We start from the raw sequence: 72,089 nt of genomic DNA, 5'->3' as shown, positions 1-72,089 counted from the left end.
CTGCAATAAGGATCAAGTTAGATCCTTTATGGGTCTCATTGAGTTTTACGCCAGATTCATTCCCAATTGTGCTAGTAAAACGCATAATATCAGGTCTCTCTTAAAGAAAAATGTAAAATTTGACTGGACTCATGAATGTGAGCAGGAATTTGCAGCTATCAAAAAAAAAGTTGTTTTGGCTATTCCGTTGAAGGCTTTTGACACTAAAGATAAAATTGTAATCATGACCGATGCCAGTCAACTGGGTCTGGGAGCAATATTGTTACAGCGGAGGGGTGGCAAGGATGAAGTGATTGCTTTTGCCTCATACAGTCTAAGAGGTGCAGAAGCTACATATTCGGCAATAGAAAGAGAGGCTCTCGCGTGTTGGTGGGGAATTGTCCATTTCAAGACTTATCTGTGGGGTGTGCATTTTACTGTCAGGATGGACCATAAACCTTTGGTGCAATTATTTTCCACTTCAGGTGCGCACGTGCCACTTCTAGAATAGCCAAGTGGCAGTATAGATTGCATATGTACGACTTCCATGTGGAATATGTTCCAGGTGCAAAGAATGTTCTAGCTGATTTCCTTTCCCGTCTTCCTCATACGGACGTACTTAGTAAGGAGGAGACACATGAGGATGATGTTCTAGTATGTTCATTGGAGTGTCAATTAGAAGGTGCAGTGACTGAAGATGAATGGAGAGAAGCGTGTGATAGGGATGAAAAAATGAAGGAAGTTTTGAGAGGCATATCACAAGGATGGTCGGTTTGCAAGTCTATACGTTGTGAAGGGTACAAACACGTTTTTGAGGAGTTGTCTGTTGTGAATAATTAGTTAATGCGTACGGGAACTATGGTTGTTCCTGTGGGATTGAGGTATAAGATATTAACACTGGGACATGAAGGTCACATTGGTATGAGGGCCATGAAGAGGAGATTAAGGGAGCATTTTTGGTGGCCTGGCTTGGATAGAGATGTGGAACACTTTGTAAGAGATTGTTTGCCCTGTGCTATTAGTGACAAGTCTCAAGGCACTCTTCCTTCTCCTGTTGAGGCAATTGAAGTACCCGTGAAAGCTTGGAGCAAGGTTGCTGTGGATTTAATTGGTCCAGTTAATTTGTTGAATGGACAAGTGGAATATGGTATAGTATTAATTGATTTCTATAGTCGTTAGCCTGAGTTCAAGTTGGTGAAAGTTCCTACTTCTCATAAAGTCATTGAGTTTTTAGAATTCATTTTTGACAGAGAAGGTATTCCAGATGAGATACTTACAGATAATGGGAGTCAATTTACATCTGGCCAGTTTTCAGATTTCGTGAGGGACTTTTGTATTAAGCATGATAAAACATCACTTTATCATCCTAGGAGTAATGGCCTTGTACAACGCTTAAACAGGGTGATTAAGGAAAACATACAACTGGCTAAGGTCGGAGGTTTGAATTGCAAGGAAGAGTTGAGGAAACTATTTTGGGCAGTGCGAACTACACCCAATACAGATACATGTGTGTCCCCTTTTGTGTTATTGAGAGGAAGGGTTCCTGCGACCAAGTTGACAAGAAAATGGATGGGTGAAGTTGAAATTGAAAAGAGTTTGATTGAGAAGGTGTGTGAAAGGAGGTTAACCGCTCAGGACAAATATAAGGGGAGTCCTAGGAAAACTGCACTAAGGTGGGTGATTATGTCAAAATTAAAACTGCTCGTATTATTCAAAAGGGTGAATCTAAATTTTCTAGCCCAAAGAAAGTTGTCAAAATTTGCAAAAATGCTGTATTGTTGGAGGATGGCAATTGGTGGAACAAGGAGAAATTGTCCTTGGCTCGCGAGGTCGAATTAAACAACAGGACATGGATTGAGTCCACCAAGGTGGAGCAAGATAAGAAGGACATTCGGGGAAAGAATTCTCTTTGTGGTGAGAAAGTGTTGGACAAACAGTCGATGGATCCCTCCCAGGAGATATATGAGAAGAACAACGGGAGGGGAACGCCTTCGTCTAGAATTAGGATACATCCCAGAAGATTTCATGATTTTGTGCTTTAGAATAGTTGTTGTAATATTTTTGTGTTTTGCTTTGATTTTAGTTTGGTAAAATTTCATATGTTAAGGGGGAAGATGTGTTGGGTTCTTAGGTCGAGTTCTCCGTGCGAGTCTTCCATGCGTTCTGGAATTCCTGCACGAGACTCAACATAAGAAAACGGGGGGAGAAGCGGTTGGGACGGTGTCGGTGGTGGTGTAACTTTAAAATCTTATCCCTTGAAAATTACCCCTTGAGCCAGACTTGCACACCCTTGCAAAATGTCCGATCTTAGAACACTTGGCACATCTCTTTCCTACGGCCGGACAACTGCTTACATTGCCTAAATGAGAGGAACTACCACATCTAAAGCATTCAAGTTTCTTAAAGTTCTCCTTCTTAACTGATGTATCCTCTTTGGCATTCACGTGCGATTTGTTAGAATTCTGTTTGATCATTGCTATTTTCTGAAAAGAATCCTTCTCACAGGTTGTATTAATCTGTTGCATGAACATGGTAGTACTTTCAATTCTAGTTGCTATCTCTACCGCCTTTTCTAACGTTAAATTAGGAGTAGATAAGAGAGTTTCCTGCACCTTTTTGTTATTAGTCTTCTCAACGAGTTGATCCCTTATCATTTCATCCTCACACGCCTTATAATCACATGAAACAGCTAACATTCTTAAAGCACCCACAAAACTGGCTACAGGTTCCCCAGGAATCTGTACTCTTTTTTAAAATGTGTGCCTTTCCATTATAACATTTTTACAAGTTTTAAATCTAGAATCCAGTGACTTAATAGCAGAAGCATATTCATCAATACCTCCATCACCTTAAACCACAGGCAAAAGAACACTCACTTGGGGAATATGTTTAAAAATTGTGTGACCTTCTGGACCTAAACAATGACGTAACACAGCAAACTTTTTTTTGTGAGTAAAAGAGTCACCGTCAAGAGCATCAAGATAAGCTTCAAAACCTTCCTTCCTTGAATCCCAATCTGCCTCTGATAAGACTGGATCAGGAGAAAACGCAGGAGGAGGAAGGATAATATGCTGCATGGTAATAAGTTAGTAATATGATGATGGTACAGTTACAATTTTTCTGAAGAGATGACACGCAAAGAGGGTGTGCGTATCACAGTTGAAATGGTGGAAGAATTCTGATGAGTATGAAAACAGCAGAAAATACGCTGTGAAGCGGTGAAGAAAAGTCATGAAAATGCAGTTTGAGAAAAGGAAATTCCACTGCTAGCGATTAGAAAAGAAATCCAAGTAAAATTGTTCCAGATGCTGGGAAAACCAATTAGCAGACGCACGAACACGAGAACAAGCGTCCTGGTTGCTAGGAAATGTTTTAAGTGCAGGAGCATCCCAGTTGCCAGGAAACCTTCAAGCGCAGGGCAGTGACGTAAGATGAAGCATGCGCATGTAGAATGACACGCTTCATCAACGTACAGCAGCTCGAAGGATCTGCCCCAAAATCAGAGGCAAAAACACAACAGCAATGCCGGGGTCAGTCGCGCACAACCACACCCTGAAATCCGGAACTGGCAAGACCAAAATAGTGGTTGTTCGCACAAAGTGACGCCAGGAGCAAAACCGGCAAGGCGTTGGAGACAGAAAAGCGCACACGTGGGCGCAAACTGTCCTGCAGCTCCCTCGTCGCCAAATGAAGCGTCAATGCTTACAAAGTAAGTTTATTCCAGTTAATTTGCAGGACAGCTTACAGGAACGACCACCACCGACACCGTCCCAACCACTTCTCCACCCGTTTTCTTAAATGAAGCGTCAATGCTTACAAAGTAAGTTTATTCCAGTTAATTTGCAGGACAGCTTACAGGAACGACCACCACCGACACCGTCCCAACCGCTTCTCCCCCCGTTGTCTTATGTCAAGTCTCGTGCAGGAATTCCAGAACGCATGGAAGACTCGCATGGAGAACTCGACCTAAGAACCCAACACATCTTCCCCCTTAACACATGAAATTTTACCAAATTAAAATCAAAGCAAAACACAAAAATATTACAACAACTATTCTAAAGCACAAAATCACGAAATCTTCTGGGAAGTATCCTAATTCTAGACGAAGCCGTTCTCCTCCCATGGTCTTCTCATATATCTCCTTGGAGGGATCCATCGACTGTTTGTCCAACACTTTCTCACCACGAAGAGAATTCTTTCCCCGAATGTCCCTCTTATCTTGCTCCACCTTGGTGGACTCAATCCATGTCCTGTTGTTTAATTCGACCTCGCGAGCCAAGGACAATTTCTCCTTGTTCCACCAATTGCCATCCTCCAACATAACAGCATTTTTGCAAATTTTGACAACTTTCTTTGGGCTCGAAAATTTAGATTCAACCTTTTGAATAATATGAGCAGTTTTAATTTTGACATAATCACCCACCTTAATACAAACAGTTTTCCTAGGACTCCCCTTATATTTGTCCTGAGCGGTTAACCTCCTTTCACACACCTTCTCAATCAAACTCTTTTCAATTTCAACTTCACCCATCCATTTTCTTGTCAGCTTGGTTGCAGGAACCCTTCCTCTCAATAACACAAAAGGGGACACACCTGTATCTGCATTGGGTGTAGTTCGCACTGCCCAAAATAGTTTCCTCAACTATTCCTTGCAATTCAAACCTCCGACCTTAGCCAGTTGTATGTTTTCCTTAATCACCCTGTTTAAGCGTTGTACAAGGCCATTACTCCTGGGATGATAAAGTGATGTTTTATCATGCTTAATACCAAAGTGCCTCACGAAATCTGAAAACTGGGCAGATGTAAATTGACTCCCATTATCTGTAAGTATCTCATCTGGAATACCTTCTCTGTCAAAAATGGATTCTAAAAACTCAATGACTTTATGAGAAGTAGGAACTTTCACCAACTTGAACTCAGGCCAACGACTATAAAAATCAATTAATACTATACCATATTCCACTTGTCCATTCAACAAATTAACAGGACCAATTAAATCCACAGCAACCTTGCTCCAAGCTTTCACGGGTACTTCAATTGCCTCAACAGGAGAAGGAAGAGTGACTTGAGACTTGTCACTAATAGCACAGGGCAAACAATCTCTTACAAAGTGTTCCACATCTCTATCCAAGCCAGGCCACCAAAAATGTTCCCTTAATCTCCTCTTCATGGCCCTCATACCAATGTGACCTTCATGTCCCAGTGTTAATATCTTATACCTCAATCCCACAGGAACAACCATAGTTCTCGTCCGCATTAACAAATTATTCACAACAGACAACTCCTCAAAAACGTGTTTGTACCCTTCACAACGTATGGACTTACAAACCGACCATCCTTGTGATATGCCTCCCATAACTTCCTTCATTTGTTCATCCCTATCACACGCTTCTCTCCATTCATCTTCAGTCAAAGCACCTTCTAATTGACACTCCAATGAACATACTAGAACATCATCCTCATCTGTCTCCTCCTTACTAAGTACGTCCGTATGAGGAAGACGGGAAAGGCAATCAGCTAGAACATTCTTTGCACCTGGAACATATTCCACATGGAAGTCGTACATATGCAATCTATACTGCCACTTGGCTACTCTAGGAGTGGCACGGTGCGCACCTGAAGTGGAAAATAATTGCACCAAAGGTTTATGGTCCATCCTGACAGTAAAATGCACACCCCACAGATAAGGCTTGAAATGGACAATTCCCCACCAACACGCGAGAGCCTCTCTTTCTATTGCCGAATATGTAGCTTCTGCACCTCTTAGACTGTGTGAGGCAAAAGCAACCACTTCATCCTTGCCACCCTTCCGCTGTAACAATATTGCTCCCAGACCCAGTTGACTGGCATCGGTCATGATTACAATTTCATCTTTGGTGTCAAAAGCCTTCAACGGAATAGCCAAAACAACTTCTCTTTTGATAGCTGCAAATTCCTGCTCATATTCATGACTCCAGTCAAATTTTACATTTTTCTTTAAGAGAGACCTGATGTTATGCGTTTTACTAGCACAATTGGGAATGAACCTGGCGTAAAACTCAATGAGACCCATAAAGGATCTAAATTGATCATTATTGTAGGGAGATTGGAAACCTTCAATAGCTTTGACTAAACTCTCCTTCGGTTCCACGCCACGTTCTGATATTTTATAACCTAGGTAGTCAATTGATGAGGTACTAAACTTACATTTGTTTGCACTGAGAACAATCCCTCTCTCACCCAACGTAGATAACACTTGTCTCATCCTTTCATCATGCTGATCTTGATCCTTGCCAAAGACTAGAATGTCATCTTGAAAGGCCATGACACCCTTCATACTTCCGAATAAACTATCTACTACTCTCTGAAACACTGCGGAAGCCAATCCAAATGGCATGCGTCTAAATTGAAATAACCCTTCAGGTGTAATGAAGGCTCTCAACTGCCTTGACTCGGGATGCAAATTATTTTGATGGTATGCTGATGTCATGTCTAATAAACTGAACACGCAAGCATTACCAAGAGTGGATAGCATTTCAGTAATGTTCGGCAAAGGAAGACAATCCACCCAAATTTGCGCATTAAGATCGCGCAAATCCACACACATGCGAATGGATCCGTTGGCTTTACGGGCAATCACAATAGGAGCCACCCAATCAGATGCATCCACCTTTTCAATTATGTGCAGATCACACATTCTGTCCAACTCTCTTTTCAACCCTGCTCTCATTGCTAATGGTACTCTGCGTACCCTATGATCCTTGGGAATAGCATTCTCTTTCAACTTAATCTTGTGCGCAAAGTTTTTAAACATACCAATTCCATCCTTGAAAACATCTGGAAAAGCATCAAGCCAAATAGATCCTACAGACAACACGCGGTTATAATATTTGCTTAATATTACCTGATCGGGGTTATTAGGGTCCAATAAAATACCTAACTTCTTTTGATCCTCACACCCCAGCAAACAGGCATAATCTTTAGCCACATACACCACTCCTTTAGCTAAATTACCTTGGAAATTCAATTCAGCCTCACATTCCCCCAATACTTCCACTGGTTTTCCACCATATCCTACAGGCCTAATATGAGATTTCTGAAGCTCAATATGGCCAAAATGTTCCTTCCACACCTTCTCACTCACAAGTGTGTAGGGTGAACCTGAATCAGCCACTACAACTACTTCATATCCATTGATTGACAATTTACAGGTAGGCCTCCTAAATTTATTAAAATATACACTGTGGCGGCTATCACTGCCAATTGTTGAATCATCAGAAATAGTAAGGATTTCATCCTCCTCACTGGTAGATGGATCTAAACCACCCACATTGTCACTGTGTAACTTTAAAATCTTATCCCTTGAAAACTTACCCCTTGAACCAGACTTGCACACCCTTGCAAAATGTCCGATCTTAGAACACTTGGCACATCTCTTTCCTACAGCCGGACAACTGGTTACATTGCCTAAATGAGAGGAACTACCACATCTAAAGCATTCAAGTTTCTTAAAGTTCTCCTTCTTAACTGATGTATCCTCTTTGGCATTCACGTGCGATTTGTTAGAATTCTGTTTGATCATTGCTATTTTCTGAAAAGAATCCTTCTCACAGGTTGTATTAATCTGTTGCATGAACATGGTAGTACTTTCAATTCTAGTTGCTATCTCTACCGCCTTTTCTAACGTTAAATTAGGAGTAGATAAGAGAGTTTCCTGCACCTTTTTGTTATTAGTCTTCTCAACGAGTTGATCCCTTATCATTTCATCCTCACACGCCTTATAATCACGTGAAACAGCTAACATTCTTAAAGCACCCACAAAACTCGCTACAGGTTCCCCAGGAATCTGTACTCTTTTGTAAAATTTGTGCCTTTCCATTATAACATTTTTACATGTTTTAAATCTAGAATCCAGTGACTTAATAGCAGAAGCATATTCATCAATACCTCCATCACCTTCACCCACAGGCAAAAGAACACTCACTTGGGGAATATGTTTTAAAATTTTGCGACCTTCTGGACCTAAACAATGAAATAACACAGCAAGCTTTTTTTTGTGAGTAAAAGAGTCACCGTCAAGAGCATAAAGATAAGCTTCAAAACCTTCCTTCCATGAATCCCAATCTGCCTCTGATGAGACTGGATCAGGAGAAAACGCAGGAGGAGCAATGATAGAATGCTGCATGGTAATAAGTTAGTAATATGATGATGGTTCAGTTACAATTTTTCTGAAGAGATGACATGCAAAGAGGGTGTAAGTATCACCGTTGAAATGGTGGAAGAATTCTGAAGAGTATAAAAACAGCAGAAAATACGCTGTAAAGCGGTGAAGAAAAGCCATGAAAATGCAGTTTGAGAAAAGGAAATTCCACTGCTAGCGATTAGAAAAGAAATCCAAGTAAAATTGTTCCAGATGCTGGGAAAACCAATTAGCAGATGCACGAACACGAGAACAAGCTTCCTGGTTGCTAGGAAACGTTTCAAGTGCAGGAGCGTCCCAGTTGCCAGGAAACCTTCAAGCGCAGGGCAGTGACGTAAGATGAAGCGTGCGCATGTAGAATGACACGCGTCATCAACGTACAGCACCTCGAAGGATCTGCCCCAAAATCAGAGGCAAAAACACAACAGCGATGCCGGGGTCAGTCGCGCACAACCACACCCTGAAATCCAGAACCGGCAAGACCAAAACAGTGGTTGTTCTCACAAAGTGACGCCAGGAGCAAAACCGGCAAGGCGTCGGAGACAGAAAAGAGCACACGTGGGCGCAAACTGTCCTGCAGCTCCCTCGTCGCCAAATGAAGCATCAATGCTTACAAAGTAAGTTTATTCCAGTTAATTTGCAGGTCAGCTTACAGGAACGACCACCACCAACACCATCCCAAACGCTTCTCCCCCCGTTTTCTTATGTCGAGTCTCGTGCAGGAATTCCAGAACGCATGGAAGACTCGCACGGAGAACTCGACCTAAGAACCCAACAATGGACAGCTTACCAAAAGGCACCGTAAGCGCACGTGATGCAGAGGACTATGAGCACATCTTAATCAAACAACAAATCACTCACGTCATGTAATTAGGAACCCTTGATTGGTGGTGGTTACATTTGTGTAGACTCGCCGGCTTCTCTTTATGAGGATTCATGTTAGCACAGATTTCAGTAAGAAGAACGCTTGAGGAACAGTGACATTCACAAAATTACACCAGACATGGTAATTGAAGGCAGAATTGGGGTAGTAAGGGTGAGAGGTGCCGCACATCTGGAAAGTAAAGCACAGTACAGTTGTCGAGTGTAAGTACAGTATGAGTCTGGTACCAAATGGTCAAGTGCCTTACTACCCAGTAGGCACAAACTTGAATACAAGAGTACACAGTAACAACAGTTGCAATGTGACCACAGCACACAGATGTAAATAGTCCAATAGCGTAGCAAGGATATGTATCCCTGGTAGAACGGTTAAAGTTGGAGAAAGAAAACGTGAAGATCCCGGACTTGTTGGAGAAAAATGTCCTCGAGTAGTATCTGCCAACGAACGAACGCGCGACTGCTTCGGCTCCTGGGCTCCACACCCTAAATACGGTTCCTTGCTATTAGGCTTATCAGGGCCTTCCTTACGTTACTTGGTCTCCACACAGAACTAAAGCACTCGTTGACTTGAAACTACTACCTCAATTCAACCTTCTACATTGCAAGAGTTCTACTCCCTTGCCTTACCACGGGCCTCTCAAGATTGTCTAGCTGGCAGGACGGCCAAGCCTTGATGAAGTCACTTGAGTGACGAAACACGTGTTGGCTGTATTTTGAAGAACGTGCATTCTTGAGGCAGACTGTGCCTACAATTAAAGACATTTTTCTCCAACAATTACGGGATCTTCACGTATTCTTTCTCCAACTTTAACCGTTCTACCAGGGATACATATCCTTGCTACGCTATTGGACTCTTTACATCTGTGTGCTGTGGTCACATTGCAACCATGGTCATTGAAGGCATTTCCTCATGATCCTTTATGTAGTGAAAGAGTAGAATCTGTACTATACATTTACCCAACGTAGTAGCACTCACTAATTAGACAGTAAAAAGTACTCCAGTACATTTTGTGCAAAACTGTGGACTTGTCTTTGATAAATAAGCAGATGAGGATCCATTCTGGCACTGATGCTCATTTCACGAAATGAAACCTCAATGGGAAGCACTTACAAATATAAACATAGTTGGTGCCCCAGCTGAAGCTCTGCATCTATAAAGGACAAATCCACCCAACCTATTGAACGTATTCAAGGCAAAGCAAGGGCATTTTCTCTGTAATTCCTTGTTGAAAAATGCCTGTGGCCATCAACCCTGCTGCGCACAGCCAAAGGCCGTGTGTCATGCAGGGTTGGGTGCCTATGTGAGATGGGGTGGGGCCAACACCCACCTCGCACAGTCAAAGACCGTGCATGGCTGAGGGTTGGGTGCTTAGGGAGGATTGGCTGGCAGGCCTGGCTGCAGACCAGGCCCTGTGGCCAACCAAAGCCACGCTCGGGCTAAGGCCATGCGTGGCGTGGGGTTGAATGCCTATGGGGGATTAGCTGCAGGGCTTGGATGCAGGCCATTGGCAGCTAGAGTTGGATCAACGTAAGGTAATTTAATATTACTTAATGTTAAAATAAACTTCAGAAATTAACTAAAAAAACAAAGGTTAGACAATTGTTATAGCTATGTTCAGATTTTACATGCACAAAACCGTAGAAATTGAATAGTTATATTTACACTTATCCCAAGATACTATAACTAGTGCTCTAAGGTAGCTATCTTGCGCCCTCACCAAAGTTCTGAGCAAACCAAAAAATGTCCTTTCTTTTTATTACTACCTACTGGCGACCACGTTTGTGAATTCCTTTTTCAAAAACAGTACTCTTCCCACTCTAAAAGACCCTTGTCCCCCCAGATAACCAGTTTGTCCCACAGGGTGGTGATGCTGTCAATGTATGTGATTCTATCAATAATCTCATACAAGGTGGAATCCCCCAATTGTCTCAAAGCTTCCTGGATGCATTTCTTCCTTTCCAGCACCACTACATTACTGTCCTTATCCGCCAGACATATCACTATGCTCTTGTCTTTACCCAGGGATTCAAAGGTATTTCATCTGTTTGAAAGAAATGATATGTATGATGTTTCCATGTTTGCCCTTTTTGAACCCTTTGAGAGCCTGGATAACTTCAGTGATTGCACCAAGCTGGTGTTTTATGCCATTGAACACATTGCCCAGAATCTAAGGGTGGGTAACTGTACTTGAGAATGAGAAAAAGAGAATCCCATTTGATCATGGATCTGAAATCCAACCTCCCTGTGGTTTGAATCATGACGAGGAATTAAGTATACACCTGCACAAAGAGTGAAACTTGATGGAGGTGCAGTGTGGGTTCCTACATATATCATATGCATGGAAAAAAAATTCTACACTCTTCTGTCTTGATTACGTATAAATATTTTGGTTTGTCCCTTACCTCTGATCTTGCTAACTGTGTAATGTTCAGTTTTGCTGAAAAGGAAGGAGCACCCAGTCAGCTCTCCTGAGCGGATTGGGGAATGGGCTCCTCTACCCTTTTCTTTGACCACACAAAGATGGTGTTCTAGCACATTAAGATAAGATTGTGCACTTTTTTCAACAGTGTTATATGTTTGGTTTTTGGTCTTTTGTGGTTTCACTATTAGCATGTCTGATGCCACCTTTAAGGAGGTTTGTACATAGTCATGCAAATAGGATGTTATTCATTCTTGGGAACACAGTTGTTTTGGTTCTACCCTTGTGAACTCTCTATAGTGCTTTGCTATGTAGCAAGTCAAGCCCAGAAACCCTGGATGCTCTGTGATGTTTATTGTCAAGTTTCTCGTGGCACGCTTGCAGGATATTCATTATTGGCAGATGCTTTGTTATGCTTTCTGCAAATGTATATATTGAGTATACACACCCCAGATGGTGTAGTGTGTGCTTGTAAATATGCAGGATTCTTAGTTTAGGTATTTTGGAAGCCCTGTCAGCCTTTCAGGCTGTATTCTTTGTTAACAACATTATGTGCACTTGATAATGTTCCTGTTTCCATTTCTTAGCATATGCGGATCCTGCATGTCTATGGAAATTATGGTGAAATATGTGCCTGTTCACTTACATTACATGAGTTTGATATGTTGCCTGCCCTATCATAACAATTCATTCTTTTCACTATGATATGTACTGTATATGTACACTTCTTTGCTTTTCATTGTACTTTCTTTTGGATCCATTACATACCCAGTTACATGACTTAAGATAGTGCATATGTTTTAAAACTTTCACTTTGGAGGCATGGGGGCTCTGCTTATTTTCATGCCTTTAGTCATATATACACCATGGTGTCTTTTTTTTTTTGTGTGAGCAAGGATGCTGCTACAGCCAAAACACATCATGTGGGAATATACCTTTCTGTGCTGTCACCGAATTCTAGTGTGATTTGCTCATTTGGATTTTTTACATTAGACGCCAGCAGACTTGACTGGCTACGAGCTTCACCCACCTCAAGTGACAGGATCTTGTATTTGTTGAGCATGGATATATAATATTATTGCCCCCTTATCCACTGGTCAGATCGCAATGTTATCATCTTTGGTTAATGATTCAATTGTCTTTCTCTGTGACCATGATATATTTTTTCTGTTCCTCACTTTCTCCTTCCACAAGTCGTACATATCAGGTCCCCCTGTCTAGCAGCCTTTGCAGACAGTGTGTATTATGAGGGTGCTGGTGCTCTCTGCGGTCGACAGTATTGCCGCGGGCTCGACTATAAGCTAACAACAATGCTGCTGCTGCTTTCCCACTGGACCTCTTTTCAGTGTTTCTTTTTGGTGTTTCTGGACCTTTTTCCATGATGGGGAATGGTATCTGATGCTTGAACCACAGCACCACCCGTTCTGACACATGACAAGTTCTCCCCAGAGAGGCTGCCCTATTGGAGCGCAGCTCCCTTTTCTGACCGGGACAATAAAGGGCAGACTGGCCAGCATCTTGTGCTGAGACTTTTTTTAAAAGGCATGGAGAACAGCTTGGTCGAACTAAGTGCCCTTAAGTAGGGTAAGTTTTAGAGCTTGATTTTTTCTTTACAGACCCCAGGGCACCAATATATTCTGCTTGTGTTTAAATCAGGCCATTTTTTGATGTGTATCTTTGGTTTCAGGTTAGCTGAATTGGATACAACCTAGTCTCTAGAATTAGTGAACTTGTGTTGCTATGAGCAATTTGCATTTTGTGCAGGCGTATCCCCTGGTATTTTTGAAGCTTTTCGGAATGATGATTTTGCTGTAGTAGGTACCAATTTTCTTCTTTTTGCATTTGTTCCTTTATGGGTCACATTGGTATCTTTTTGCTCTTGACGTACTTTGGTTTTTAATTTGTGGATTTGCTTTCAGTGCCTTTTTTACATAGATTCTCACTTCTCAGGTGTCATAGGGCCACTCTTAGCTCAGTGGCTCTTACATTTTTAAGCATGCATTTCACTTGTATCTTCTATGAGGGTGTTGACTGATGAAACACAAAGGGCTTTTATAGCAGTGAGTAATTTGTGACCACGTTTTTTAACAAATTCCATGGATAGTTACATTTTGTTTGCCTATTAGGTACTTCTCTCTCCCACGGTCCTAAAGAGGTCCGCAATTAAAAGGGGCCAAAACGCGTTGACCTTTTTGTACAGGAGGGGTTGCTTGAATTTTTAAAGAATACCAATGAAGTTCTGTTTGAAACACATTTGTGATACAAAAGATGGACAGCAGCATCCTTTTGATGTGTCCACGGTGCAACTATCTTCCATGTGGATTGTTCTATACATTGGATATCACAACCACACCTTTTTGGATTCAAAGGATGATTGGAGTACAACCTTAATGAATTGTAACTGCTTTACAATTGTGCTTGTTTATGTACTTTTCACGTATGTGTTCTATGTTATTTAAAATTGATTGATGTTTCTAAATGGTAAGATAATTTATTTCTGTAATCTAGACTGTTGCACCATTTTGATGAAGTATAATTAAATTAGCTTTAAAAATTATTATTTTTCCTTCCAGTGATTAACTAAGGTATTCGCTAGGGGACGAATGGTCATGTTATTTTCCCCTATGAATAAACCCCATATTTTACATATAGCTACTTCCCCACTGGGCTGACCGCTGGAAACCTTGGTTTCTGCCCGTCAGCCCAGCAGGAAAGTCATAATGGGGCTGGCGGGGAGTTCGCCACTACAGTGGCGGTCAAGTTGTCAGGAGTTTTGCGAATGGTGTCCCCATCCACCAAGCTCATAATCAGGGCCTATATCCTGGTCTAATATTTGTTTGACACAATTTTTTTGTTGTCCCTGTTATAAGTATGGAAACATAATAATGTGAGAAACAATATTTTTGACACAATATCTGTGTCTCAATATTTTTGTTCATGATATTATGTCAGACAACCATGACGTCTTATCACGTCTAGCAACAAGGCTCTCTCTTACCTTGCTCTACTGAATTTATTATGATTCTTTGTAATGGTCTGTGCCATTGTCTGGAATGGGTTCATATCCATTTTCACTTTTATGTGTGGCAAATGTTTAAGAACTACATAGCTCTGAATCTGACATGAACCCGACCCCCCCTTATGCTATTGTTAATGTGGATGACTATAAATCCATACACTGTGGTAACCTATAGAGAGAGCAATGCAGTTGTGATGATGTCTCATTGAGGATTGTTATACAGAGACCTCTTCCTCTGTAATTGTTGGTTGTGAGGTGCAGGTGGTCCAGAATGCTCAAAAATCTCTCTCATGTACTGCACATCAGTAAGATAATTTGTACTTATAGCAACCTGTTCCTTAAACCGAACATTAAAGTCATACATCAATACATGAGTCCGCTAATAAAAATATTAGCATAACATTTCCACATTGAGTCATCTGTTACCCAGACCTCTGGCACTAGGTCTATGATGATCATTGTGGGAAACTGGTCGGTATTCCTAAAAACCAGGTGAGGGCCAAAATGTAGGTTAGTACCTGAATAGGAAGGAAGCACAAAAGAAGGAAGGACACCAACAAGCCTAACAAGCAGGAAAGGTAAGAACTGAGGAAACGGGGAAGGACAAATGAAACAAACAAAAAGGGATGTTTTAGCCAAGTGATGAACTAAGTGGCAGTGGACCGACTCAGCAAAGCACACAGTTGCCAGGCACTGATTGAGTATGCCTGGTGCACTCTTGTGAAGGTGAGCTCAAATTGAACCTGAAGTAAACGTCACAGAGGCAGAATTTTTCAATTTTGGCACAAAGGCTGGTCGGCTAACCTGTGCCTAAAATGCCATCTTCATGTATTCCCCAGTTTCTTTATTCTATGGCCTGGTTCCAAAATATTGAACCTTTGAAGGTATAAGCTCATTAATTTAACTAGCTTTCTTGTTAATTCTCAGTTGCAGACTACCTGCAAATTATTGTCTTTCTCTCATTTCACTGGAAAATTTGCTCCTTTTTTAACATTTCAATAAAAGTATAGTTGTTTGGATGGGCTTTGCCCATTGAGCTAGTGAACCCTCAACAACATGATTGGTTTTTGCCCCTCCTTGTAAATATGCCTGGTATCACTTCCGCCATTCAATATGGAGTTTTGCAGTCCTTATGCGACCTTACTTGTTTAAATGACTTATCCATATTTAGAAATTCAGAAGTGGTCCCAAAATTCCTCATCTTATAAAAAATATTCCAATTTAATTATTGCTGTGCAGAACTTACCTCTTTGCCTAGGCGGGACAAATGCTAAGGCACTTAGGGTTTTTGACCTCAAATTGATAATTCACTATTGGTCATGTAGTCAGCTGTCAATTATGGTTTTGCACTTTCCTCCAAATAGCCTGGGAAAAGTGGAAAACATCCCTGAATTTGGTTTTTGGAGTACATTTTGTAACAGTTGAATACATTGTCCAAATCATTTCAAATCATTCGTGATCAATTGTTATTTTGCCAGGACTTTTATTTAAGTTTTTTTTTCTTTGACTATTGTCAAAAAAAAATTTGAAGTAGCTGACTGCTTGTTTTGTTTACTGTTTTTATGTTACTGTGAATAATGTAAAACTGGGTGAGAGAAAATCAGGTTAATTGAAACGTTCCCTCCATCATTCAGATTGCACTTTTCTCAAGAGCATTTGTTTATGAGAGAGTTTATTATTGTACATTAGGGAATGTCTGTGGTTGTATTCTTCAGTGAATGTTTCAGGTCTTTCAATATCACAATTTTCTTTTGGGTGGGGGAATACTTTTTTTGCCTGTCTTTTTTGATTGAATAAAAATAGTAAAGGTCTGGTTTAAAAAGGGCATCCACCCACACTTGTGATGGAAGCCTCACCATCGTGGAGAATTTCAAAGCGGAATCTCAATAATGAGAGTTCTCATTGTGGAGATGCTGCCATGATGCGGACACTCCTCCACCACTGGAAGGACTTTTGTGTATCTAGCCTTAAATTTGAAATGGCAGGCATATCTTCTTCACCATGAATAGGGATGTTCCTCAACATCTCCCCTAGTATAACACCACAGGGCGCATTGATTGTGCTTGCCAGATTTTCAATTTGGTGAATATTTTCCCTGACCTCTATTTCTGTTAGAGGTAGAATAGTTATGCACTGAGGTACATTCATTATATGTCAGCAGAGAAGCTGCTCTTTCCCTCCAACCTGTAGATAATTAATTCACACATTTCCAATGAGCCCTGGGTTAGTATACCTACCCTTACTGTAAAGGTACCCCTTGTGTTTTAATGACTGGTTCCTCCTTTCCAAAAGGATGAAAGTGGCCTTGAACAGGTATTCCAATTTAGACAATGCTTAAAATAAATTAAGAAAACAAAACAATACTGTTATTCTTATTTCAAATTTATTTTTAAAAAAATATTAATTTTTGTTTGCATTCATTGTTCTTTTTTCCTTCCTGAATGCTTTTTATTCTTCTCTCTGCTTGAAATTGGTCTGAAGGTTGCACTGTGTTCATTTCCTTGGAAAAATGACAATGTGCAAATATTTTCTTTCAGGGTTTTTGTTTCCCTTCCTTCAATATCTGCAAATAAAATGTTAAATTAGATACCTGTGGAAGTATAGGTAAAAGGTAATTTTGTTATTTGGCCAATATTAGTATATTAGTGCAATTTTTTGTAAAAATGTCCAAAGGACCTGGCTTTATTTTTACTACCTTTGAAATTTGATGCCTTTTCTTTACGTTTCTCCTTGTTGTCATGTTGAAAAGCTGATTTGAACCTCGTGGGTTTATTTGTAATAATCTGTAACATTACAAAAACTATAATATTTGTTAAAATATTAATAATAATAAGAAACTTTTTTTTTTATTGTGCTCTCTAAATGGAAATGTTTAGTTACTTTTCTTCCCTGTTTTTCTCACAGTTAGAAAAGATTGACTAAAGTATATAATTGTTTTTTGGTTGATGGTTTTTAGTAAAATATCCCCAAGCAGTTGTATTTGACATCACTGATATTGAATGCAATCGTTGAAAAAAAAGCTTGTTACAGTTGCTAGTATTTTGTTTAACATTCATTATTAGTGTTTGATAATTATACGTTTGTTTCTATCTTCATTTTGAGACAGATGGCACTGTTGTGGGCTTCTGCTTTGCCTTTCTATGTCCTCTCTTCAGAATGCTCATCTTAGGAGGGATAACAAAAGTGTAGCTGGTGGCTTTATATGTGTTTTCATATGACTTCAAATTCCCATAGAAAAAATGTATTGAAATGTATATTTCATTTCTGATTTATCTATGAGTGAAAATTATTTTGGAATGGCACTTTCTGATATACATCTCATCTTCCATTTTGGTTAGGGAATGTACATTTATACATATTTTTAACAGATATGACTACATTGTTGTTTCATTTAAATAGTATTAAAATTTGCAACAGTAAGTATGTTTAACATGGTTAAAATATGCAGTGAAAATCTAACGTGGTAAACTTAATTTACAGAGACATATTAAAATGTTTGATGATGTCTAGCGTGGTAAAGACAGCGTGGAACACTACCACCTTGTAATTGATCACGAGGCAATAACTGATATTCCTTACTGGCTTAAATGGATTTTATAGGAGATGGGAATAGCACATTCAATGGCATAAAATGAGCAGGAGTCTAGGTTAAATCAGGATATGAATTGATTGTGGTAGGTGTTTTTTACTGGACGCTAGCCTGTGACATTTACTGGACATGTGAATACAATTACTAACTGCTAAACTTGAGGAAATGTTCAGTTGAAAAAAGATTAAAATTGTTATTAAAGTCTTATAAAAATTACCCAAAAAGTATAATTTACAAGAATGTAAGTTAATAGTAAGAGAATTCTATTTGGTTTACAACACGGAATGAGAAAGGAATCTCATGCAAAAAAAATCCACAGCATCACTTGAGGTTCAATTTAGAAATCCACAAATTCCACTATTTTAAGTGATATGTTTCCCTCTTTATAAAAGTAAAATTGCATCTGGCACTCTGCTGCCTTTCAACTACGTTCCCACTCTATAAAATCATTTAAAATAGAAAGCTGCCACTTGTAAATAGAAATCTTCTCATTATGCTTAGCTAAAAAAATAACGAGTTTCAAAAGAAAAATAAAATAGAGTTCTACACCAGGCTCTAGTCTCCCATGTCAGCAGCATAGGAAAGTACCCTCTTTTTGGCATGTTACCCCAGTGTTTTTGACTGTGTCACTGGGATGCTGCTAGTCAGGACCCCAGTGCTTATGGTTTATGGCCTGCTTGGCAGTGTGTTTCACTGTTTTCTAAATTGTCACTGTGGTCCTGGTAATCAGAACTCCAGTGCTTATGCTCTCTCTGTTTCTAAGTTTTTCATTATATACTAGTGACTCAGGCCTATATTTCTACTTTTTTAGCGCCGCATTTGCGCCGCTTTTTGACGCAAAAGCGGCACAAACTAACAAAGTACAATTGCATTTTGTAAGTTTGCGCCGCTTTTGCTTCAAAAAGCTGCGCAAATGCGGCGCTAAAAAAGTATAAATATGGGCCTCAGTATTTCTCTCCAAATTGGCATACTGGTCCCTCCTTATAAGTCCCTAGTATATGGTACATAGGTGCCCAGGGCATTGGGGTTCCACTGGATCCTTACGGGCTGCAGCATTTCTTTTGCCACCCACAGGGGACCATACAAAGGTTTCTGCAGGACTGACATTTCAGCCTGTGTGAAATAGTGCATGCACTATTTCACTGCCATTTTCACTGTACCAGGTCACTTTTAAGTTACCTATATATCATGTCTCCCAAACCTGAAGGCTGGGTGCAGAGTACCTGTGTGTGAGGGCACTCCTGCACTAGCAAAGGTCCCCCACATCGTCCATGCCCATTTTCCTAGACTTCAGGAGTGCGCGGACGCCATTTTAAGTGTGCACCTCACATATGTCAATACCTATGTACAGCTTCACAATGGTAACTCTGAATATGGCTAAGGTGTCTATCAACTGGGAATTTTACCCTAATACTGATTCCAGTATTGGTTGCTGAATCCCATGCACTCTAGGGGCTCCACAGTGGACCCCCAGTACTGCCGTACCAGCCTTCTGAGGTTTTCACTGCAGCTGCAGCTGCTGCCAGCTCACAGACAGGCTTCTGCCCTCTTGGGGCTTCAGCAGCTCAATCCCAGGAAGGAAAAACAATGCATTTCCTTTAGGATAGGGGTGTTACACCCTCTCCCTTTGGAAACAGGTGTTACAGGCATGGGACGGGTATCCTCCCAGAGCCTCTGGAAATGCTTTTAAGGGCACAGATGGTGCATAATCCAGTTTACACCCATTAAGGAACCCCCAGTCCCTACTCTGGCACAAAACTGGACAAAGGAAAGGGGAGTGACCACTCCCCTGTCCATCACTACCCCAGGGGTGGTGCCCAGAGCTCCTCCAGAGTGTCCCTTGGTTTTGCCATCTTGGATTCCAAGGTGGTGGGGCACTCTGGGAGCATCTAATGGCCAGTGCCAGCAGGTGACCTCAGAGACCCCTCCTGATAGGTGTTTACCTGGTTAGGTGACCAATCCCCCTCTCAGGGCTATTTAGTGTCTCTCCTTTGGGTGTTTCTTCAGATTTGGATTGCAAGACTCCAGCAGGAATCCTCTGCATCCTGTACTTCATCTTCTACTGACAGATCAACCAGTGACTGCTCCATGAACTCTATAAAACTGCAACAAAGAAGCTAAGAACACTTCTGCAACATTGTAACTTCAGCTCCTTCCAACAACTACAACAGTTTCCAGGTAGTGCATCCTCCGAGGACTACTCTGGCACAAAACTGCACAAAGGAAATGGGAGTGACCACTCCCCTGTCCATCACCACCCCAGGGGTGGTGCCCACAGCTCCTCAAGAGTATCCCTTGGTTTTGCCATCTTGGATTCCAAGGTGGTGGGGCACTCTGGGAGCATCTAATGGCCAGTGCCAGCAGGTGACCTCAGAGACCCCTCCTGATAGGTGCTTACCTGGTTAGGTGACCAATCCCCCTCTCAGGGCTATTTAGTGTTTCTCCTTTGGGTGTTTCTTCAGATTCGGATTGCAAGACTCTAGCAGGAATCCTCTGCATCCTGTACTTCATCTTCTACCAATGGATCAACCACTGACTGCTCCAGGAACTCTACAAAACTGTAACAAAGAAGCTAAGACCACTTCTGCAACATTGTATCTTCAGCTCCTGCCAACAACTGCAACAGTTTCCAGGTTGTGCATCCTCCGAGGACTACCTGTCTTCAGACTGCACCAGAAGAATTGAAGGAATCTCCCGTGGAGTGACGGAGTCACTTCCCTGCTTCAGCAGGCACCTCTCTGCAGCCATGACTGGTGACTTGAGTCCCCTCTTCAGATGACTAATGTGGATTCAGCGACACAGATGGTGGACTAAAGTGACTCTGACAGTCCTAACGTCCAGCTGTCCAAATTTAGGGGAGGTAAGAGAGTGCATACCCATACAAGACAGAACCCTGTGCACCGCGTGACTTGCAGTTGCCAAGGCTTGTCTGCGTCCTTCCAAGAAGTTCTTTGTGCACAGCACAGCTTAGACCCCCAGCACTCCATCCTGCAATGCACAGCTTCCAGAGTGGTTCTCCGGCAGCGTGGGAATCCTTTGTGTCATACTTCGTGAGCCACCATTTGCACCTCCTTTGTCACCATGCTGTGGAACACCTGTGCATACTGCCTGGTCTTCTGAGGGCTCTCTGAGTTGCTGAGAGCCCCCTCTGTTTCCCACTCCTGCGTGTTTTCCTTGAGCCAATGCTTGTTGGCGGAATCCAGCAATGCAAACCAGACTACATTCCTCCATCCGGCATGGGACATCTTCTGCACCAACCAGGAAACCGCAACTGTCTTCTTTGGTGCAATACTGACTTTGTTTTCTCACCGGTGGTTCTTCTTTTGCACCTTGATCCAGGTTAGCCGGGGCTCCTGTTCTCCCTGGGCTCTTCAGTGCTTCTTGGACTTGGTCCCCTCTTACACAGGTCTTCAGGTCCAGGAATCCGTTGTTTAGTGTCTTGCAGTCTCTTCTGGTTCTTGCACTGTATTCTATCACAACTTCTAGTGTGTTTTATGAAACTTACTGTGTTTTACTGCTGCTTTTCTGGGCTCTGGGGTCAGGTATTTTACGTACCTTTGGTGTTTTCTTACACTCCCAGCGCCCCTCTATACACTACACTTGTCTAGGTGGGAAACCAACTTTCGCATTCCACTATTTTAGTATATGGTTTGTGTTCCCTCTAGGCCCATTGCAACATATTGTGATTTTCACTGTTTGCACTATTTTCTGACTATTTACTTACCTGTTTTTGGTTACTAGTGTATATATTGTGTAATTTACTTTCCTCATAAGGGAGTATAGTTTTCAAAGTATTTCTGGCAATTGTGTGACTAAAATAAAGTACCTTTATTTTTGGTAACATTGAGTATTGTCTTCCATGTGTGTGAGTACTGTGTGACTACAGTGATATTGCAAGAGCTTTGCATGTCTCCTAGTTCAGCCTTGGCTGCTCTGCCTACAGCTGCCTCTAGACTGCCTAGCTTCTGAACACTGATTACATTTCATAATAAGGGATAACTGGACTTGGTATAAGGTGTAAGTACTTTTGGTACCCACTACAAACCAGGACAGCCTCCTACAAGCAGACAACATCTCCTCTCTGCTGCCCTTTCATAACAAAGTACAGCTGTCAAGGGACAAAGCGTCACCTGTTATGTACTAGGAGTTTATCACCTTCCAACACAGATTGAGAAGGGCTTTGTGTCCTATCCTTTTAACTTGCATATGACACAGAATGCCCCTGTCTCTCATTATATATAGTGGGCTCTAGTCCACTATGTCAATAGAGAACATCCAACTGTGCCTTCCCATTACAGAGTAAATCTGTCAAAGAAAACATACATCCCTCTTTCTTTGACATTTACTGGGAGTTTATAACTTTCCTTCACCAATTGAAAAAGGCTCGGTGTCCTATCCATGTCAAGTGTGTCCCAGCAGATGTCCTCTTCTTTTGAGGGTGGATTTAAAGTGTATTCTGTCTTGTTTGCCATGTCAATGAGATCATCCTAGTGAAACACCATAGAACTCACCCAATGTGAGTTAGACCAGAATTCTCAGATATTGCAGTTAATTCAAATGATGCAGATGGTAAGGGCAGCAACAGTAGCTGCAAATCTCAAGGGGAGGGGTGGGAGGACGCCAGAAATAGGGGGGTGAAATATACATATATATATATTTTTTAAAACAGCTTACCTTTCTGACACTGCCTGCCTCACTCCTGTTATCTCTGGTATTGGTGTCCCAGCAATCCCTGGGACACTAGCACAAGCAGCTCCTCATGCAATCCTGGCACTACTCTCATGCGAAACCTGGCAGGAGAGCAGCTCCAGTATTGTTCTGAGCAGCTTAGTCTGCCACTCAGACACTGCATGGTAGTCTGTGCCATTTCTCCAACCTGGCTGTGTAGCACAGCCAGGCTGAAGAAACCTAAGTGCGCATGTGTGTTTGGCCAGCCTAAGATGGCTGGCCAAACACACATGCGCACTTAAAGTACTGACTCCTCTTCCCCTCCCGTGGACCAGCCCCTTCCTGCACCAGCTGTCTGAGATAGCAGCTGAAAAATAAAACAATAATAAACTATTGTTCCATTTTTCAGCTGCTGGCTTCACAAGGGGTGTGACGCTCCTTGGCCATTGTAAAGGAGCTGCCCCTGGGTTAGGGCGTGTGAAAACCTATGGATTCCACACAGTCCAGTAAAGAGTATGCAGCATTGATTTATTACCTTTATTAGACAACATTTGTGCATGTGTTACATAGGATGCCTTGCTGGCAAGTGGACAGAGCAGTATATGAACCTAAACAGGAACATATGACATTACTGACTCTACCAAAACATGCTTGCTTGAATCAGGGAGATTTTTATCTCCAGAATTACAGTGGAATGATGTTGGGTCAGAAAGCTTTCCAACCCAAGCACCACTCAAGGTATATTTCTTTGCTTCTTGTATCACAGCTCTAGCTTTTGTTTAGACCCAGAATCATTGACAATGGTTATTTTGTAGGTCTGGTGAACCCTTATGAATGTCCCATCGTTTGCGCCTTTTTCTTCCAAAGCTGGAGGATGAGGTTCCTTTTCTCCACTAGGTAATTCTAGAAATCTTGATGGAATCACACATAATGTGTCAAACCCTTCTTTTGATGGGTTTTCTTATGGCTTTCTTTGTGAAGGATTTCAGGGAGCATTCTGAATCCAGTAATCATAATCAGAAGTTGCAGAGCTCCTTCTGAAGCCTACCCCAATGATTTAGTGGGTTCGGGTTGCAGTGGTTTGCAGTTGCATTTGAATTAATTGGTGTATGCGTTGCGGAAGAGCATCATTTAAGAGGCAGATGAAAACACGGAATGTAGGGTAAGGAGTTTCATTTTAGTTGATGGGGGCCTCAGCCATAGAGACAGGTGGCTTCTTTTTCATACCTCATCTGGGCTGTTGTTAGACTTGGCATCCTTGGCGTGGTCTCCCCTATCTTTGTGCCTCTGTTTCCCAGGTTGTTGATGTATGCTGGACTCCGTTTTTGCTGTTTTTGATACTCTAGGCACTTTACCACTGCTATCCAGTGCTAAAGTGCAAGTGTTCCTATGTAAAATGTATGTGCAATTGGCTTTCCATGATTGGCATATTTGATTTACTGGTATGTCCCTAGTACAGTGCACCAGAGGTGCCCAGGGCCTGCAAATCAAATGCTATTAGTGGCCCTGGATCACTGGTTCTGCCACCCACATACGTAGCCCTCTAAACGTGGCTCAGACCCGCCACTGCAGTGTTTGTGTGTGCAGTTTTAAAACTGCCAATTCGACATGGCCAGTGTACCCACTTGCTAGGCCTAAACCTTCCCTTTTTATACATGTAAGAAACCCCTAAGGTAGGCCCTATGTAGCCCCAGGGGCAGGGCGCAGTGTATGTAAAAGGTGGGAAATGTACTTATGTGTTTTACATGTCCTGACAGTGAAATACTGCCAAATTCGGTTTTCACTGTTTCAAGGCCTATCTTTCTTATAGGTTAACATGGGGACTGCCTTTAAATATGAGTAAAGTGCAGATTCCCTTTGGGAGCAGATAGAAATGTGGAGGTTAGGGTCTCTGAACTCACAATTTAAAAATACATATTTTAGTAAAGTTTGTTTTAAGATTATGTGTTTGAAAATGCCACTTTCAGAAAGTAGGCATGTTCTTGCTTAAACCATTCTGTAAGTCTGCCTGTTTGTGGAGTCCTGTCTGGGTCAGTTTGACAGTTGGGCTGTTTGCACCTCTCTCTAGACAGTGACACAAAGGGAGCTGGGGTGTAGCCTGCATATCCTGATGAGCCATCTGTGCTGGGAGGGAGGGGAGGAGTGGTCACTTACACCTGAAAGGGCTGTGCCTGCCCTCACACAATGCAGTCTCCAATCCCCTGGCATGTGTCTAGAGTCTGGCCTGGGCAAGGCAGGTTCGTGAAAACAACAGAGACTTCTCTTTGAAGTAGGCCTACTTCAAAGGCAGAAAGGGGTTTATGAAGAGCACCCAAAACCCTTCAAACTCAGATCACTTCTGGAATCAAGAGGACCCTCTGCCACGGAGAAGAGCTGAAGTGCTGAGGGGAAGTGCTGTACCTGCCTGTGACTGTGCTTTGTTGGGCTATCCTGCAGCTGCTGCTTCTGCCTGTGCAAGGGACAAAGACTGGACTTCGTCGTGCATTCCTGCTTGAGAACAATCTCTAAGGGCTTGACCTGAGCTTTCCTTTAAGTAAAACGGCCTGCGTTTAAAAAATAAGATTGCTTTATTTAAAAGCAATCACAGACATGGTGGTCTGCTGACACCAGCAGGCCACCATCCCTGTTAATTGCGACCTACCTCATTAATATTAATGAGGCAGGTCTATTTGCGACCCACGGGGAATCACAAAAGAAACTCAATGGAGTTTCTTGCATTTGAAATTGCTATTCCCTAAATTGCGATTCGCATGGAATCGCAATTAGGAAATCGCAATTCCAAACATACGTACATGTGGCCCCATGGTAACTCAGAGTTTTGAGACGGGGTATCTTGAAAACCATTGCAAATAGAACTAATATACCTTTATGATTGCCAATTATAACAATTGTATCAATAGAGTTTTGTAAAGTCTTCTGTTAATATATGAATTATTTAGAAAAAATGGCTTACAACTAAACATAAAACACCAGAAGAAACAACATCACAATGCCCATGGTGCAGTCGTCTGAATGTAAAGAATGATTTAGGAGTGATTACTTGGATGATAAATGCAAAACGTTTCAGAACAATATAAAAAGCTACTGTATAAGTGCACTTATTTACCGTAGGACAAAATGGGTGTGTGTGTGTTACAATTTGTTTGTGCCATAAAATCAACACAGGCTGCACTTTAAACTAATATGAAATTAGAATTCGCATCAACATTGGTGAGATTAGGCATTCTCTGCCTACATTTCTGGGGTGCACAGGACTCGAAAGCATCCAATAATAGGTTTCATGGATTCCATAATTTTAAAGCTGATGTTAGAGAAGGTAGTCAGATACAATGATGCAAAGATGATGATGTTGCTCCGAGTCAGTATAGCACAGCTCAAGTTGTTTAGCTTAGATGTAACCAAGACAGTGAAATTCAGTACATTCTCATTGATTAATTGTTGAGTGACAAATACTAATTTTGACCATTGATGCACTAAATGTTCCTCAGAGCTAAAAAATGAGGTGATTCATTATATCAAATTTCAATATACAGTAGAGAAAATGTAGTAGAGAAAGCAAGGGCATTTGTCCTCCATAATAAGCAACCACAGTGAATACTCCATGCTCAAGGAGCTCATACGTTTTTTTTTTACCGTTGGTAGCTAGATGGATGCCTCCTGGACACTCAGGAATTTAACCCCATGACACATATTCTGATTCTTGATATTGAATCCTGTTATAGAGTCCCTGCATGCCTATACACCACAAGAAGAAGCTCTATGGACTACTAAACGTCTTCTGCAATCTTCCAACACCGAATACATGACTCTGGCCACTTTCCTCATCAAATGTGCCACTCTGGCTTTATATTTTCAGACTAAGGGAAGTTTTATGGCAGCACTTTTGCCTCAAGTCTGGCGAACGTTTACATACTGGACTTTGAAGTCACACATATCTTCTCCTCAAGTAATTCCTATCATTAACTTATTAAATTATGAGCACATTATACTGATGATATTCTGATACTCTGGCAAGGCAACGAGGAAGGCATTCCTACTTTTCTGACCTTTTTGAATGATTGTAATCCACAACTCAGATTTACTGGTCAACATGGCAGCAAGAACCTCTCTTTTCTAAACAACGTTCTCCATCCTTGATGCTGGTGTTGCCACAGAGTTTTAAAGGAAACCAACAAACAGAAGCTCCCTTCTACAATATAACATCTGTGACTCTAAAGCATTAAAAGAGAACATTCCTAAGCTAGTGTAAAAAGTGCTCAGAGTTACACACCTGATACAGGATTGTGCTGACATGCAATTTCAAAGCATGAATCATGGTGTAAGAAAAAGCATTGCTGATGTGAAAGATGTTAAGGTAGCCTTGGGTTTACTGCTGCAATACTTTGAAATGTCATCTAGTGATTAATGTAGGGAATTTTGTAGTTTACTGTAAATGTTTAAAACTGTTAGAGTTCTATACAGGGATGGGCCTGCAATGGAATCGGTTTTGACTGACTTTAGGAGTGACAATCAGGTCATTCAGGCCTTTGAATTTTTAAAAGCTATTGGGGTAGTGATATTTCCAGACTAAAACCAAAGATACTAGGGAGTGTTTGTTTTGATGCATACTGTAAAAGAGTGAAATGACAGAGGAACACCTATTTAGAAGTCTAGGTTTCTAAAAGAACCCAAGGAATCTCATCAAAAGTATATTTGCATTAAGAAAATTGCAATGCTAATGGCCATTCAGGACGAGATGCACTGTATATTTTTAACGTGATAATACATAAATCTGGCAAATGGGGCAAAAGGGTTTGGAACCAGAGAGGAAGTTCCAACTGTCAAAGCTACATGCAAATACTTGCATTACTTTCTAATGAACTCGTATGCCAGGGGATCTGGTAAAGATGATTTGTTCAGGAAGAATTTGGGATTTCAGTTAACCTGTATTAAGAACATTCCAATGCATTCTGCTGAATCCCAAGACCTTTCTGCTGCTCTGGAATGCCCATTTCGACCCCACGTGTTATAGTCAACACCTGTGTAACCTGTTTCCTGATAAAGAATAACACTTCCCTCTTGGCTTAATCAAAATTGTGCCCAGCATGACAACCTTCTTAAGTAAACATCTGGCTACAGGCACTTTTCAATTCAAATATAGGGTTGGTTAAGTAAGTATACAGATGTTCTAATAGCAAATAAACTTCTGCTGCAATGTAGGGGAACAGGTTTATTATTCTCATCAGGATGTGACAATATAGTTTTCCTATAGTGAAAATATCATGGTTTTATCCAGTGTACATGCTATTAGACTGTAGAAGAGTTTGGTAGACAGGGTACTCCAAAGCAACATTGACATAGGACCCTGTTCCCCGAGCGGAAGGTCCGCCCACTCAATTTAGTGGCCAGCAGACCTTAGGTATGTTGATGCAGAGCCTATTCTGACTGCATCCCTGACATACTTTTTCAAAGCCCAGCAGATTATAGGCCATTATTTATTTATTTTTGCCGTTCATCACCTCCAGGATACAGTGATGAAGGACTGTTATTAGATCTGACAGCCTTAGGGTGGTCACCCCAAACTTTTTGCCTGCCTCCCTCCACTTTTTAGATACTGTTTTTGCTGGTTTTTAGACTCTGCACACTTTACCACTGCTAACCAGTGCTAAAGTGCGTATACTCTCTCCCTATAAACATGGTAACATTGGATCATACCCAATCGGACTATTTAATTTACTTGTAAGACCCTAGTAAAAAACACTATATGTGCCCAGGGCCTGTAGATTAAATGCTACTAGTGGGCCTGCAACACTGATTGTGCCACCCACTTCATTAGCCCCTTAACCTTGTCTCAGGCCTGCCATTGCAAGGCCTGTGTGTGCAGTTTCACTGGCAATTCGACTTGGCATTTAAAAATACTTGCCAAGCCTAAAAACTCCCCTTTTTCTACGTAACAGACACCCCTAAGGTATGCTCTAGGTAACCAATAGGGCAGGGAGCTGTGTAGGCAAAAGCCAGGACATGTGCCTATGTAGTTTACATGTCCTGGTAGTGTAAAAAATCCCAAATTCATTTCTACACTACTGTGAAGGCCTGCTCCCTTCATAGGCTAACATTGGGGCTGCCCTCCTTCATTGTTTGAGTGGTAGCTGCTGATCTGAAAGGAGTAGGAAGGTCATATTCAGTATGGCCAGAATAGTGATGTAAAATCCTGCTAACTGGTGAAGTTGGATTTAATGTTACTATTTTAAAAATACCACTTTTAGAAAGTGAGCATTTCTCTGCACATAAATCTTTCTGTGCCTTACAATCCACGTCTGGCTGGGTTTAGTTGACAGCTCCCTTGTGCATTCACTCAGACACACTCAAAACACAGGATACTCAGCCTCACTTGCATACATCTGCATTTTGAATGGGTCTTCCTGGGCTGGGAGGGTGGAGGACCTGACACTTGCATGTCAAAGGACAGTAGACTGCCTTCACACAAAGGACTGCCCCACCCCCTACTGGGATCCTGGCAGACAGGATTGAACTGAAAGGGGACCTTTTGCACTTCTAAGCCACACTTTGAAGTCTCCCCCACTTCAAAGGCACATTTGGGTATATAAACAAGGCCTCTGCCCCTACCAACTCAGACACTTCCTGGAGAAGAAACTTGTAACCAGAGCCTGCATCCTGCCAAGAAGAACTGCTCGGATGCCCAAAGGACTCACCTGACTGCTTTCTGTGAAGAACTGCTGCCTTGCTGTTGCCGTGCTGCCTTGCAGCTCTCTGGCTGAGGTGAAGATGTGCTCTCCAAGGGCTTGGATAGAGCTTACCTCCTGTTCCCTGAATTCTCAGGACCAAAAAGACTTCGGGCCGTATTTCTACTTTTTGGCGCACAAGTGCGCCAACGTAGTTGTGCGTCAAAAATTTTTACGCCGGCTAACGCCATTCCAAAGCGCCATGCGGGCGCCTTATTTATGGAATGACGTTAGCCGGCGGAGCTGACTGGTGTGCGTCAAAAAAAATGACCCACACCAGGCAGCGCCGGCGTAGGGGAAAATGGAGCTTGGGCGTCAAAGAATGGGGCAAGTCGGTCTGAGGCAAAAAATCTGCCTCAACCCGATGTGCGCCATTTTTTTTTACTCCCACCCTCCATTGACATGACTCCTGTCTTATCAAAGACAGGAGTCATGCCCCCTTGCCCAATGGCCATGCCCAGGGGACGTCTGTCCCTTGGGCATGGTCATTGGGCATAGTGGCATGTAGGGGGGCACAAATCAGGCCCCCCTATGCCACAAAAAATAAATTAAAAAAAACTTACCTGAACTTACCTTAAGTTCCCTTGGATGGGTCCCTCCATCCTTGGGCGTCCTCCTGGGGTGGGCAAGGGTGGCAGGGGGTGTCCCTGGGGGCATGGGAGGGCATCTCTGGGCTCCTTCCGAGCCCACAGGTCCCTTAACGCCTGCACTGAACAGGCGCTAAAAAATGACGCTAAAGCGGCTGGACGTCATTTTTTTTGACCCACCTACTAAAAACTAAAAATGACGCCCGGGAGTATAAATACGGCGCACATGCCTCAGAGTCATTTTTTAGACGGGAACGCCTACCTTGCATATCATTAACGCAAGGAAGGTATCCACGCAAAAAAATGACGCAAACTCCAAAATCTTTGGCGCTAGACGGGTCTAACGCCAAAGTATAAATATGGAGTTAGTTTTGCGTCGGATTTGCGTAAAAAAAATGACGCAAATCCGGCGCAAACAGAGTATAAATATGCCCCTGAATCTCTTCAAGAAGGACTTAAAAAAAATGAGATCACGGCAATGGCGGAAACTGCCAACATAGACAGCCACTTTAACACTCCGACCGCCACGGCGGTAGAAACAAACACCGCAGCGGTAACTGCCAACAGACAGGCGGAAGACAAGGTTCCGCCCACTGTATTACAAGAAGCCTATCCGCCACCTTTTCCGGGGCGGTACTGACATCAAAAGCACGGCGGAAACAGTGTTTGGAATGGAAACCACTCACCTTTCAACACCCAACAAAGACCCAGGACACCATGGAGCCTGAGTTACATGTGCTGCCCATGTTGCTTTACCTCCTCGTGTATCAGGAGAAGCAAAGACGCCAGCGATGACTACGGTGAGTACTCCACCTAGCACAAAGGGGAGGAGGGGAGGGAAAAGAGAGTGACACACACACACGTAACATGCAACACCCCCACCCACAACACCTACACACAAATACATGCAGCAACATTACATATACACCCCGTCACCCCCTGGAAGAATGCAAGGACAAAAGGAAATGATTGTAACAAGTGTAATCATTGAAAAATTAGATAGGCCAAATTAAAATATCAGTATATACAAATATGTACACCAACTACACAAGTCCAGATATGAATGACATCATTGTCCGTGGATCTGTGTCCCAAAATGCATGGACGAAGCCCACACAAGAAACCTGACTCGAAACGAAGAGAACATTGCAGGGGCATCAGATGGAAAATAAACAGGCACCTCAGGGGGAGGGGGTCACCTCAGCAGGATTAACGGACGACGCCACTGCTCCACGGGGGCTCCATGCCCACAGTTTGGTCCTGGGGAGTGCAAAGCCACAATCTCTCAAGTCTCTCTGGTGGGTGGTTTGCCCACTGCTTTATCCTGGGGAGTGCAAAGCCACAGTCTCTCAAGTCTCTCCAGTGGGTGGGTTGCCCACTGCTTTGTCCTGGGTAGTTCAAAGCCACAGTCTCTCAAGTCGATGTGATTGTCCACTGGTTCTGGAGGGAGCATTGTGCCCAAAGTGCTTCATCTTGCCAAGGACACAGGTAGTGGATGTGATTCTCCACTGGTTCTGGAGGGGGCATTGTGCCCAGAGTGCTTCATCCTGCCAAGGACAGAGGTAGTGGATGTGATTCTCCACTGGGGCATTGTGCCCAGAGTGCTTCACATGCAGTGTGACAGGTCCCATTCCCTCACCTGGGTGTGTGTGCCACGAGATTGCCTAAGAACAGGTAGCATGATACTCCATGGAGTCAGAGACACACTCCACCCTGCTGCGACTTCGCCTGCCACCTGCAGGTACAAACAGTGCTGGGTGTCGTGCCTCATGTTCGCTGTGCAGGGTCCAGGACATCTCCTGCAGCCTCGGACGGCTGCCCACTGGGGATGATAGCTATGTCATCTGTGGTGGCACTGTCTGAGTTTGTGGCGGTGTCGGTGGCGGAGCTGCTGGCGGTGATGCATGTGTCAGCACCTGTTCAGGGACACAGCAGGACGTCTCTTGCAGCCTCGGATGGCTGCCCACTGGGGATGATGCTGGGGACTGTTGCTGAGGCAGCAGACATGCAGGTGGTGGTGCAGGTGGCGGTGCAGGTGGCGGTGCAAGTGGCGGTGGAGGTGGCGGTGCAAGTGGCGCTGTCCACCGCCGTACAGGGTGATGTTCTGGTTGACAGAAGGGGTGACTCTGGTACTTAGCCGAAGCCTCCGTACCCTGTCCTGACTTGCTCTTCACCTTGTGTCCCTTACCCACCTTTGATGTCGCTGCTGGTCCCTTGGCACTGTCCCCTTTTGGCTTGGAGGAGCCCTTGCTTGGTGGTTGGTGCGGCTTCTCCCTCCAGCACGTGGGCACCTTCTTTACCTTGGCAGGTGGTGGAATGGCCTGCTCCTTGGCCTCGCTAAGTGATACCCTGATGGGTGCCTCACGCAATGTGACCGGACTTTCTGAGACCACTGTGCTAGATGATTTAATGGCTGAGGTGCTGGGCTGGAACCTGGACAGCCTGGCCCTAGGGGAATGATGGGGGCGGGGAGGTGTAGGGAAGAGGTCAATGTTAGCCAGGAAGAGTTTCTTAGACACACTGGGATGGGAAGATGGGGGGGTTTGGGAGTGGAGGAAGAGGTAGTGGTTGTAGGAGGTGTACGTCTGCTGAATTTGTGTGAAGTTGCATGGGCTGGAGGCTGTTGTTGGGTGGGTGTGTGCCTGCGTTAGCGTACTTTGGGAGGAGGGCTCACAGACACACTGGGAGAGGACACAGGGGATGTGTGCATGGTAGTGGGGTTGGTGATTGCACGTGAGCGGTGTGTGGTGATGGGCATGCTGGTGATGGAGGTAGTGGATGAAGATGTAGTGCATGCAGGTGTGAGTGTAGACTAGACGGGGAGGGAGGAGGAGGACGTGGAGGAGGGGACCACAGTGGAGGCAGGGGATGTTGGTGTGTCTGCATGGGGATGGGGATGGTGCTTGTGTGAGTTCCTGTGGGATGTGTGGTGCTTATGTTTGCCATTTCCACTCTTGTGTGTTGAGGAGTGTGCATGCTGGTCTGATGATGTGCTTGGGATAGGCTGAGGTACAGGGGATTGGGTCTGGGTAGAGGAAGTTGGAGGGGGGAGGCTGGACACAGGGACAATGGCTGCCATCAGTGCTGAGGCCAGAGTCTGAAATGCTCCATATTTGGCCGCCATGCCAGAATGAATGCCCTGCAGGTATGCATTTGTTTGCTGCAAATGCCTCTCAACACCCTGGATGGCATTCAAAATGGTTGACTGCCCAACAGTGAGGGATCTCAGGAGGTCAATGGCCTCCTCACTGAGGGCAGCAGGGCTGACTGGGGCAGGGTCTAAGGTGCCTGAGGTGCCCGAGGTGCCTGGGGCAAAGGAGATGCCCACCCTCCTGGTTGAGCGGGCATGGGAAACTCGCTGAGGGGCTGCTGGGAGGGTGGTGCTGGTGGGGGGGTGGCGGCTGTACCTGTTGATGCAGTGGGCACAGAGGTGCCCGCCACTACAAGGGAGCAACCATCAGAGGAGGAGTCGCTGTCGCTGGTGTCTTCTCCTGTCCCCATCGTGGAGCTCCCCTCGCCCTCTGTCCCACTGGTGCCTTCGGACTCCGTTACTTCACCCTCCAGGGCCATGTGTGATGCAGCTCCCTCCTGCTCCGGTGCCACTGCAAATCAATGGATCTACCTTTGTGCGTCTGCCCTGGCCTAGGGGAACCCACAGCCCACCTCCTGCACCCAGACACCTCGTGAAGCGCACAGAGTCAGCTGAATGCAAGTGTACTCACCCGCTTGTGGCTGCTGTGATGCCCTCAAGCGCCCATCCAACTTAGGATATGTCACCGCCGGGGGGGCGTGACCAAGATGGCGACCGGGTCGAACGTATAACTCACAGCTCCGACCCGGCCTATAATCAAAATCCTGCAAAAAGATGATCTGATCCGCTGCGGAGGTAAAAAACATCCCCTCCTAGTTGCGGAGCCGGCGGAGCGGCGGCGATGTCGGGCACGGACCTGAGGAAGCTGCCCTAGATGAGTGACTCGCGCCGGGCCCGAGGGATGCTCGTGGCACCCTGCCGCGTCACGCGGTCGCGCTGTGAAGCACTGTGTGCTTCTGAATCGAAAAGCTGAGCCAGCCGGAATCGCGCTGACTGCACAACGCGGAGCTCCCGCGAAGCAGTAAGTACAGGATTTTGTAATCGGGGCACAAGTGGCAACACACACAGACCTGAGGAAGCGGCCCAGGACGCTCAACTCACACCAGATCCGAGGGACGCTCGCTCCGCCCTCCTTTGCCGCGCGATCGTGCTGCGAAGCCTCCGAACGCTTGTGGCCTGGAAAAATGTGGCGGTAGGAGCCGCGCTGGCTACAAGATTATACAGCTCCCAAACAGAAGCAAAAGCAAGATGCTACAAAAAAGTTGTCCAGACCCGCTATGGGGATGAAAACCATCTCTCCCCAGGCATGGAACCAATGATGCAGAGGTGGCAACGCGTATAGGCCCGAGGGAGCTGCTGTAGAAGCCTAACTCGCGCTAGACTCGAGGGACACACGCGGCACCCCCCACTGCTACGAGATTGCGCTGAGAAGCACTCAAGTGCTCCTGATCTGAAAAACTAAGGCGACGGGAACCGTGCTGGCTTTGAATTACAGGGCTCCCAAGAGGCGGTAAGTGCGAAGCTCTAGGACTCCCGCCCCGGTGAACGCCCGACTGTGAGGGAAACTGAACGGAATGAGCAGCGCACCCCATAGACATCTTGTATTCCTTCAGAGGACGGATGGGCCCTTGGCTGGTAGAATAAACGTCTGGAAAAACCGCTAGACACATAGTAATATTGCTGCTAAGGAGCCAAAAACAACGCGATTTAGCTATAGTAGGCAGTAGAAACTTGAGAGAGAGAGCGAGCCTGATCAACACAACAGGGGCAAACAAAGAAAAATAGTGCCTAGTAGATAGGCTGATAAAGTTCCGATACCACAACGACGCAGAAATTAGCGGAAACAGGAACAGTCCTTCGCAGTGCCAACTGGCGAGTGTGTAGTGTGGGGAAAGGTGGAGGCCGCTTGTCGTTCGCAGACACCGGGCCGTAGTTTAACTCCTATGCATCGCGAATGACGGGCCGCCTACGCTGCAGCACTTAGCCTCCGTGACAAAACTAAATAACACAACGCTGAATTCGGAGTTTGGCAATAACTTTAAACGTGAGCCATCTGATGGGAAAACCAAAGACCCCACGTGTACCCCCAGAAACCATGGGCCCAACTAACCCGCCTCTGGCATCCGGAGCAACAGACGCATACCAAACCCTTCAGAAAATGGAAGAGACATTGCAAACGCACTCAACACAATTCGAAAAAGTGCTGCAAGCCATACTGGAAACTAAAACAACTCTGGAAGCGAAAATTGGCTCAATCACAGAAGATGTTAACCTGCTACGTACGGATCAGCAGGCGCTAGCAGAAAAGGTTGCTGAACTTGAAAAAGATACGTCACACCTTGCACCATCTATGTTAGAAGTTAAATCTCAATGAAGTGCCATAACAGCAGAAGTTAAGACACTTAAGCGACGAGCTGAAGAAGCCGAAGGCAGGTCGCGACGAAATAACATCCGGTTTGTGGGATTTCCAGAGCGCATCGAAGGCCCAAATACAGAACTCTTTATCGAAAAATGGTTGGCCGAAACGGTGCTGAAAAATAACATTCCAAAGTTCTTTTCTATAGAACGCGCCCACAGGATTCCGGGCAGACTCCCTCCACCGGGTGCCTATCCACGTCCCCTCATAGCAAAACTATTGAATTACTGAGACAGAGACCTTATACTACAATTATTCCGAAAATTAAACCCAATACACTTTGAGAACACGCAAATAACCGCCTACCCGGACTTCACAGTGGAAGTACAAAAAAACCGAAACTCATTTTACCGGGTCAAAGAGCGTCTCAGAGAACACAATATTAAATACTCCTTGCTGTTCCCCGCTAAACTCCGAGTACAAGACGTCACTCGTACCCTATTTTTCACTACTCCTGAGGATGCATGGACATGGCTTCACGCAAAAGGACTAGCTGATCCTCCACCCCCTAATGACAAAAGCCTACCCCAGAGAAATAAACGTTAACCTCGCAGTAAACAAGGCAACAAACCTTCCCCTGAACAATCACGAGTAGAAAGATCGCTACTACTACAGTCTGCGCAGCGTTTTGCCAATGTATCACCGACATCTCTTTCTGAGCAATCAGAAGCTGAACCTGAACTAGAGCTACACTCCGACTCAACGGAAGCTGAGCGGGGCCCAAACCTCACTCCAAGAACAGCAGACGACATCTGTTAAATACTTGTTCCCATATACAGGATATCATTTCTTTTGCTGTTACTATTTAGTCACTGTCGTTGTTTGCGATTGCATAAATACCTCCCCTGGCCTGTGTGCCCGGCCCGCCGCCGCTCGGTCCTGGCAATGATACCAATATGCGCAAAATAGGCCGGTTCTAAAATCACTCCACCACCCGTAACCATGGAACACCCTCCGCACTATATGGACTGTTATCCCAAGCAGACAAGTTTTATTATCCCCTTGTTTTTATCTCACCTGCTATTGTCGTTAAACATAGTGGATCTTGTAGCTGTAGTTGAATGGAAAGTTTTGTTATTATGTGTATTGACATGTACTAATTATAGAGTGTCACACCATAATGTAAGCCTTAAAAGCAGGGCACACACTTCAGTAGCTAGAAAGCTAGTTGTTGGGTATAGATACCAAATAACAAAGAAAATTTGGGCTTACATAACCCCGAGCGGTATCCCCTCAGAATATCTTACTCAAACCCTATGGCATCACAAAATAAACACTATACTACACAATATAAAACCTTAACATGGAATGTAAAGGGCATGGCTTCCGCAAGCAAAAGACAACGGATCTACACATATCTTTGGAGACACCAGATACACATAGCCATGCTACAAGAGACCCACTTAGATAAATCCCTGCTGGCATTAACTAAAACAAAGTGGAAAGGACAATTATATTGGACCACCTTTTCGTCATATGCCAGAGGAACTGTAATCTGGATAGCCCCCGGGGTTCCATATACAGTGTCCCACAAACAATGCGACCCAAACGGGCGATATGTAGTTCTAGAAGGTACTTTAGATGGCGTCCCATTAGCCTTGATAACCTTATATGCTCCTAATACAAATCAACGCGATTTTCTAGGGACAATGGGCAGTAGCATGCTCAGCGACCCCGCAATGGATGCCATATGCGGTGGAGACTTTAACTGCGTTCTGGATATTTTAAAAGACCGATCTATCCCCCCACTAGAACGCGCCCCGGCTAAACGAGCATCGCTTGATCTGATAGAATGGGCTGCTAATAACATGCTTACTGAAATATGGAGAACTTCCCACCCCACATTATGCGAGTACTCGTTTTATTCACCAGCACACAAACTCTATACTAGACTAGACATGTTCTTCGCTACATCTAACATAATCCCAAAGGTAATTACATCTGGCTACCTAGCCCGCACCATATCAGACCATAACCCACACTACTCCATGTTGCTGTGGGGCTATATTCATGCCCGCATTCCAACATGGCGCCTACAGCCAGACGCCTTGACGGACCCCCCCTTTAACACAGAATTGACCACATGCCTATCAACCTATTTTTCTCTAAATAAAAATACAACATTAACCCGAGCTATTGAATGGGATGCCCATAAAGTAGTAGTTAGAGGGCACTGCCTGGCAGCATCGGTGGGCATTAAGAAAATGCTGTCCTCAGAATTATTAAAATTGGAAGCCAAAATACATAGAGCGGAGATTGAAGTCTCAACGAACAATACACCACCAGAAACACTTATATCACTGAAAGCAAAATATAGAGAAACAGACGACAGCCTTGGTAAACACAATTATAGACATTTTAAAATGAGACAACATGCTGAGGGGGACAGATCGGGCAAACTATTGGCGTGGCTGGTGCGCCAATCACCGCAATCATCACCGATAGGAGCTATCAAACTACAAACAGGAAGAGTGGTCAACACCCAAACTGACATCAACAAGGCCTTTTACACATATTATCACACGTTATACCAATCTTCTACACCTCCCACAGAACAGCAACTTGCCGAATTCCTAACTCAGATTCCCCAAAACTCGAGCATCGTCAACAACGCAGATATCCTAGACGGCCCCATTACTATTGAAGAGCTTCGCTTGGCCCTCTCTCAGATGGCGCGAGGCAAGACCCCTGGCACAGATGGTTTACCGCCAGAATATTATAAGTCGCAAAGCACTCACCTGTTGCAACCTCTGTTAGAGGTGTTTAATGAAGCGCGCAACAGAAAACAATTACCAGACTCCATGAGGGAAGCACTAATAGTGGTACTACCAAAACCGGGGCGGGACCCTCTGGACGTCAGATCATACAGACCACTCTCTTTGTTGAACACCGATTGCAAACTTCTTGGAAAAATACTAGCAAATAGATTACTCCCCCATCTACCTGACTTGATACACCCAGACCAGTCAGGATTTATCCCGGGTAGAAACACTTTTATTAATATAAGGCGCCTAATTCGTATCATGCACAACACCACTGACCCAGAAAGTGTGACTGTGTCACTAGACATCGAGAAGGTGTTTGATACGCTAGGCTGGGAATATCTATTTAACACCCTCAAGATGTTTGGATTCAGGAGCGGCTTCATTAATTGGATCACAACACTATACTCCAAACCAACAGCCCGAGTTCAAACCGGCCAGGTAGTGTCGGAAACCTTTCCTGTGAGCAGAGGAACCAGACAAGGCTGTCCACTATCACCATTGCTATTCGCAATAGCTATGGAGCCACTTGCAATTAAGATCAGGAGGTACGCACATAAATGGGGAATAAGGGAGTTCGAAGCATATCATATAATCTCTTTGTACGCAGATGATGCCCTGATATATTTACGCAACCACTCTGACTCCCTGCCCAAGATAATGCATATACTGGATAGCTTCGCTCTGGTGTCTGGCTTACATGTGAACTGGTCTAAATCCTGTATCTTTCCCCTCACTTGTTTGCCCCCTGAACAACAAACATCAATCCCCATACATCAATTACCATGGTCATACCAAACCTTCAAATACCTGGGTGTCCAAGTGTATCATTCTATGGCAGATCTAAGAGAAGGTAACCTAGATAGGCTTCTCCGCTCCACCCGAGGCTCCTTGACATTTTGGAGTTCCTTGCCCCTTTCGCCCATGTGCCGGATAGCAATAGTCAAGATGCTAATATTACCGAGATTCTTATATTATTTCTCGGCACTCCCGTTGGCCTTATCGCGCTCGTTTTTCCATAAAGCGCATTCACTACTAACTGACTTACTCTGGGGCAGAGACAGACGCAGAGTAGCTCTAAACACCACGCAATACCCACAAGAGGAAGGTGGCTTAGGTATGCCGAACCTTGAGCTATATTATGCAGCAGCCCAACTTCAATGGGTCACCAAATGGCTCAATGAGCCGTCCAACACAGAGGTTACAGCAATAATGGATTACATAACCCCTACACAGATATTGGCATGGTTATTAACAGGTCTTCCTCATTTACGACATAATACTCCCCTGCTTAGCTCGGCCAGGCATTGCTGGAAGAGATATGTACAAGGCAAAATGCCACCACTCCCCTATTCTCCCTTAATCCCAGTACCACAGCTCCCGGGCTTCCACGCCTTATCCTCTCATCATGACTTACGAACAGTTAATACCCTCTGTACAGGAGACCTATATAATGAATCCAGAGCAATCACGTTCGCAGATCTGGCGGCTGCGGGGGCAATACAGCCACGAGCCTTTCTGACATTCAATGCCATTAATAATCTCCTAAGCAACATATGGGGCCGTGGTCAAAACGAACCAAACGAATCCCTCCTACTTTCTGCAATACTTTCTATGGGAGAGGCAAAACACACTGTTACTAAATTATACAAAATACTCCTATCAAGAAGTTGTAAAGCTCTAACCCAGGTCAAACTTCGCTGGGATTCCGCTCTTCCTACACCAATAGCACAAAAATCTTGGGACACAGCCCTCACTTCGATCAAGTCCGTATCACGCAACTTTAGACTAAGATACACGCAATTTAATTATTTGCATCAGGCTTATCTCTCCCCAGCTCGTATTCATAAAATATATCCAGGTGCTAACTCCATATGTCCAAGATGCGCTGCCCCCGCGGCGACCTTCTACCATATGGTCTGGGAATGTCGCACGATCAACACTGGCTGGAACCAAATCGTCAACACAACCATAGACCTATCAGGCCAACCGCTTACCCAGACTCCAGAATCCTGTTTACTTAATATACGATACCGAAAAAAAAAGATAAGCATACCCACAAGTTTGTAGATTTAGCATTCGTGACATACAAACGCCTGATAGCCACACATTGGAAGGCCCCAAATGCCCCTCCCCATTCCATCTGGCTACGTGACCTGCACGATTACACATTGGCGGAAGCTCAAACTCTGAGGCAATCACAGCATAGAGGCCAGACACAAGGTGGGATTGAAAATTGGGATCTCTTTGTAGTTAGAATTGAATCTAGAGATGACAAATACCCCCCATGAACTATACCCTTTAGTAAACTTAAAATACGCTATCCCTAGACCTACACACAATAACTGAATCTGCCAAGAATAGATCCAAATTATTGCATCACTAGGCCTAGCCCGCACCACATTTACCCAACGACAGACCCATGACACAACTATCCCCCATACCAAAGAGCACACATAGAAAAGTAGCCCTCGGAACCTGTACAACTTCACGCTCCCACTATCATAATGGACGCCATCAGACATACCTAAGAATATTATTTATCATGTCTAATGTTATTGGTTATAGAATGTTCATGGAAAGCCAGTACACTGAAATGTATCTATGCTGTGTAACGTACAAACGTTAGAAGATAGGTGATTTTTCACCTAAATATATGTAATGTACTGCTATGTCCAGACCTTGTTTGACTTTAAGTTTAATAAACAGATTTAAAAAAAAAAAAAAGGATATGTCACCGCCAGGATCCGGTACATCAGGGGGGTCATGGTGCGATGGGCACCCCTTCCACGTTGGGAGGCCATCCCCAGCTGGGCCTCCACCGTCTTCTTGCTCCAGCGGCGCAAGTCCTCCCATCTTTTCCGGCAGTGGGTGCTCCGTCTATGGTAGCCCCCTAGGGTCTGGCCTTCCTTGGCGATGGCACGCCGAATACCCTTCTTCTGGTGGGCGCTGATCTAGAGGAATAGTGAAGTAAAAATGGATGTTACTCCCCCGTATAGTTCTTCTCACACATTACCCACAAACATCCCACCCTGGCCCAGAAAAACATACTCACACCATCCTCACATGCTGGCCTGTCCCCCCTGTCACTTCCATCCACAACACTCTATACAATCATGTGCCATCCACCATTCACACAGTTTACTCATCTGTTTGTCTGGAGGACCGTAGAGTTGCGTGTACTGGCGTGAGGACCCCATCCACCAGTTTCTCCAACTCCTCTGCAGTGAAGGCAGGGGCCTTTTCCCCAGACACTGTAGCCATTGTTGCTTCCAGACGCAGGTCACAGCAGCACTTGCAGTGTAGTTCCTCTCCTGTTGAAGTTCAGGTATCAAGTGAGGGAACATATAGAAAATGGCGGTCACGTCCGCGGCGGTGCGTACTGTCACCGCCGGCGTACATCGTCATTGGCTCCTGGAACCCATAGGGCCCAATGATAACTAATGATGAATTGCGCAGCGGTCTTCGACCGCCTGCCGCGATGCTGCACAACACCAGCGCAGTAATTCATTTCCCCTTCCCCCACCTTACAGGCCAGGCAGCCGCCATTTCAGGGGGCCACATGGCAGATCATCTAACTGCGTCACACCTAATAAGGCCAGGAATACGGACAGAAAAAGGCACATAGAGAAAATTTAACAATTGTGCTAAACAGCCCTGTGAAACCAATGTGGTGTCTGACCCTCTGGTCACCGTTCTCCTCCATAGGGCACGTCCGCTGAGGCAGGTGATGAGATGGCAGCATCCTCCGGTGTACCGACCCCTGGTGGACCTGTCGACAATGGAAGACAGACACATCATTATCACTTACAGACTTGATCGTGCAGCAATCCAGGAACTGGGTGCCCAGTTGGAGCCAGACCTGATGTCAGCTATCCGCCATCCCACAGGAATCCCCCCTCTAGTACAGGTCCTGTCAGTGCTTGATTTTCTGGCAAGTGGGTATTTTCAAACAGCAGTAGCCATGGCATCAGGGCTGTCACAGCTAATGTTCTCTAACGTGTTGTCCAGAGTGTTATCTGCCCTGCTGAAACACATGCACAGCTACATCGTTTTCCCTCAGGTGGAGGATCTACTCACAGTGAAAAGTGACTTTTATGCCCTGGGACATATCCCCAACATAATTGGTGCCATTGATGGTACACATGTGGCATTCTGCCCCCCGCAGGAATGAACAGATATACAGAAACCGGAGAAGTTACCATTCAATGAATGTGCAGATGGTGTGTTTGGCAGACTAGTACATCTCCTGTGTGAATGCCAAGTATCCAGGCTCCGTGCATGATGCTTACATTTTGAGGAATAGCAGCATCCCTTGTGTGATGGGGCAACTCCAGAGGCACCGTGTGTGGCTAATAGGTGAGCCCAAGGTACCCACATAGTTTAATTTGGTGTCTGGGTATGGGAGATTCCCTAATATTTGGAGGATGTCTAACAGTTGTCCCTCGATATTTGCAGGTGACTCTGGTTACCCCAACCTGTCATGGCTACTGACCCCAGTGAGGAATCCCAGGACAAGGGCTGAGGAACGCTCCTATGAGGCACATGGGCGAACTAGGAGGATAATAGAGCGCACCTTCGGCCTCCTGAAGGCCAGATTCCGGTGCCTCCATCTGACAGGTGGATCCCTATACTACTCACCGAAGAAGGTGTGCCAGATCATCGTGGCATGCTGTATGTTGCAAAACCTGGCTTTATGATGCCAGGTGCCTTTTCTGCAGGAGGATGGGCCTGATGGTGGTCTTGTGGCACCTGTTGAGCCTGTGGACAGTGAAGAAGAGGAGGCAGAAGAAGAAGATGTAGACTACCGTAACAACATCATCATGCAATACTTCCAGTGAGACACAGGTAAGAGGATGGCACTGCTTCCCACATCTCATACTATTATAGCACCTAGCAAAAAGTGCTTTTTTACCTCTGTTTATGGACCCTGACTTGTCACTTTGGCTTTCCATTTCACAGATCTGGGTCCCACTTTGTGACCTCTACTATGCTTACTGCTGGCCAACAACTGTGTAACATTGGTATGTGAACAAGTACATTGACATTACTATATTTCAGAGAGGTTTCAATTACACATTTGTGAAAGCACAGTCTGACTCCAGATTGATTTGTGATTCAAGGGTGTTTATTTCTGTGCTAATAAGTGGAGGGGGGTGTGCAATGGGCTGTGGTGATGGTGGAGGAATGTGCAGGGTTGAGTCTAGTCTCTTGGTCTCACAGGTGCATTGTCCAATGGGGCATAGGAAGGGGAGCAATGGCAGTTTAAGGTGGACAGGGTGACAAAGTGGGACAGAAGGGTGACATTCAGGAGGGTCTTATTTCCTGGCGGCGTCTTGGCAATGTTCTCTGTCTTATTCCTGGATCTCAGGGACCGTTTGCGGGGTGGTTCTCCTTCTGCAGGGGGTGGGGTGCTAGTGGCCAGTTGTTCATGTGGCGGTTCCTCCTGTCCACTAGCGCCAGCCGGCGGAGGTGGAAGGCTGTTCATCGTCCAGGCCAGTGTCAGGGGCCCGTTTGTGTGCGACTGTGCCCCTCATGGTGTTGACAATGTCTGCCAGCACCCCTGCAATGGTGACCAGGGTGGTGCTGATGGACTTCAAGACCTCCCTGATCCCAAGGTAGTGTTCCTCCTGCAGCTGCTGGGTCTCCTGAAACTTGGCCAGTACTGTGCCCATGGTCTCCTGGGAATGGTGGTATGCTCCCATGATGTTGGAGAGTGCCTCGTGGAGGGTTGGTTCCCTAGACCTGTCCTGCCCCTGTCTCACAGCTGTCCTCCCAGCTTCCCTGTTATCCTGTGCCTCTGTCCCCTTGACCGTGTACCAACTGCCACTGACCTCAGGTCCCTGGTTGTCTTGGGTTGGTGGGTTTGCCTGGTGTCCCAGTAGTGGTGGACACACTGGTGATTGACGTGTCCTGGGGACAGAGGGATGGGCCCACTGGGTGGGTGCTGTGGGGGTGTTTCCTGAGGGGGGAGGGTCTGTGGTGGCTTGTGACAGTGGCAGGGGAACCGACTGTCCAGAGGTCCCTGATGGGCCGGGCTGGTTATCTCGATCCATTCGTGCAGAGCTGCTGTCATCACTGTGGGCTTCTTCTGTGGGGGGACTGAATATGTCTGGCACCTCCTGTCCAGTGACGTTGGGTATGGGTCCTGTTGGGGTGTAAATGCATAGTTTTAGTATCTGTGTGTGCCATCTTGTGCATTGGGTGAAGTACCCCCTACTCCCGTGCTTGCATTATTGTGTTTGCCCTTTTGTGATAGTTGTTTTGGGGTCTGTGTGGGTATCTGTAGTGGACATGCTTTGATGATCGGGTCCATGCATAGGTGTTGCATGCAGGGCCTTGGTATTGGGAGATGTGGGTTGTGATAGTGGGGCATATGTGAGGTGTTGGAGTGATGGGGTGAGGGTGAGGGTGGGGGTATGTGATGGCATGCAGGTGGGGTGGGGGATATGGTAAATAAGATATGACTTACCAGAGTCCAGTCCTCCTGCTACTCCTGCCGGGCCCTCAGGATGAAGTATTGCCAAGACTTTCTTCTCCCATGTTGTTAGTTGCGGGGGAGGAGGTGGAGGTTCATCGCTGGTCCTCCGTACAGCAATCTGGTGTCTGGATACCGCGGAACACACCTTTACCCGTAGGTCGTTCCACCTCTTCCTGATGTCATCCCGTGTTCTTGGATGCTGTCCCACTGTGTTGACCCTGTTGACGATTCTCCGCCATAGCTTCATCTTCCTAGCAATGGAGGTGTGCTGCACCTGTGATCCGAAAAGCTGTGGCTCTACCCGGATGATTTCCTCCACCATGACCCTGAGCTCCTCCTCTGAAAACCTGGGGTGTCTTTGAGGTGCCATGATGTTGTATGAGTGATGGTGTTGTGTGCCTGTGGATGCTGGTGTTGTGTTTCCTATTCTCTCTCTCTCAGCTTTTCAAAAAAATGTAATTGTAAGGGTTTGTGGGTAATGTGGGTGTGTGTTTTATGGTGGTGTGAGTGTGTGGGTGTGGTGTGTGTATGTGTATCAGGTGTGTGTATTTCGAATTGTCCAATGTGGTTGTGTTTTGGAAGTGTGTGTGTATTTTGAGCGCGGCGGTGTGTACCGCCAATGGATTACCACGGTTGATTCGTGGGTCATGATAGTGTGAGCGTATTCTTGTTGGTGTGACTGTGTAGGTTTTGGTATCACCAGTTTATCACTGACCTTTGGTGTGGCGGACTTGTGTGGCTGTCTATATTGTGGCGGATTCCAAGATGTGGGTCGTAATTCTTGTAGCGGAATTCTGCCGCCGCCACGGTATGTTGGTGGCCTTCAGCACGGCGGAAAGCGGGATTTACCGCCAGGGTTGTAATGAGGGCCATAGTGTCAAACATCTGAAAGGGTTCTGCAGGGATATGGGAGTACCCAGCAAGGGGCCTCCAGAAAGGATGAATTTCAAATGGCGCCGGAGGCCTTGTGCAGAAGCCCATTCAGAGGAGGATGCTGCAGAGGAGGTTCCAGAAGATGGCTCCCCAGAGGATTTTTTGCCATCAGTGGATGATGTTATCAGTGCAGTTGTGCCCCCTGCCTAACCAGGGCGCAGTGTCTCTGATCAAGACCTGACCACAGAGGAGAGGAGAGAGGAGAGAGAGTTTCAATTGCAGATGGCAAGGGTAAAGATTGAGGCTCAACAGGAGGAAAGGAGAGCAGAGAGAGAAGCCAAGCAAGCTGAGGCTGAAAGAGCAGCCATACAGATTGAAGCTGAGAGAGCTTAAGCTGCAGCTGAGAGAGCCTTGGCTGAGAAAAAACATTTGTTGGCTCATGAACTGAGTCTCAAGGAGCTGGAGATGAAGGTGAGACAGTCTTAGTCCAGCAGTGATGGTGGCAGAATATATGCAGGATCTGTTGGGGGAGAAAAAAGTTCATATACCCAAGAATGTGGTGCCAAGTTATGTGGTGGGACTGTCAACACCAGGGCAGTGCGTGCTCTATTGGCGACTAGAATGCAAAAACCCAGCACTCTCAAAACAACGTAATTTATGCATTGTGCTGATATGTTGTTGTTTAACCTTTTGCATTGCAGAGTTTAATCCTGAAGACTTATTTTTAATGTGTTTAAAAATACTGTTAATTTGCAATGTATTGCTGCAGGCTTTCAGAGTGTGTTAGGGTGTGGTCCCTTTCCAGGGCCTTCTAGAGACTTTCCCTGCAGCATGCCTGGGTGTGGTTGTGGGCTGGGCCAAGACCCTATAAACGGGAGCCAGCCCAGCTCCAAGTGCTCACTATTCAGAGGTCCCGGTGCAGAGCAGCAGCTACTTCCTGAGCTCCTGTCCCGATGGCCTATTTGATCTTCCAGGCCTCTGCCCTTCATTCTTCATTGGTGATCCTTGTTCTGGGAGGTAAGACGGTGGCCTCCCGACGCCGTATCGAGAACTTTCATATTCTTGGCCTAATTATTTAATGATTAACAGATTACTTTGCGCGCTACCATTTCTTGACATTTACATGGTGGCTAATGAATCGGCAAGACGCGCAATTCGTTTCATGCTGATTTAATCTTGTTATTCATTGCGCGCTACCATTTCTTGACATTTGTATGGTGGCTTGCGAATCAGCAAGACGCGCAGTTCGTTTCATGATGATTTGACTTTGTTGTTCATTGCGCGCTACCATTTCTTGACATTTACATGGTGACTTATGAATCAGTAAGACGTGCGATTCGTTTCATGATGATTTAACTTTGTTGTTCATTGCGCACTACCATTTCTTGACATTTATATGGTGGCTTAAGAATCGACAAAAGACGCGCGATTCGTTTCATGGTGCTTTAATCTTGTTATTCATTGCGTGCTGTTATTTCTTGGCATTTACATCATGGCTTACGAATCGGCAAGACGCGCGATTCGTTTAATGGTGATTTCACCTTGATATTCATTGCGTGCTACCATTTCTTGACATTTTACATGGTGGCACTCGAATCGGCAAGATGCACGATTCTCTCCTCGAGCTTAATTCATGTTGTTCATTGTATGCCACTATTGTAAGACATTTATTAGGTAATATTCGAGTTGACAAGTTGTGTGATTTGTTTCCTGAATCCATATTGTGTTATTCATGGTGCACAATCCTTTTATGGTGTTTACTATATATATATGAAAATCTGAAATGTGCGCAATTCGTGTTGAAACATTTCAAGAGAACACAGAAGGCCAGAGTTTCTAGATGTAATATTGCAGGGTCCTAGTATGCATTCTCAAAAAAGGATTCATATGATTGGTTTAGAACTTATTCAGAACGTTTTCCTGATTCTCATGTAAAGGAAAGTACTTGAATTTGAAAGTTTCATTTAATCCATCTTGATTTCCTTACAGGTATCCGGCCATCTTGAAACATAGTCATTTTAAGCCTAATTCTTAGGTTGTTCATGTTTTCAGAATTACTAGGCTTAGAGTCATAGTCTAGTATTGATTTCATGAGATGTAATTTTCATATTGTGTGTTTTAACCTTTTTCTTACTACAGGTCTCCTTCCCAGCTGTTCCCTTCCTAATCCCCTCTTCCCCTCTTGAACTCTCTTGGCCTCTGTGATTTATCTATCAGAGTCTTGGAGCTGTTCAGTGGTGGACGTGTTGGGAACGTGCGCAGACCCCGAGGATCTGGTGACTGTAACAGAATAGTGAGCCCACAAATTATTATCCTCCTGGTTTGTGAATGTTCGCAGCAAGGCCACGCTGGACGAGTTAGTCAAGGCTATCACCCAGCTCCAGGCAGAGGTGGTATCATCCAAAGAATTGACAAGTAGCCTAGCTGAAAGAGTGAGTCAGTTACAAGATAAGGGTGAGAAGAAGGAACAAAGTCCCACAGGTGTGTCTTGGCCAGGTACTTCTTCTCAGACTTCTGGAAGTAATCCGACAAGCATTTCCCTCAATGTCCCTTCCGCAATTCCTTTAGCTCCCCAAGAACGTTTCTCAGGTGACCCTTTGAAAGCGCAATCTTTCCTGGTTCAAGTGAAACTACACTTCACCTGTAGACCATATACTTTCTCAGATGCCCAGTCCAAAGTAGCTTTCTTGTTATCATATCTGTCTGGGGATGCAGCTACCTGGGCAATTCCTCTTGTGCGTAAAGATAGTCCCTTGTTGTACAACTGGAGAAATTTTGTTCATTAGTTTGAGAGAGTTTTTGATCGTAGAACTGTAACACAGTCAGCAGATCGTGAATTATTCGATTTACGCCAAGGGAATCAGGACCTAGTGTCGTATTTAGCCAACTTTAACAGGCTGGTTGCCGAGACATCCTGGCCTGAAGAAAAACAAGCGGTCTTGTTTTACAAGGGACTCAAAGAGGAACTAAAAGATATTTTAGCGCAAATCGACCCACAACCTACAGATTGTCAAGAACTAATAAACCTTGTCTTGAGGCTTGATCATCGTTTAACAGAACATAAAGGAATGCGCAAAAAGACTGAAAAATATTCATGGCGTGTTCATGATAACAGAGACTCAAGGACTCTGAAAGAAAGAACGCCGGAACCGATGGAAATTGGAACCATCAGAAGACCTTTGACCAAAGATGAAATGGACCTACGCAAAAAAAATGGACAATGTCTTTATTGTGGACGGAAGGGTCATTTTACCAAATATTGTCCAATCAAACCAAAGAGCAAGCAAGGTCCAGTTCAGAAGGTCACAGCCAATGCACCAGTTGAGTTGGAAAAACTAAAACACCCGAGATGCAGTGAAGGGTTGCTCTTGGGTGTCACCGTGGACCCTTCACAATCTAGACATCTTAAACTGGAAATAAGAGTTCAGGTGAAGAAAAAGATCTATTTCAAAAAAGCTCTAGTCGATTCTGGGGCTAGTGGGAACTTTGTTGACGCCCGATTGGTTCGTGCATGGGGGATCCCATGTATTGAAAATAAGATCCCAGAAATCATCCAGGCAATCGATGGAAAACTCTTGACTGGAGGTCCAGTAACTCTTCAGAATATTCCCTTGTCGATGATTTGTGGAAATAAGAATCAAAGAAAGAAACATAAAGAGAAAATCATCCTTGACGTGATCCATGCTCCCCAATATGGGATTATCCTTGGCTTGCCATGGTTAACTCATCACAATCCAGAGATCAATTGGGCAGAACGAAAAATCATGTTCTCATCTGCATTATGTAAAGAACAATGTCTCCAAAAGATTCAATTACCAAAAGTCTGCAACTCTTACATAGCTACTGCTGCGGAGAAAGAAATTCAGCTGCCCAAACTGTATTCATCTTACAAAGATGTTTTTGATGAGAAAGGAGCAGAGACCCTACCTCCTCATAGATCTTATGACTGTCAAATTGATCTAGCCCCAGGTGCGATACTTCCCAACTGTTGTGTGTATGCCCTGTCAGAACATGAAAATCAACATTTACGAAAATACCTAGATCAATTTGTGGAGAATGGTTTCATTCGCCCCTCTAAGTCTCCTGCAGCTTCGCCTTTGTTTTTTGTTCCAAAAGCTAATGGAGAACTTCGAACTTGTATCGACTATAGGGGATTAAACAAAGTCACCATCAAGAAAAAATATCCTTTACCCCTAATGCCGGTCTTATTGGAACAAGTAAGGAGAGCAAAAATCTACACAAAGCTTGACCTCCGAGGTGCTTACCATTTGGTCAGAATGAGAGAGGGTGACGAATGGAAAACAGCGTTCAAGACAAGATATGGCCTTTTTGAATATACCGTCATGCCTTTTGGTCTGTGTAATGCTCCAGCAGCATTTCAATTTTTCTTGAATGACGTTCTTAGAGAGTACCTCGATATATTTGCCATAGTATACATCGATGACATTTTGATCTATTCACACAATGAAAACGAACATGTCCAACATGTCAAGAAAATTCTTGCAGCCCTTCAAAAACACCATTTATATTGCAAACTAACCAAGTGTGAGTTTCATGTTACCACAGTTGACTTTTTAGGGGTTATTCTTACCCCTCAAGGTATGGTGATGGCAGAAAAGAAAGTAAAAGCCGTATCTGATTGGCCCACCCCAAAGACTGTTCGTGATGTACAATGTTTCCTGGGGTTTGCAAATTTTTACCGGTGGTTCGTAAATCATTTCTCCCAGACAGTGGCTCCAATCACTGAGCTATTAAGAAAGAAAAAAAAGTTTGCATGGTCCCCAGAAGCTGACCAAGCCTTCTCTACTTTGAAGGAAGCTTTCTCCACTGCCCCAGTCTTGACTCATCCTGATGTGAATCGACCTTTCATAGTGGAAGCGGATGCTTCAGATGTAGCAATAGGAGGCGTCTTATCGCAACGAAATAAAGACACTGGTCAACTCCATCCTGTAGCTTATATGTCTCGGAAGTTTAAAGAAGCCAAACAGAACTGTGTCATTGCTGAAAAAGAGCTTCTGGCGATTCGTGACGCCTTTAAAGAATGGAGACATAATTTGTTGGGTGCCAAATACACTGTCACAGTATATACTGATCATCGTAATCTTCAATTCATGAGTTCCGCCAGACTTTTGACTCCTTGGCAATTACGCTGGATGCTGTTTTTTGCCGAATTTGATTTTGTAGTAACATTCCGGCCTGGTAAAGATAATCGCAAAGCTGACGCCTTGTCCCGCCAAGAGTCTACCACATTGCCTGCATTGCAAGCCACCAGAGCTATCATTGCTCCTGACAAGGTTCTATGTATCATAAAAACTGAAGATTTCTTTGAAGAAATTCGCAACTCTTTCACTGTTGAGAAATGGCAAACATGGGCCCAAGCAGACCCCAAAAGGTCAATCAAGCAAGGACTACCCTTTCACGATGCTCGTTTGTTCTTACCCACTACTAAACTTCGCAAGATAGTGTTTCATTGGTTGCATGTTATACCTACGGCAGGTCACCCAGGTACTCCTAAAACTCTTGAACTGATCCAGCGCTATTTTTGGTGGCCTACCCTAACAAAAGATGTAAAAGCAATGGTAAACAACTGCGAAGTATGTGCTCGCACTAAAACAAGCCATTCAAAACCAAAAGGGTTGTTACATCCACTTCCAACCCCAAGTCGTCCATGGGAACACATTTCTTTAGATTTTATTACCGGTCTGCCAGTGGTTCAACAGCATTCAGTAATTCTGGTGGTAGTAGATAGTCTCACGAAATATGGACATTTCATTGCCTGTAAGAAATTGCCCACTTCTAGTGAATTGGCAACTATTTTACTGAACAGAGTGGTTCGTTATCATGGACTGCCAAAAGTTATCCTCTCCGATCGGGGGTCGCAATTTGCCTCCAATTTCTGGACGACATGGTGTAAAACACTCCAAGTGACATCTACACTATCTACTAGTCACCATCCTCAAACAGATGGTCAAACGGAGAGACTAAATCAAACTTTGAAACAATACCTACGTGCCTACGCTGAAAAGACACTTCATTCTTGGACATCTATGCTCTGGTTAGCTGAGTTAGCCTACAATAACTCATTCCACACTTCTATTGGCGTTACACCCTTTTTTGGTTTATTTGGCTATCATCCTGACACCTTGCCCATCACAATACCTCAAGAAAGTTCTCTTACTCCAGCTGTGTCAGAAACCATTCAGCATTTGCATCAAACCCAGAAACTGATTCCTCAGCATTTAGAAAAAGCCAAACAAAAATACAAAAGGCATTATGACAAGAAACATTGTGAGGGACCGCAATATCAACCAGGTGACAAAGTGTGGCTTTCCACAAAACATATAGATTTCAAGAAGAAGCACATGTTTAACCCCAAATCCATAGGTCCTTACACTGTCCTCCAGCAAATCAATCCGGTGACCTATGAACTACAATTGCTCAGATCCTCACGGATTCATCCAGTGTTCCACACTTCCCTCTTGAAGAAGGCAGTCCAAAAGGTCCACCCTCATCCAGCTCCTGTTCTAGTACAAGGGGAAGAAGAATACGAAGTTAAGAAAGTGTTGGATTCTAAACTGAGAGGGCGTAATCTATGGTACTTAATCTCATGGAAAGGTTATGGTCCTGAAAGTAACTCATGGGTTTCCGCATCTGATGTTCATGCTCTAGTACTTGTGAGACGCTTTCATTGTCTTAATCCAGGCAAACCAGGCCCTAGAGCGTGTCTGGGAGAGGGGAGTACTGTCAACACCAAGGCAGTGCGCGTTCTATTGGCGACTAGAATGCAAAAACCCAGCACTCTCAAAACAACGTAATTTATGCATTGTGCTGATATGTTGTTGTTTAACCTTTTGCATTGCAGAGTTTAATCCTGAAGACTTATTTTTAATGTGTTTAAAAATACTGTTCATTACTGCTTTCAGAGTGTGTTAGGGTGTGGTCCCTTTCCAGGGCCTTCCAGAGACTTTCCCTGCAGCATGCCTGGGTGTGGTTGTGGGCTGGGCCAAGACCCTATGAAAGGAAGCGAGCCCAGCTCCAAGTGCTCACTATTCAGAGGTCCCGGTGCAGAGCAGCAGCTACTTCCTGAGCTCCTATCCTGGTGGCATATTTGATCTTCCAGGCCTCTGCCCTTCATTCTTCTTTGGTGATCCTTGTTCTGGGAGGTAAGACGGTGGTTGGGCTGGCCTCCCGACTCCGTATCGAGAACTTTCATATTCTTGGCCTAATTCTTTAATGATTAACAGATTACTTTGCATGCTACCATTTCTTGACATTTACACGGTGGCTAATGAATCGGCAAGACGCGCGATTCGTTTCATGCTGATTTAATCTTGGTATTCATTGCGCGCTACCAATTCTTGACATTTGTATGGTGGCTTGCGAATCAGCAAGACGCGCAATTTGTTTCATGATGATTTGACTTTGTTGTTCATTGCGCGCTACCATTTCTTGACATTTACATGGTGACTTACGAATCGACAAGACGCGCAATTCGTTTCATGATGATTTAACTTTGTTGTTCATTGCGCGCTACCATTTCTTGACATTTATATGGTGGCTTAAGAATCGGCTAAAGATGCGCGATTTGTTTCATGGTGCTTTAATCTTGTTATCCATTGCACGCTGTTATTTCTTGGCATTTACATCGTGGCTTATGAATCAGCAAGACGCATAATTCGTTTAATGGTGATTTAACCATGATATTCATTGCGTGCTACCATTTCTTGACATTTTACATGGTGGCACTCGAATCAGCAAGACGCACGATTCTCTCCTCGATCTTAATTCATGTTGTTCATTGTATGCCACTATTGTAAGACATTTATTAGGTAATATTCGAGTTGACAAGTTGTGTGATTTGTTTCCTGAATCCATATTGTGTTATTCATGGTGCACAATCCTTTTATGGTGTTTACTATATATATATGAAAATCTGCAATGTGCGCAATTCGTGTTGAAACATTTCAAGAGAACACAGAAGGCCAGAGTTTCTAGATGTAATATTGCACGGTCCTAGTATGCATTCTCAAAAAAGGATTCACATGATTGGTTTAGAACTTGTTCAGAATGTTTTCCTGATTCTCATGTAAAGGAAAGTACTTGAATTTGAAAGTTTCATTTAATCCATCTTGATTTCCTTACAGGTATCCAGCCATCTTGAAACGTAGTCATTTTAAGCCTAATTCTTAGGTTGTTCATGTTTTCAGAATGACTAGGCTTAGAGTCATAGGGGGTCATTCCGACCCTGGCGGTGCCGGGGACCACGGAAGCACCGCCAACAGGCTGGCGGTGCTTCCAAGCCGCGGTCAGAAAAGGGGATCCAGCGGTTTTCCCCTGGCCCAGGGAATCCTCCATGGCGGCGCTGCTTGCCAGGAACAGGAACAGGAACAGGATGGCGGGAACGGGTGTTGTGGGGCCCCTGGGGGCCCCTGCACTGCCTATGCCAGTGGCATGGGCAGTGCAGGGGCCCCCTAACAGGGGCCCACCATGATTTTCACTGTCTGCTTAGCAGACAGTGAAAATCACGACGGGTGCTACTGCACCCGTCGCACCCCTGCAACACCGCCGGCTCCATTCGGAGCCGGCTTCTATGTTGCAGGGGCTTTCCTGCTGGGCCGGCGGGCGCCCTTTTGGCAGTCGCCCGCCGGCCCAGCAGGAAAGCCAGAATGGCATCTGCGGTCTTCTGACCGCGGAGCGGCCATTTGGCGGTGACCGCATGGCGGGCGGCGACCGCCGCCCGCCGCGGTCAGAATGACCACCATAGTCTAGTATTGATTTCATGAGATGTAATTTTCATATTGTGTGTTTTAACCTTTTTCTTACTACAGGTCTCCTTCCCAGCTGTTCCATTCCTAATCCCCTCTTCCCCTCTTGAACTCTCTTAGCCTCTGTGATTTATCTATCAGAGTCTTGGAGCTGTTCAGTGGTGGACGTGTTGGGAACGTGCGCAGACCCCGAGGATCCGGTGACTCTGACATGGTTGGCTGCCTCTGAAGTTGCAGTAAGGGTCCATGGGACCTCTGAGGAGCAATGTGGAGGGGGCTTGTGGTTTTATGTACCAGCATTGGGGAGGGACACGCTTCTTACACTAGCTCAGCATGATCAGAATGTCTACGCACCCATGAAAGCCGCTTTACCTGCCAAATTTGAGCTGACCCCTGAGAAATATTGTCAGAGGTTTAAGGAGAGCACCAAACTTTCCATACAAACTTTGGTAGATTGTTTTGATTTCTCCAATAGGCACTGAATGGATGGGTGTGGGGCAGCAAAGTAGATGATTACAAAGCATTATATGACTTGATTCTGAGAAAGCATATGCTCAGTATTTCTTTTACAGAGTTGCTCCAGCACTTAGTAGATAGCAAGCTGACTGATCGCAGGAAGCTTGCTGAGGAGGAGGACCTCTGGGTTAGCACCAGAGAGTCCAAGAAAGCATCTTGGGGGACACCCACAAAGGTGGTCAGGGTTCCCAACAGAAGAAAGAGGGGGGAAACAACTTAAAGATAAGGAGTTCTCTAAAGGTCCCCAAAACAATTGCCAAGGTGGGGATGATAACCATTCCTCTTCTAGATTTGGGAAGAAACCAGGTTTCTTTGACAGAAACATAGGGAAGTTTATCCCCAAATGCTTAGAGTGCTACCAGCATGGACACTGTAAGGGCGACTCCCAGTGTTCCAAGAGAGCACAGTCCACCACTGGACAGACACTTGGGTTGGCTAGTGTGGTGCTCGGGGGAGACAGTCCCAGTTAGCTTTGGGGGGAAGACAGAGGTATCCCTTGTGTCCCTGGGAGATAGAGAGAAGGTGCCTAAAGTTCACATGCCTGCAAATACTTCAAAGTATAGGCAGTGGGTCACCATTGATGGGCAAAGGGTGGAGGCTCTGCGAGACACAGGAGCCAGTATGTCTACTGTCAAGAGTCATCTGGTGTCAGCAGAGCAGATAGTCCCTAATACATTCCACCAGGTCATAGTCGCTGACAATCGTGAGAGTCACCTACCGGTGGCTCTAGTTCCCTTTGAGTGGTGGGGGTCTCTGGTACTCTGAAAGTAGCTGTGAGTCCTGCCATGCCTGTAGATTGTCTGTTAGGCAATGATCTTGAGCATACTGCCTGAAAGGAGGTAGAGCTCAGATCCCACCTGGAGATGTTAGGTTTGCCTGAGTGGGTCTGCATGACTACAAGGACCATGGTTGCCCAGGAAGGGAATCTAGGGCGTCTGGAGCCTCGAACAATGGCCCAGACAGCTGCAAAGAGGAAGGGCAAGAGGCATGGGAAACCCACCTCAGATGTTCCCACGGTGGTGGACCGGGCCCCTGAGGAGGAGGAGGAAGTCCCTGAGCCAACTGGGGAGGACATAGCTGACCTGGGCAACCTACCTGAACTTGCTGGCTGGCAAGTAGAGGGTGGGCCAACCAGGCAGAATTCTGCAAGGTGCAGAAGTAATGCCCCACCCTTAAGGGTCTGAGGCAACAGGCCACAGCCCAAGCAGCAGGTGACGCCTCTGGCACTCACCATATTTACTGGGAGAATTATCTCCTTTACAATTAGCCTAAGGTTCCAGGTCCTGGGGCAGCACGTGTGCTGGTGGTCCCACAGTGTTATCAGGCCTTCCTATTGGGTCTGGCTCACGACATTCCCCTGGCAGGACATCTGGGCCAAGACAAGACCTTTAACAGGCTTGTCACCCACTTCCATTGGCCCAGAATGAGGGTAGCCTCAGATAATGTCTGCAGAGCTTGCCCCACTTGCCAGGCTAGTGGGAAGACAGGGAAAAAGCTTAAAGCTCCCCTGATCTCACGCCTCCGTCGTTGGCACCCCCTTTGAAAGGGTGGACATCGACATTTTGGTCCCTTGGACCCCAAAACTGCCTTGGGCAACATGTTTATCCTGGTTTTGATGGACCATGCCACCGCTATCCAGAGGCAATCCCTCTGAGAACTGTGACTGCACCGGTGGTGAACAGAGCCCTGCTGGGAATATTCACCCGTGTGGGATTCCCTAAAGAAGTTGTGTCTGACAGGGGCACAAATTTCATTTCTGCGTACATGAAGTCCATGTGTGATGAGTGTGGGCTGACCTACCAGTTTACCACCCCTTATCACCCCCAATCCAATGGGCTTGTTGAGATTTTCAACTAGATCCTTAAAGGCATGATTAATGGCCTGACTGAAGCCATGAGGGGTAAGTGGGACATCCTCTTACAATGCCTGCTGTTTGCTTACAGGGAGGTGCCCCAGAAAGGGGTGGGGTTCAGCCCCTTTGAACTTCTCTATGGTCACCTTGTCAAGGGACCACTGAGATAGTTAAAGAGGGCTGGGAGAAAGCTCCAAAGACACCTCCTCAGGATGTGGTCAGCTACATGCTGGCCCTCTGCAACCAAACCCAGCACTTCTGGAAGCAGGCCAAAAGTAACCTTGGGGCCAGTCAAGTGGTGATTAAGGAGTGGTACGACCGGAAGACCACCCTGGTTGAGTTCTCACCTGGAGACAAGGTTTGGGTGATGGAGCCAGTGGAGCCTAGGGCTCTCCAGGACCGCTGGTCTGGCCCATTTGAGATTACGGAACGTAAGGGAGAGGCTACTTACCTAGTGGACCTCAAGACCCTTAGGTCATTCTCTCTGACTCCCTGACTCTAGACCAGAGAGGAGACTGCTAATAGTTGTTAGAGCAGTACTATTCCCTGTTGTCCCTTACTCCAGGAATTACCTATCTATGTGTACATGACATTGACATGGGAGACAGTCCCCCTGTGAAGAACAAAATGTATAGATTGTCGGATAAGGTGAAGGCCAGAATCAAGGAGGAGGTCTCCAAGATGTTGACTTTAGGGGTTATTGAGAAATCCAGTAGTCCCTGGACCAGCCCTGTGGTGCTAGTTCCTAAGGCTGCTGCCCCCGGTGCGATGGCAGAACTCCGGTTCTGTGTGAACTACCGGGGTCTCAACTCAGTCACACGGACTGACACTCACCCCGAGCTGATGGACACATTGACAGGCTAGGTGCTGCCAAGTTCTTGAGTACGTTTGATCTGACATCAGGGTACTGGTAGATCGCCCTGACTAAGGGGGCCAAAGAGAGATCTACATTTTCCACACCTGATGGCCATTACCAGTTCCAGGTGATGCCTTTTGGGTTAAAAAATGCCCCGCTACCTTCCAACGGTTGGTTAACGGGTTCCCAGCTGGCAAGGATGCCTTCTGCGCAGCCTACCTAGATGACATAGCTGTCTATAAATCCAGCTGGGAGGAACACCTGCTCCACCTCAAGGAGGTGCTTCAGGCTCTGCAACAGGCAGGTCTGACCATCAAGGCTACTAAGTGCCAGATTGGGCAGGGTTCCGTGGTGCACTTGGGACACCTAGTAGGTGGTGGCAAGGTGCAGCCACTTCAGGCCAAAATTGAAACCATCAAGGTCTGGCAACCACGTAGAACATAGACTGAAGTGAGAGCCTTTCTAGGCCTCACTGGGTACTACAGCAGATTTGTCAAGGGCTATGGTACCATTGCGTCACCCTTGACAGAACTTACTTCCAAAAAGCAACCAAGGTTGGTGAATTGGACAGAGGCTTGTCAGAAAGCCTTTGATTCTCTGAAAGAAGTCATGTGCACGGCCCCCATGCTCAAGGCCTCTGACTACTCCCAAGAATTTATTGTGCAGACAGATGCTTCAGAGCATGGCATAGGGGCTGTTCTAGCACAGCTAAATGAGGAGGGCTCAGACCAACCAGTAGTCTTTATTATCAGAAAACTATTACGGGAACAGAGGTGGAGTGCTATTGAGAGAGAAGCATTTGCTGTGGTCTGGGCACTGAAGAAGCTGAGACCATACCTGTTTGGGACTCACTTCCGGGTTCAGACAGACCACAGGCCCCTCAGAGGGCTCATGCAGATGAGGGGTGAGAGTCCTAAACTCTTGAGGTGGTCCATTTCCCTACAGGGGATTGACTTTACGGTGGAGCATTGCCTGGGGATTGACCACGCCAACGCTGATGTTCTCTCCAGATACTTCCACCTTAGCGATGAGAGCTCCCAGGATGTTGGGTAGCTCTCCCCACTTTCAGCTGGTGGGGATACATGTTAGACCTGGCAGCCTTAGGGTGGTCACCCCTAACTTTTTACCTGCCTCCCTCCACTTTTAAGATTCTGTTTTTGCTGGTTTTTAGACTATGTGCACTTTACCACTGCTAACGTGTGCTAAAGTGCGTATGCTCTCTCCCTTTAAACAAGGTAACATTGGATCATTCCTAATTGGGCTATTTAATTTACTTATAAGTCCTTAGTAAAAAGCACTATATGTGCCCAGGGCCTGTAGATTAAATGCTACTAGTGGGCCTGCAGCACTGATTGTGCCACCCACTTCAGTAGCACCTTAACCTTGTCTCAGGCCTGCCATTGCAAGGCCTGTGTGTGCAGTTTCACTGCCAATTAGACTTGGCATTTAAAAATACTTGTCAAGCCTAAAAACTCTCTTTTCTTTACATATCAGACACCCCTAAGGTATGCCCTAGGTAACCCATGGGACAGGGAGCTGTGTAGGCAAACTGCAGGACATGTACCTCTGTAGTTTATATGTCCTGGTAGTGTAAAACTCCTAAATTCATTTTTACACTGCTGTGAGGCCTGCTCCCTTTATGGGCTAACATTGGGGCTGCCCTCCTACATTGTTTGAGTGGTAGCTGCTGATCTGAAAGGAGTAGGAAGGTCATATTTAGTATGGCCAGAATGGCGATACAAAATCCTGCTGACTGGTGAAGTTGGATTTAATATTACTATTTTAGAAATACCACTTTTAGAAAGTGAGCATTTCTTTGCACATAAATCTTTCTGTGCCTTACAATCCACGTCTGGCTGGGTTTAGTTGACAGCTCCCTTGTGCATTCACTCAGACACACCCAAAACACAGGATACTCAGCCTCACTTGCATACATCTACATTTTGAATGGGTCTTCCTGGGCTGGGTGGGTGGAGGGTCTGACACTTGCATGCCAAAGGACAGTAGCCTGCCCTCACACAAAGGACTGCCACTCACCCTACTGGGACCATGGCAGACAGGATTGAACTGAAAGGGGACATTGTACACTTCTAAGCCACTCTTTGAAGTCTCCCCCACTTCAAAGGCACATTTGGGTATATAAACAGGGCCTCTGCCCCTACCAACTCACACACTTCCTGGAGAAGAAACTTGTAACCATAACCTGCATCCTGCCAAGAAAAACTGCCTGGCTGCCCAAAGGACTCACCTGACTGCTTTCTGTGACGGACTGCTGCCTCGCTGTTGCCCTGCTGCCTTGCTGCTCTCTGGCTGAGGTGAAGAAGTGCTCTCCAAGGGCTTGGATAGAGCTTGCCTCCTGTTCCCTGAAGTCTTAGGACCAAAAAGACTTCATCTCTTCAAGAAGGACTCCTTGTGCTGCGAAATTCGATGCACGGCCTGCCAGAAACGACGCACAGCCTGCACCACGGGAACCGGAACGACGCAGCCCAACTCCGCAATGAGAAGATCCACGCAGTGCCACTGTAGGGACCGGAACTTTGATGCATGGCCCACTGAATCGACGCACAGCCGACCCGGAACGACCCAGCGCAGCTTCCAGAGAGGAATCGATGCAGTGCCTGCCGTGCGGTAGAAAATTTGACGCAACGCCCACCGGGTCAATGCAGCTCCTTTGACTTTGTCCTGCCAGCCCAGGAAATCCACGCACCATCCCTGGGGCATCTGAAAACCCTGCAACCCGAAGAGGATCCAAGCCCAAATGCCAGAAATTGACGCACAGCCATCCCTGCGTGAAAACTAAATGACGCATTGCCGTGTGCGGCCAGAGAAATCGACGCACACCCCTTTGTTTCCATGCATCTCCTCCTCTGCGGTTCTTTGTGGAGATTTTTCATGAGAACCAGGTACTGTATGCTTGAAAGAGACTTTGTTTGCTTCTAAAAGACTTAAGACACTTTATATCACTTTTCTGTGATATCTCAACATTTACTTATTGCATTTTTGATCCTGTTGACCTGCATCTCATCAAATAAATATTGTATATTTTTCTAAACACTATGGGGGTCATTACGACCCTGGCGGAAGGCGGAGAACCGGCGGTAAGACCGCCAACAGGCTGGCGGTCTTACTGCATGGAATTATGACCATGGCGGTTAACGCCATGGTCATCCGCTGGTTCACCATTTCGCCCGCCGGGCTGGAGACCTGGGTCTCCAGCCCGGCGGTGGTCACTATACCGCCGGCTGTATTTTGACCCGGCTTACCACCGTAGATTTCCAGCGGTTTGAACCGCCATGAAATCCATGCGGTAAGCACTATCAGTGCCAGGGAATTCCTTCCCTGGCACTGATAGGGGTCTCCCCCACCCCTCACCCCCACCCCGACTCCCTCCCCTACCCCCCCACCATCCCTGCCACCCCCAAAAGGTGGCAGGGCCCCCAGACCCCCAACATCACTTCACCCATACCCACACGACACGCACGCAGGCACCACCTACATACTTACACGCACACACACCGACATACATGCCAACATCCACACACACAGTCAGACACGCACACCCACATTCAAACATACACGTACACATCCATACGCACATACCCACAGACATACACGCACTCATTCCCATACACACAACACCCCCGCAAGCATACACGCACTCACACACCCCCTCTACATACACAGACGCACACCCCCATGCACCCACACAACACCCCCCCACCCCCTCCCCTCACGGACGATCGACTTACCTGGTCCGACGATCCTCCGGGAGGGGACGGGAGCCATGGGGGCAGCTCCGCCGACACCACACCGCCAACAGAACACGCCACGGCGAATCACAGGATGTGATTCGCTGGGCGGTGTTCTGTTGGCGTGGCGGTGGAGGTGGAGCAACCTCCACTTCCCCGCCGCCTGCCAGTATGGCTGTTGGCGGCTCTCCGTCCGTAAAGGGACGGAGAGCTGCCAACGGTCATAATAGGCCGAGCGGCAAACCGCCTGCACTGGCGGTCTTCCGCACGGCGGTCCCTCGGCGGTCTTTAAAAAAGACCGCCGAGGTCAAAATGACCCCCTATGTGATGTATTTTTGTGGTGCTATATTGTGTTAATTTATGATTTATTGCACAAATACTTTACACATTGGCTTCTAAGTTAAGCCTGACTGCTCAGTGCCAACCTACCAGAGGGTGGGCACAGGATAATTTGGATTGTGTGTTACTTACCCTTACTAGAGTGAGGGTCCTTGCTTGGAGAGGGGGTAACCTGACTGCCAACCAAAGACCCCATTTCTGACAACTGTAAAAAAAGAAAAATGACCCACACACCTTGGAAGAAAGCTCCCATGGTGTGGGGGATATTAGTGTCTAATTGTTCAAAAAGAAACTCTTGCTTTGGAAGATTAGAAACTTTGCAAACGTTTCATAGGCAACCTTCTTTCTTAAGCATCTGTCATGTTTGATGGAGTGATTCATCAAACTTTAACATTGAGAGGAACCGCCATCATAAAGGTTCCTGATAATGTTTAGAGTTGTCTAGGGGGATAGTGGACAGCTCTAGATTTGGTGGGTGGAGGTTCCTTGGGTTGGCATGGGCAATGTCCTACATCATCCCAACTGAGTACCCTCCAGCCACCAAGCTCAAAATCAGCCCCATGTTATTTTGTTGTACTACAAGGCTTTGGATAGTGTCATATCGAGACTTCAGACCATTCTCTACAGATTAATGTAAGTCACTCCATCCACTACCAGATCAATGTAAGTCACTACATTCCTTCCAACTAAATTTGCAAGTTCTTGCTTTATGAATTATTGTAATGGTGTCTTTACGAGCTTATTCTACTGGAGAATGAAGAATCTGAGCATGTTACCTTAAAAATCTCTATGTGTCAATGTATTTTATCAAAAGAAATAAGTTTGCATTACAAAATATCTTTATTTGTACTTATTAGTGTGATGTACTCTCCAGCGTTCATTCACCTCCACTTTATTCACAAAAATATATTTTTCCACTCAATTGTACATAATAATTAGACAAACTAGTCATGTTCTACAGTATTTCTGTACTTACATCAGTTGAGTTATTTATTGTGAGGGAGCTGGGTTTTCTATATCTTAATCTACAGGTGTTATCATTAAACAGCCCTTGCCACTGGTTGTTTGGATCTTTGTTCGTCTACAAGGAGAAGTGTAAAGAATGATCATCTACATCAATCCAATAATGCAGTACATTGTTAATGACTTTAGAACAGTCAATAAAGAGAGTTTTGTATGAGTCAAAAAGGTTTTATTTGCCAAGGTCTTATTATTTAATCAGTTTTAGTCAATAAGAATTAGTATTTTGAACATCACCATTAGAAATTAACATAATCCAATAATTGATATTTTAGTGTAAGTTCAAATAGAATATAAATCAAGATGACAGTAAATATTGTAATAATGCAGCAAGTGTGTTCCATAAAGGAAATTCCCTAAACTAACTAATTCAGAATCAAGAAAATTCAATATGATATCAGCTCAGATACTCAATAAAGAATCTTATGAGAGACTGTATGCACAAATAAAGTCTTTATATAATAAGCTGGAAAGCATTCTCAGCTCTAAATCACCAGACATTTCTTCCTCTCATGTACAGAAGTATTAGAAACCAAAAGATGACTATTCTGTCAGTGAGACAGGGAAGGAATCCAACTGCTACTCTAGGAAAACACACTGATATAAACATATAATACTCCACATGGCAACAAGTTTCTTTTAGTCTCCTGTATTGTCCAATGAGATTGAGTAATAACCTGGAAATAGGTAAAACCTCCCATCTTCTCACAAGGGTAAAATAGTCTTTTGACATTGGTCTTCAAAAAGATACATCATTCACATTATGTGGTCCAGACTGTTCTTCCCATGAATTAACCTTCTTGTTGCCTCCTATCTTCCCGGTGAGAACCTAACTATCATGTGTTTAGTACAAAACAAATGCCTTTTCGCTAACTAACAGAAGGCTTTCAGAAAGTTACAACACCTGCAACAAAAGTGAAAAGCATATAATTGAATATAATGGTGAACTTTGAAAACAGGTTTTCAAATGTTAATGCATTATTCTCAATTAACATGGCTTTACCATTTAGGCTAACTTAAATCAGCACTTATTTACTTCACTTGGAGGCCTATAACATTTAAATATGATTACGTACCACAAAATGTTTGCATTTACTATATGTACTATTTACATGTGGGCTTTCACACATTATTGGTAACAAATATTTTTATTTGAAAATAAAATTCACTCCTGCAAATGCATATTTGTTTTACCACAATTTTGTGAATCATATTTTCTCTCACCATCAAACTGTTTTGATTGCTTTGTAGTTTTTCAAGTGTTTGTTTTAGAAATTCAATGTGTTGAACATTTAGCTGATGTGTGTTGTCCAGGGTAGCCTTTGTCCTGTGACCTTTCTCAAGGCTTGTGTTGAACACAAGGGGTCCATTCACAATCTGCATTTTGTATTTCATACAATAGAATAACAGTAGTAGAACCCACATACAAAATACTACTCACAAAGTTACAGACATGACCTTTGCCTCTGCCTCCTATCTTTTCTGTGCAGTGTTTAGGTAGGTAAATGTTTTTACATTATTGTGTGAAGGACAATATGTATTTCCTGGAAAATGCAAAATATTACTACTAAATGAGGTAGGGGGTTTGGAACAATTAAGAAAGTGTTTAGTGAAAGTCAGCTAATACATTCACATATCATAAAAAGAGTAAGACCATTGCAATTCACAAACTACACTTCTAAAGCTACTACAGCCCTAAAGGTGCCAAAACAGGTTCCAATATATTCCAGCCTAGAAGTACGTCCAGCACCACTCATGACCACTCATAGGTATTTCAACATCCTCATATTGAAAAGAATAATTTCCCATAGGAATTAATGCTAAATTAATACATTAATTCAACTTTTAAAGTAAATGTGAGAATGTGTTTAATTATTGCCTAAAATTATGATTTATAAATTCAACTAATATATTTATGTTATGTACTTAATTCACACATTTTTTCTTAGTGTACTGTAATTTTTTTTGTATTAGTTCTAGCGTAAAAATACCTATCAATGTACATTAATATTTTACAATAACAAAAATTAGTATATTTTTAAAAAATAAGTGCACTTCAATGATTTTTCCTATGGTTTCTCTACAGTGGCAGAGGTGTCCACCTACATGTGCAAAATTACTAGTAGTAACTTTATAATACTAAATCTTGTAGGAGGTTCCAACCCATGATTTCATGGGGTGGAGGTATATAAGTCCACGCTTTGATGTAAGTACACTCAGAAATGTTGAATAGCAAGTAGTCTAGTGGTACATGTAGGTTTAGTAGTACATATACACACCAGTAAATACACACGTGTGGATTTACCTTTGTGAATAGTCCCCAGTGAGTTTTGGTAAACACCACACATCGCCAGCAATCACTTGCCTATATTTTTTAGAAACAAACATGTCCACTCTCTGTTTACATGTCCACTCTCTGTTTTCTGAGAAAGGTACCCTTTCCCCAATGGCATGGGTTAGCCATTTGTGTGGAAAGCCACATGATTTTAAGAGCCTTGTCATTACTGTTTTCGATGCAGTCTGGCAGCTTTCTTTTTTTTCTTTTTTGCAACATTTTGTTAATTACGGGGTTGTACATGATGGAAATCATGAAAAGATGTTGGACAGATGTACACTGCCGTAAGGTACAGTATGATGCAATTACTTACCAGGAACTGTGCATTTCCTAACAAAGTGAGTCACAATTATACATTAGTACTATGTAAAAGTATATGAGTCAGTTAACAGTACAACTTCTAAAAGTCTACCTTAATTTCCGAGTTAACCAGGAGGGCACAGAGGAATGAGGAAGAATAGAGGTACCAGAAAGGGTGAAAGAGAACAGTGGTTTGGACCGTTTGAAATGCAGTAACAATAATATTTATGGTTACTCTAATAGATTAACAATGGTCACCATGGCAAGAAGGAAAACAAGTAAAAGAGATAACAGGGGTGAAGCACGGACCAAAGTTCACCACTCTCTTAGTTCTAGGTAAATCATTTGAAAATGAAACTGAGCACTTCCAGCTGTACTCATAATAGTAAGAATCATCCTTGGGGATATAGTAAAATCCCAATGATTGGGCAGATGCCGATCTGGTGCATGACGACTTGCATGTATGCTATTTTGAGGTATCAGTATTCTTGATTGTATATCTATCGGTGGGGTCATAGATCTAAAAAACAAGTCCTTGCCCTACCCCTGAGTGATATCATGAAGAAGAGATGTCTGCTGCAGAGCCAAACATTATTTAGTAGGGACAGTGCATATTATGAGTAGGGAGATGGAATACAAAAACATGTTTTGAAAGCATATTTTCTGCCGTCAAGGAAGCATTTTCTAATGAGGGGTTTCCAACAACATTAACTTCAATTGTGTCACCTGGTTACCTTCCTATTCTTCCAACTAGACAGAAGTTTCACATTAGGGAAATGGGGGTCGAGCATAGTTACTGATGGTGTCCCAGTACAACTGTTCCACTCTGCAGAGGACGGGCCCTAAATCTGGTCACATACACTCACCTTTTGCTTTATTTTCTATATGACTGTCTCATTCTATGTAATATTTGCCACAGAACTGCCTCTGTGACCCCCTGGTCTCAGAGGTGGCAAAATCAGTAACAGGAGCACAGGGGGAGCTCGTTCTTGCAGACGTCCTTGTTTTCTGTCAGTGTTTTATTGTAGTGAATCCTAGTTTGTTTTAATGGGATAACAGGAGTCAGGTCTGGATTTGAAAACATTGTGAAAAGGTGCCCTCAGCTAACATCTTAGAATGTTTGTTGGAGTTAGTTGTGCCACAATCCAAATATGGATGGCAGTCCAAGTGTATGCACATGGCTTCACATCTCCATGGTTGGAGCAAATCACCATAGCTGGGCCACATCAATTGAATAAACTATAACAACAGGATGGCTTACAAAAGTCCCTGCTCTCCCTCTGTACATTGGACCTATGTGTAATAAATGTGTCATGGCCACAAGGCATGTTTGACTGGTAATGCATTCCTCAGGTAACCAGGCTTTGGATGTCTCTCTTGGATGCACATGATGAGACGATTACACTCCATATTTTTTACTGCTCACCAATTACGGGGCATATTTGCAACCACATGATAGTTATGGCCAATGTATGTGTGCAGATATGTGTGTAACTGTCACAGGAGACCCATGCTATGTACAAGTTGGCCGTGATATATCAGATGCAGTACCATCATGTCTGAATGGCTGCCATTTCCTTATTCAGCCTACACATTGTATATGTTAATGAAATTGTTGCGCGGTGCACAAATTTTGAGCACGTTTCGTCCTTCCATACCTTACAGGTGGACCGGCACCCTACACTGTGGGAGAGGTGGTGACATTTGAGGACCCCGACCACTCCAGTAAGTGTTGATATGTCTGTTATGTGTTGTGTTTGCTGGTTATGGACTTGTGTGAGTAGGACGCATAGCAAAGTGTGATGCGTTGGGCAAGCTTTTCTCTTGTTCCATGAGTGGGAATTCAGTTTCTCACATGTTTTGAGTTGGCCATTGCGTATCCAATGGTATCATGTAGGGATCGTAGGCCATTCCTGTAGGCCCCACTGTGAGTACAGGGGTTAGTCATGTGGATGACACTTGTATCACCAAGAGTCGCACTGGAAGTCAGCCCTGATTTAGTCAGCCTGTCAGACCCATATTTTCTAAGATTGGTACAGCAAATTGCTTTCCTATAGACATCTGCTTCCCTATTTACCTACGTAATTTTGAGACAGTATGTAGAATCTCCTAGCAGCATGTACTTCCACATGTAGTGCTACAAGTATGTGGAACTTGAGTGCAATGGCCTAGGTGTGCATGCAATTCATGATCATGGGTGTTCTAGCAATTCTGTGTCTGATGTAAGTCAGGCCTCACTGGAAGTATATGTTGTGTACCAAGTTCTGCATTTCCTGACATGTCTGACCCTATGAGTGCTCTCGGGTTTGCTGACTCCTAATTGTAGATAGACGTTACCTGTGGTGTGTCTGTAGAGACAAAAATGTGTGGAGTTTTTTATACACTCCTCGGTGTACATGTTGTTGGCAAATTATAGTTGTTTATCCACCCCCCCCCTCAAACACGGGCATGGGTTTGTGAATGGGGTACCTAGTACTGACGCTACAAGTGTGTTACACATACATGTGAATAAGTGACGGTTTGGTTGCAACCTAGTATACACACTCAGGTTTGGCACTTGGTACTATACTGGCAAGTCCAGTTACAACTTGCAGACCATGTGGCTTTAGTTTTGCTTTCCGTACACTGACATTTGTAGCCCAGGTCTTGGCGGAGGATATGCAGCATGTTTCTTAGCTGATAACTGGCAGAACTCAGATTGCAAGTCAAAGGCAGTTGTTACCCAACTTGTAGGTTATGGATGTGCTATGTGTGATGTGACCTTTGTAGTCTGGCCTGCCATGTACTTCCTCAGGGACATTCAATGATCTGTATTGTGATATGAGCTGTTACAAGTACAGTAGATGTAATGTCTGATAAACTTGCTGTGCCATTTCACACAATGCAGTTACTAATGTAATGCATTTGTCATCACAGATGCTAACATGACTCCAGAGCAGGTCCGTGAATTTCAGCGCCGGGCCATGCGATATCAGCACATCCTGCTGGTGGAGTCGGGGTTCCGGAGGATTGCCCGCGATATCGCCATGAAAGGGCCTCCAGGGCATGGAGAGCCTTCCCACAGGGTGGGCCTATTTTGCCCACCACAGCCACCACCAGCACAACCACCAATCTGAGCCAGGTGGCCCCACCTACAGCTGCCACTGTTGGTCCGACATCTGCTGGACTTCCAGGGCCCAGCATTGCCACCGGTGCAGGACAGCCCACTAGGCCTGGCACCACACCCACACAGACCTTCTCCACCGGTACCCAGACTGCCACACTCCATCTGTTGACCCTGCAGCCTTCAACCAAATGGATCGTAAGATGGACAAAGTGCTGCGCAAGTTGAGCCACCTGAGCTGGGATGTGCGGCACATTAACCGGCGTGTTAAGTCCATTAAGAGGACCCTCCGGAGGGCCAACCTCTAGACTTTTTGCTATGGACATGATTCCCTCCCCCCTCTTTCCTTGTTCTTATAGTTAGTGGGCTTAGGGGGCTTAGTGTTAGGTTAGTATAGGCTGTTAGTTTAGTTAGTGTTAGTGGGTGGGGGGTTCTGCTTGTTTCTATTTTTACTTATTACATGTGTTGATAGTCTATGTTGGGGTTCTTGTGTGTTTAAAAAAAAAAATAATAATCCCCCCCAAAAAAACAAAAAAATCCAAAAAAATAACAAAAATATATATATTTGTATAGGATAGTATAGTATGTGTTTAGGTTAGTATGTGTTGTCCTCCATGTGTCCCGTCTCATAAGGGGCGTGGGGGGTAGACGTATAGAACGTTTAGTTACATGTGATAAGTAAGTGTAGCTTAGGTTAGTTAGGGACAGTTGTGTGTAATGAGTAGTCAGAGTAGATTAGGGTAGGTAAGATTTTTCCCTCTTTTTCCTCATCTGTGATTAGCATTTAATAAATATTTGGTTAACCCTTAATGTTATGTGTTGAATGGTACTTGATCGTGGGTTTGGATTCAGTGTACATCAATTTTGTATTACAACATCTGTGTCCCATGCTACAAACAAATACCAACTGAGCTGTACGATTGGCAGCTAGCCCAGAGCTACCTTGCAAAGTGTCGACCCTTCGTTGCAACCACCAATCACAGTTAATATGGATCCCAATGTGTTTCTGTTGATAAGTGTGTTTTCAAAGTCACAAACAGTGCTTCCAGACTTGGTGTTGGGGAAACAGTTTTAGGTCTGACTGCAGTGTGATGATCATGCACACCCTTATAAGATGAGTTCTCATTGGCAATCTTGTATTCTTGTCTTCATGACCCTCATACATCATTTGTGACACAGTTCGGCATGATTACCTATTTGTATGTTAACTCAGACACCTTCATTTATGCAGTTTTTTTAGTGTTTACTTGGATTAGTGTGGCATGTTTATTGTGTTATTTTTGCATGTTGACAACATTTTGAGGCCACTATTTGATGACTTAGTTATCCCCTGAGGAAGCATTTTTCTGTCCAACACAGCATTTTGGTGCATGGTTTCTCACTTCATCAGATTTGTCCCTTAGGATTGGCAAAGTATGATGCAATCATGGGCACTGTGCAGAATTCTCTGACTACATATTAACAGGACGGTTGTAGTGACAAGCTACGTAATTTGACAGTAGGCACATTTCAGTTATCTACTTCACAGTTGATATGTCACATTACCCAGAGACGGATTTGTTGTATAAGTGCTATTTACTGAAACGTGCTGTAGTGCTATCTGTACATTGTCCATGATTGTGAGTCCATTATAGTGACATCTTACATTGTGATCCAACACAAGGGGTTATAGAAATGCTTTTGACATGCTGGGGTTGATGTTTCAGACAGTGCAGAGGGACAGGATTTGGCAATGAGTAGGAGAGAGACAATCACTGGGCTGGGTGACAAAATATACAGTGGTTTGCAGAACAGTGCTCGAGTAAAGTTGTTGCAAGACTGGCAAGTTAAAATGCGCAGGACCTTGGTAAATGTGGGCCATGTGGCAGGGACTAGTGCTTCCGGGTCATTTTCCTTGTGAATGTGATCTGTTCCATGTATTCTTCTTCTGATGTGTGTGTTGCCTGCGCTGTCCTTGTTGTTGTTGGTTGTGAAGGGGCAACACACACCTCAGTGTTAGAAACGTGGAGTCAGACATCCCGGTCGCAGCTCCCTGTGAAGATCTTAAAGGCAGTACTGCACCAAGGAGGGTCTGCTGGTTCTTGAGAATAGCAGCCACATCACGATGGTAGGCAGCCAGGTCGGCACTGAGGGAGTCATGATTGCATTCATGCATGCAGTGGAAGGTTTGGGGTGCGAGGTGTTGTGGCAACTCCCTTACTGCAGTGGTGAATTCCTTGACAGTTTCTTGTAGTCCTTGCAGTAGGGATGTTAGGGCTTGCATAGCTGCTGCCTGAACTGCAGATGACATCATGCACAAACGCATCCCCTCAAGGCTGGCTGCCATAGTTTGCATCCCCACCCGCACCTCCTTGGCCAGCTCCCGCTGTACTCCAACTACAGTTCTCTCAAAGCTGGTGCCAGTGTTGTCTGAGTCCTCAGCTGTATTGGAGCTGGCAGGTCTTCCAATTGGGGGGGTGGGTGTATCCTCTGCAATGGCTGCTTGTCCTGTGCTCCTCATTGTGACTGAAGGTGGGGTCTGGAGGGTGTCAAGAACCTTTTGGATAGTCTCCTGGGGAATGTTTATCGGCTCGTCATCCATGTCATCAGGGAAATCTGGGACAGGCATATCGGCAGGAGATCCATCTTCCTCTGCAATGAAACAGGGTAAAATTAGTGTGTCTGTGTTGTGCCAATTTTGATGTCACGTGCCTGCCTTTTGATGAATTCACTTTGTGATCTTGTTTTGTGTAAATTTTTCCAGTCATTCAGATGGGCATTCTTCCAGGCCTATGGCCCACCTGTGTGTTACATGTATGTTATTGAGTTAGCAGACTTGTCAGCCTCATTGCCTCTAGGTGTTGGTTTATGCCAAATAGAGAATTGCCACCTTCTTTTCCAACTCAAGCCTCCGTCTACATCCATTCTCATGGTGAGACCTTTCACTGGCTGTGGGTGTACTGATGGCCCTGGCAGCACACTTAACAATCTGGACCTGCCCCAATCTCTGATCTTTCACATCCACTTAAATGTAATTGACATGTGGCATATCCTATGCATGGCAATGTTATTATCCGATATGGATGTTGACATTGGTAAGGTGTCCTGCTGATGTTGGGGAATGTGTGTTACATTGGATTTCCCTGATAATCGTATCAGTGTCCTATTTCCTCCTCTGACTGTGCAGGTGTATTTCAGTGACCAGTTACATGTGTCCCCCCCTCAATGCTGTTGTCTGAGCAGTATGACATTTGGGATGTTGCATTGTTACCCAGGCACAGGATGGACCCTGACATATGCAGCATGGGTGTGTCCTTAGTGCTGTGTAGCTCCTATTGTTGTTTACATTGGCTGATGTTTGCAACAACTATGGGCATTGACATTTGAGAGTACTGGGGCCTTTGTCTTGTTTCTGGGGATTGTTGCAGTTGTCATCCTCACCCTCTAATTTAGGTGTGTATGATCCATGGGGAGGTTACTGCCATTGGCTACTTGAGCTGCACACAAAGCAGAGGTGGTAGTGGCAACTGTTGTCGCAGTTACATTCCAGTTGTCGGTATGGCTAGAGGTTGGTAATAGGGCCCTAGTTAATGTAGGGGGTATGGTG

Source organism: Pleurodeles waltl, chromosome 5 (genome assembly GCF_031143425.1).
Source record: "Pleurodeles waltl isolate 20211129_DDA chromosome 5, aPleWal1.hap1.20221129, whole genome shotgun sequence".
In the NCBI taxonomy this organism is placed as follows: Eukaryota; Metazoa; Chordata; class Amphibia; order Caudata; family Salamandridae; genus Pleurodeles; species Pleurodeles waltl.
Note: the sequence above shows the minus strand (reverse complement) of the source record.